This window comes from Morus notabilis, unplaced genomic scaffold, assembly GCF_000414095.1.
Source record: "Morus notabilis unplaced genomic scaffold, ASM41409v2 Scaffold184, whole genome shotgun sequence".
Taxonomy (NCBI): domain Eukaryota; kingdom Viridiplantae; phylum Streptophyta; class Magnoliopsida; order Rosales; family Moraceae; genus Morus; species Morus notabilis.
The window spans coordinates 958,095-1,030,183 of NW_010387636.1; the positions used below are offsets into that span (position 1 = coordinate 958,095).

Here is a 72,089-nt window from a genome sequence, read left to right on the forward strand (position 1 = left end):
ACTGACTGCTGCCACGCTCCTCTGTCGGTACATGAGTCACCACCTCCTGCCATTGCGCCACTATTGAACTTCATGTGTCGCCACCCCTAACAACATCGTCCCACCCATTGGAATCAGAAAAAGGATATGTCCAGACAATTAAGAAATAGTGTCATTCTGCGATAGAGGACCTTCACATGATGGAAAGACATCCCTACCGTTGTTGACATCGTAAAAGTTGGCGTGTCCCCGTAGTAAAAGAAGATTGGCATCTCCGCCGTGAGATCCTGTGCTAAAACTGTTGACCATTTCCTCGTGATTTCTCCTTCTTGTTGTCATCGTGATTATTTTGCAAACTCCGACCTGTTTTCATCATCGTCCGACTTCTTATTCACCGTGAGGACCGTCTGCTCCCGTGACGGAGATACCGTCTAAAAGCGCGACGAAGATCGTCTCTAGTCAAAGATCGAAGCTCGTGATGCCGCTAAGAGAGAGAGATCTCTGGAGGAGGGAGAAAGAGATTGGGAAGAGAAAGAGATGAGAGTGTTAAAAGATTTCAGGTATTATCTTAATTTGTTTTAGCCAATACGTTATTGGTTTAGTTTGGTATTTTACTTTTCCATTCTAAAATCAACTTCTCCTTATAGCAGAAATTAATTTTAATGTTTGATAAATATTTTTAAAATTATTTTTGAAAAACTTTTTAAGAATCTACAGTTAAAATAAAAACAGCTTAAAAACAACTTTAATTTTTAGATTGTGTGAGAATTAATATAGTATAATTAATAAAATTTTCATAATACCTATAACACCCTTAATAAAATTTAAAATTTACAATCTTCTTAATTTAAAATTGAGCCTCGTAATATAATATAATATAATATAATAATAATAATATTATAACAAATAATATCATAATTATATTAATAACTATAATATTATTATTTTATCATATAATATGATATTATAATAATATTATAATTATTTTAAAAATATGATACTATAATTATAATATAATTATAATATGATATTGTAATTATTATTTTATAATATATTATATATTATATTGTATTGATATAATTATATTTATTATAATAATAATTAAATATTAATATAATCTTATAATTCTAATATTATTATTTATTATAGTGTATTACACAACATTATGGTTATATAATATATTAATTATAATATATTTGTTTAATATAATATAATAATAATTATATAATATAATATAATATAGTTGTAATTTTTAATTTTATTATAATTGAAATATTAATATTTATTATGTAATATTATAATATTGTAATTATATTAACCATTTTAATAATATTATTATATTCTATATCATAATTATATAATAAGTTATTTAATAATAGTTTTATTGTATTATATTAAATATAATATATATTATACAATAATAGTTTTTTGTATTATATTAAATATAATAATAAATATATATTATATTGTAATTATATGTATTATATTATTGTATAATATAATAGTCGTAATTTATAACTATTCACAGCAATTTAATCTCATAATTTACTAAACGCTATTATGTTAATTTTAGAATCAGCACAGCTACTATAATTATAGTTTATCAAGCACTCAGCTACTTTTTATAACAATTATTTCTTCTTTTAGCACAACTAAAAGTAATTTTTTTAAAATCTACAGCACTGCCAAGCCATTACTTACCACCTTTCGAAAGAGATTATAAGCCTCATGCTCTAAAATATGGTATTTCGTACTTTTTTGTTTTAATAATTGTTAAAAGAAGAAAAAACGGTATCTTGCATGACGAAGGAATATCTTATTCATGAATGAAGGACAACTTTTCTTTTTAAATAAAAACTCATATATTAGGAACTTGCATTTAAACAAAACCAAAGTAACAAATATAAGAGAAAGCTAATAACTTAGCAGGAGAACGGATTACACATGAGGACCAAAAATAGAAGAATACTTCGACACACTAAAGCCTCATTCATTTCGGGGATTCGAGTTTTCAATTCGAACTGAGATGTGATATTTTCTGAGAGCTTTTCACTGTAGCAGAAAAAGTTAGATATGACATTTTCTGATAACTTTTTACTGTAGAAACCTAAAACTGAAAACTCGAATCGGTGAAATGGACAAGGCCTAAAATTGAACACACCTATGACTCTATTTCATAAAATTCCTCTTAGCAAGATAAGTTTTTAAGTGATAGAGGAACAAAACATCGTAGCACTAAGGCTACACCAAACACCACCAAGACACCAATACAACGGACACAAAAAACAAATAAAGACAACGGGGTGAGAACCACGATTATTGTAGTAAAAATACACCAAAAACAAAAACATAATAAACACAAAAAGACCCTAAGACCCGTTGTCAAGCGACTTTGGCGAAGAGGCAATCGATGATAGCACCACGGAAAGGCAGAGGACTTTGAAAGAGATATGGCGAGGTCGAGCAAACGACATAAAACTGCAAGTGAAACTAACCCTCCGCAGCCACCGTCAGCAATCAAAAACACCACCATCAAGAGAAACCCATTATCGCATGAAATAAAACGCCAAAGGAATACGGTCACCATCCGTTGAACATGTTGGAGATAACAGCTCAAACGAAAAGCACCCCACTTCTACAAACTAAAAATATCCCAAAAATGTATTAAAAAATAAAATATTTTCAGCATCCTAAAAATAAATTTAATTCAAGAGTCTTCTCCCACAAACTAAAAATTTTTCATCGCCTCCTTCAAAAATTAAAATAAAATTGAAGTCGCCATCTTTTTTTCTTTTTTCTTTTTTTTTTTTTTTTTTGGAGGAAGCCATCCAAAATGCATTTTAATAGGAGATGCACCACTAATAATCAACTAATCACCATCAAAATCTTTTTCAAAGAAAGAAAGACCTATCAAACTCGTGAAGATAATACCATTAGGCAAAAAGGGGAAAAATAAAATAAAAAATGAAGAAGAAAAATGGCATCATAAAGAAAACGCAAAAAGACGTAGGTCTTATTTATTTTATAGATTTAAGTTTAAAATTTAAGTTTTATTACAGTAAAAAAAATTTTAGAAATAATTACATTTAATTTTTTTATTATAATAAAAATTTTTTATATAAAATTACATTTTAACTCGAATTAGCGAACTAAATGGACCCGTAACGAGTCCAGATCACTTTACCCGCGTGTTTGAAAACCCAGGCCTCGTTTATTTCATCGATTCGAGTTTTGTTACAATAAAAAACTCTCAGAAACAATCATATATAATATTTTTAGTACAGTAAAAAATTTTCATATAAAATTACATTTCAATTCAAATTAAAAATTCGGATAAGTGATCTAAACGGATTCCAATTTCCCGAATGAGTCAGAGTCATGACCCATAAGTCGGTGGTTCTCACGGCGGATCTTCGCCCATAAAATTCTCAAGTCAAGTAAATTGTACAAAGAAGAGAAGTATTTGAATTCCCAAATTCAGAGTACAAATTAGCTTCGACTTCCATTTCCATGGCGGCAATTGCTTCGGCGCCTCCATGGAACCCCGAGGACGACCTTCTCCTCAAGAACGCCGTTGAGGTAACCCTGTTTTCTTGAATTCTCGCATTTACTTTTTCCACAGCTCAATTTCGCTACAATCTTCCTGTTCCGAGCGATGCTCTCTCGGGATCGGAATCCAAAGTCAGCGAAGTTAGAAATTCGAGTGATTCTGATCCATAATTTCGTTTTTGGAATTTTCTCAGGCAGGTGCTTCGCTTGAAGCGCTTGCCAAAGGCGCGGTACGATTCTCCCGAAAATTCACCGTCCGAGAGTTGCGTGAGCGATGGCTTTCTCTCCTCTACGACGCTGAGGTTTCGGCTCAAGCTTCTGCGCGCATGTCCGAGTTTGAGCTCTCTAATCCTACTGTTTCCACGAAGCCTGGTAGATTTGGAGTTTCCAAAGGAGGAGGAAGCGTCGGAGCTGGTTCTCCCGCGAAACGACGAGTCGAAAGCGTTCGGAAGCAGTATTACGAGATGCGTAAGAGATTGTGCTCTTTCAACACTTTCGATTTTGGTTTCATTGACGAACCTAATGATACTGATGAGAATGTGAATAGTGGAAATGATCTTTTGGATGGAAGTTATGTGGTTGGACATCGTGTCAAAAACTATTTTGAATTTACAGCTAATAATTCTTCGCTTTTAGATAATCGTCAAAAGGATCTGTGTTTGTCGACTAATGGATCAGTAAAAGATAATAACAAGCATAATATTGATGGCGAGAAAAATTTAGTTAGATCAGGGGATGGTTTGGTTGATTTTAGGAATTGCTCAAGTGCGGTGGAGGCGGGGACATCTCATGTGCTACCAGATGTGCCTCTTTGGAAGACAATGGAAGACGTCATGGTACCAGAGATGCCGATTGATGTCAGCCTCGAGGTTAATTGTCAGGAAGCTGAACATAAATTGATATGTGATGAGGGCGATAAAAGGCCTTCTCCCGGATATAATGTTGACCGCGCAGGTTTCATGTTGGAAGAGAGACTTCCTGGTGAGGAACTAAACAGGACGGTTGCCATCTCAGGAGATGATTTTGGTGATATTTCAGATTCGCTCTTGAACTTTGCAAATGAGAATGAACCTCTTGCCATGGATGTAGACGGAGAGAACATGAATTTCAACCATTATAAGTCAGTTCTGTTGACTTCTCCCAAAGATGGGCTTGAAAAGGATGTAAAGAGTGTCTGTCAACCAGAAAATCTAGATCCAAAAGCATTCCCTGTTGTCTCTGAAGATGTCTTTAATGCAGAGAGGAAAATCTCTTCTGACCTGCTTCACTCTGGTGAGAGCAATCATCAGCATAGCATTTGTGGTTCCGAAACCAATATTCCATCAATTAGGTTAGTACCAAGTCCTCATTCTCCTGAACTTCATTACGAAATGATGGTGTGCACATTGAATAGTGAGGACCCTGAAATCCCGTGCAATGACGACGTGATACAGCACGGTGATCTGGTTCCAACCTTCACAAATCAAGAAAAGATTAGACAAGAAAGTATAAGATTGAAGAACAAACAATGTCGTGCAGAGCCTTCTATGGGCTCCCTGATGGTAGGACACAAAACAGTTCCAAAACGCTGTGCAAACATCCCACTTGTTAAACCCAATCCTTTTGACGGTACCCGTGTAACTTCAGTCTCCAAACTGGCTAACAATATTCTTGCAGATGCAAACCAATGCAGATCAAAGAATACAACTCCTGCCTTTGCTGCAAATCAAGTGCTGAAAGAAGAGATTATGAATGTAAGATGGGAGATACTTTATATAACTGACCTATTTATTTTTCTACTAAGTTGGCAGCTGCTGCGTTTGTGAATCACTAAAATTGCTTGCTGCAAACAGGGACTTAGTGCTCCAGTTACAATTAGTGGAGAACGCACACTCTTATCTAAAGGGCTGGGTTCGACTAATAGAGATGTTTTGGAGCCCGAAGCAAACCCTTCAAAACTATATCAGGATGAGTCTGAGGAAGAATTAGATGGTGCCGGTGATGATATTCCTTATTTTTCTGATATTGAAAACATGGTAATCATACTAAAACTCGTATGCTTCAATGAATTTGTCATTGTTCTCTATTCCAATTAGGATGAAGAATAATAATAGGGTCCCAACTCTTATCCCGATTTTTTTTATACCAATGGCATATAAGTTGTCAGTCTTTTATTAGTAGGTGTCTAATCAATTAAAAAGTTATGTCTACTGGTTTGAATTGGATTGAAAAAAAATTTGGATTGGTAACGGATTGAGATTTTTTCAATCCACAATAATGGATTTGATTGCATATTAAGCGTTTCTCAATCCGCATAATCTGCCAATCCGAATTATATATGCTACTAAATGCTAACATAAGGAAGGAAACAAACAGAAAACACTTCATATATCTTTTATTCCCTTACTTAAAAATAACGATTACATCTATATATATAAATTATGAGTAAATCAGCATCCTTTATTTTAGGAACTACCTACCTAGAAAATCTAAGATAACAAAACTGATTAGAACTAATTTAAATTTAAAAATTAAAATCTAAACAACTTCCAACACTCCCCCTCAAGCTGGGCTAAATAGGTTGAACATTCCCAGCTTGTCTACTTGCTTATCGAACATCGGTTTGGCAAGTCCTTTTGTCAGCAAATCAGCGGCTTGATCCGATGTGGGCACGTAAATCTTGCAAATGACTCCTTCCTCAATTTTTTCTTTGATAAAGTGTTTGTCAACTTTGACGTGCTTGGTTGTATTATGATGCATTGGATTATGAGAAATATTAATGGTTGCTTATTATCACAGTAAATCTTCATGGGTAAATTCCTAGGCTCCTAGCTATTTGTAGTTCTTCCAACAACAGTTTAAGCCAAAATAATTCACATATACCGTGGGCTTGTGCTCTAAATTCAGCTTCAACACTACTTCTTGCTACTACTGTTTGTTTTTTGCTTTTCCAAGTAACCAAGTTTTCCTGGACAAATGAGCAATATCTGGAAGTTGACCTTCTATCACTTATTGAACCCCAATCAGCATCAGTAAATGCTTCTACGCCTCTTTCTTTGGACTTCTTAAAGAAAAGTCCTCTTCCCGGTGTACCTTTCAGATACTTCAAAATCCGATACACAGCCTCCATGTGTTCCTCACACGGTGAATGCATAAACTGACTCACGCAACTAACTGCAAACGCTATGTCGGGTCTCGTATGTGATAAATAAGTCAGCTTTCCAACTAGACGTTGGTACCTACCTCTATCAACTAGATTGTCGGTTTGTTGCTCTCCAAGCTTCAGGTTCAGATCCATAGGAGTATCCACAGGTTTACACCTCATCATTCCCATTTCTTTTAGAAGGTCCAACGTGTATTTCCTTTTTAAGACTGAAATACCGCACCAACTTCTTGCAACTTCCATCCCAAGAAAATACCTCAAGCTTCCCAAATCTTTCATTTCGAATTTTGAAGCCAGCTTCTTCTTTACTCATTCCATCTCATCCTTGTCATCTCTTGTTAGAATTATATCATCAACGTACACGATGAGAATTGTAACCTTTCCACTCTTATGCCTGTAAAAGAGTGTATGGTCAATTTGATCTTGCTTGTAATCTTCTTGACGAATGACTTTGGTGAACTGTTCGAACCATGCCCTCGGTGATTGTTTTAATTCATAGAGAGACTTCTTAAGTCTGCAAACTTTCTCATTCTTTCTTTCTCCATCAAAACCTGGAGGTAAATCCATGTACACTTCTTCTAAATCTCCATTTAAGAGGGCGTTCTTCACTTCTAATTGATGAAGGGGCCAATCCAAATTGGCAACCAAAGACAATAGAACTCGAACAGTGTTTATCTTGGCGACAGGAGCAAAAGTTTCTTGATAATCCACCCCGTAGGTCTGAGTGTATCCTTTTGCTACGAGCCTCGCCTTGTATTTCTCAATGGATCCATCAGCTTTGTATTTGATAGTGAAAACCCACTTGCATCCCACTGGTATCTTCTCTCATGGTGCATCTACAACTTCCCAAGTTTCATTCTTTTCCAGTGCTTGTAGTTCTTCCGTAACTGCCTCTTTCCACCTGAAATCCTTCAATGCTTCTTGAATATTTTTTGGAATTTCCACATCTGAGATGTTAGTAACCAAGGCTCTAACAAAACTAGACAAGTGACCATATGATAGAAAATCAAATATGGGGTGTTTCGTACAGGATCTCACTCATTTCCTTACAGCAACAGGGATATCAACGTCACTTAAATCAAGATTGTGTTCAGTGTGTGTACCTAAATTCGGTTTGGTCTCTTGACCATGCTTGGTGTCTTCAGGAGCTATTCCTTTTGTTGAGTTTCTTCTCTGTTAGTAGACACGAAGTTTTGGTTGAGTTTGCAAATCTCCCCTTGTCGTCTTTATTGCTGCTTCTGTGGGCATAATAGGTTCGGATTGACCTGACTCGGAAAGATCGGAAGTTTTTTCGGCAAAATTGGATTTTCGGGCATACCTCTTTGAATATTTTGACACGGCAAATTTTTTTTAGCAGGAGGACTTGATGGACTTGAATGCTAATTTTGTGGAATAGGAATAGGACTTGGCAGATTTAATCCACGTGTTGAATTCTTTTTGGCTTGACCAGACTCAACAGAAGAGTGGGAGAGATTCTTGGCAGACCTTGAGGTTGGAAGATTTTGAGGACCATGCAGATTTGTGGGTAATTCAAATTCGGTTGTTGGTGGAGATTTAGGCAGATTCTGTGGGGTTTCAAGTGCAGCAAATTTGGGCGAATGTGGTGGAGCATAGGCTGCGGATTTTTCCAGATTTGGTGGAGAATCTGGTGCTGAGTTGGGCATATTTGGTAGAGATTCTAGGGCTGGAGATGGTGGAGATTCTGGTGCTGAGTTGGGCGGATTTGGTGGAGATTCTAGGGATGCGTTAGGCGGAGATGCTTCCCAAAAATATTCCCAGAGATCATTCAAATTTTGGCCCAAATTTTGATTTTTGTTTGAATGAGTAGGTGTTTCCCAAAAAATTTCTTCACTCATGCAAGAGATGTAAAGTATTTTCTTTTTGCAAGAGAGTAACATAGGTACCCTTTTTGAGTGGCCGAATATCCTAAGAAAACACATTTATGGGCTCGTGGGGCAAGAGAGTAACATAGGTACCCTTTTTGAGTGGCCGAATATCCTAAGAAAACACATTTATGGGCTTGTGGGTCAAGTTTACTAAGATTTGGATCATAAACATGAAGAAAAGCCGTACAACCAAATACTTTCAAGTCTAATGTAGAAAACGACCTTATCTCTAGATAAAACTAAGAAAGACTGTTTAAAGGAGTTTTGTACTGTAAGACTCGAGAGGGCATGCGATTTATCAGGTAACACGTGGTGAGAACGGCGTCCTTGCAAAAATACTTAGGAGCATTGGATAGGAGCATTGGATGTGAACAACAGTGACCGAGCTACTTCTAAGAGATGGCGATTTTTTCTTTCAGAGACTCCATTTTGTTGTGTGCTGACACAAGAACTTTGATGAACAATGCCATTTTCTATAAGAAAATCTCCAAGGATGGAATTGAAGTATTTCTTTCCATTGTCAGTATGAAAAATTTGTATATTTGTATTATATTGAGTTTTAACCATAGAATGGAAATTTTTGAAAACTTGTTCCGTTTGAGATTTGTCTTTTAAAAGATAGACCCAACAAACACGAGTGTGATCATCAATGAACGTAATAAACCATCTTTTATTAGTAAGACTTCGAACACGAGATGGACCCCAAACGTCACTATTAATTAGTGCAAAGGGTTTTGACGCCCTACATGGCTGGGAGGGAAGAAAAACACGTTTATGTTTTGCTAACTGACAAACTTCACATTGAAATAATGAATTAACATTATGAAACAACGAAGGAAACAAATATTTTAGATACTCGAAACTTGGGTGTCCTAGCCTACAATGCCACAACATAATTTCTTGCTTTCTTGAAAGGGAAATGCTGCAAACTGCAGTTTGAACTTGTCCAATCACAGAGACGTCCTTCTGAAAGTAATATAGTCCTTTGAATTCCTTAGCACTGCCAATCGTCCTCCCCGAACTCTGGTCTCGAAACACACAGATTGATGGTGAGAAATTCACTACACAATCAAGATCCTTAGTAATCTTACTAATGGAGAGAAGATTGCATGATAAATTCGGCACATGGAGAACTAATCTAAGAGTTATTTGAGGACTAATCTTAATGGTACTGTCACAAATCGTGACTTTTTGAGGAATTATATTTTTTCATTATACAAAAGCTGTACATACAAAGGGATTTATACATGGCTGAATAGCCAAAAATCAGTAACTAAGCGGACGTTTGGTAAGGGGATTCGTATCCTGATTCGAATCATGATTCATGGTTCGCTACAGTGTTTTCTCTCATAAAAAATACATGTAAATCGAAAATGGTTCTAATCTCATGATTTTAATCCATGAACTAAACGTCTTCTAAATCTCTACAAATTAGATAATTTCCTAACTGATATATACAGCTCACCAAAAGAACCAAAAAATCTGGAATTACACCAAATCACATAACTTTCCTAATAAAACCTCATTATTCGACATTCCCCCTCAAATTGGTGAATGGATATCTTCTATTCCCAGCTTGCTAACAATGTCTCGGAACACAGTGTTTGGTATCCCTTTTGTGAGAACATCTGCTAGTTGATCTTTTGTTGAAACAAATGGAGTGCAGATTAGGCCGCTGTCGAGTTTCTCTTTAATGAAATGTCTATCAACATCAATGTGTTTAGTCCGATCATGTTGCACGGGGTTATGTGCAATGTTGATTGTCGATTTGTTGTCACAGTACAACCTCATTGGGCCTTCCTATATTATCTTCAGATCATCACGAATGATTTTTAACCATAGTAGTTTGCATATTCCCAACGCCATTGACCTGAACTTCGACTCCGCACTAGATCTTGCCACCACGTTTTACTTTTTACTCCTCCATGTCACAAGGTTACTGCCTAAGAAAGTACAATATCCTGAGATTGACCTCCTGTCGACCAGTGAGCTCACATAATCTGCGTCAGTGTAGGCTTCTAAAGTCATGCTTTCTCCTTTCTTGAATATGATTCCTTTCCTAGGGCTCCCTTTCAAGTATTGTAAAATTTGATGTACTGCCTTGAGATGCATTTCTTTAGGATTGTGCATAAATTGACTGACAACACTTACAGCAAATGCAATGTTTGGTCTCGTATGTGCCAAATAAATTAACTTCCCAACAAGTCTCTGATATGAACCTCTATCCACCATGGAGTCATCCGGATCATCCCATAGTCTATGGTTGAACTCAATAGGTGTATCAATTGGCTTGTACCTTAATTTCCTTGTTTCCTCTAACAAGTCAAGCACGTACTTCTGTTGTGAAATAAAGATCCCTTGCTTTGAATGTGCCACTTCAATACCTAGAAAGTATTTCAACTTCCCAAATTCTTTGATGTCAAATTATTTCAGCAGGCACCTCTTTAAATATTGCATTTCTTCCGTATTATCACCTGTTACTATAATATCATCCACATACACCAATAATACTGCCACTCTCCCTGACTTTGTGTTGGTTTTCAAATCAAATTCGGATGCGGAAGCACGGTAATGCGAATTGGGTCCGAACAAAAATTTTCACAACTTTTACGGACGATGTAGATTATATTAATTTATGCAATAATAAATTAATCTCATTAATTTATAACAATGGATACCTTGCCGACAATTAGGATGATAACTTGGAGTCTTTGGCCAACGAACGATCCTTACTCCAAAGCTTTCTTAGAAAACCCAAGTCTTCCTCGTCTACTCCTTAAAACTTGCAAGACGTAGAGTGTGGGCTCAAGGTAATTATCGGATCACTCAATAATTTACACTCCTTCACTATCAACGCATGTATGTGAAAGAATGGAGAAAATTAGAAGAACTTTTCTTCTCTTTTCTCTCTTAAAATTTGGCCAACTCTTGTGAATTAGGGAGAGTAAAACTTTTCTACCACTTCTACTTTTCTAATTTACTATTGTCTCCTATTTATAGACAATTTATGAGAACCATTTTCTTCTTCCTTTGGAAAAACTTGTCAAACAAGTTAAACTAAAGCTTGTCAAACAAGTTAAACCAAAACTTGCCAAACAAGTAAAGCTTTACTTCTTCTTTGGAATTACTCGTCATACAAAGAAACATTGTCTAACAAGTAAACCTTTTACTTGTCAAACAAGTAAAGCTTTACTTCTCATTTGGAATTACTCATCATACAAGTAAACTATGTCCAACAAGTAAATCTTGTCAAACAAATTAGCCTTTTACTTATCAAATAAGTAAACCAGATTTCTTAGAGAGAAAGCAACTAAATCCTAGTGTGTATTTTCCCAGTGTCACGCCTCCTGTGGTCCCACCACAGTGTGTGACAAAATAATTAATTCTTAATTAATTATTTGCGAGTGATAAAATCCCGATAATTCATGTTGTCTTGCAAATAATACAAGGATGACGCGAGGACTTATAGAACTATAATTCTGGGCTCCAATAAAATTAATAATTAATTAAACTCTTTAATTAATTAATTAATTATATTAATTTTAAAAGTTATTCCACTAAACACTTAGAATTACACTCTCAAAATTATAGACATAATTTACTTCTAAGAACTTAAAAGTGTCCATTTGATATAGTCACTACATATAGATCGATTCTCCATAAATAATTCATAATTAGAGTTATGTAAAATTCGCTAACCTCTCTAATTACATATTTATCTTTGAGTACCATTGATTCTCTAATGAATAGTATATTCATAAAACACATTCATGAATACGAGCTCGTTACTTATTCAAGTACTGAATCAACTCTTAAGGGAATTATTTATCTGCTTCTTCAAAGAAGAAGGAATGGATTCCATCTTATATATTAACATTCTTGGCTATCCATTTAATCATGTTCCCAAGATACAAAGAATATGATTTAGTATCTCGAAATTCGTACCGAGTAAATCAAAGAACACGAATCCACAAATAGGAGTCTACTAACAACTTAGAATTGAGATCATTTTATATATGACCATCGGTAGACTCAAATTTGATTTTCTACATTTAACGGAAATTATCATAAAATTAAATTGTGTATGTGACCGAATTCTGCATAATCTCATTATGTATAATACATTCATTCAATATCCCTCTATATTAAGGATGCGGATAACACCATTTGTCATGGAAAATGATTCTTATTTTTTGTAATTATGAATTGGTATTACATGGTATTATATAGTAGATTACAGGAGAAATAGTAGGAAACTAAATCATTCTCAAATCGAAAAACTGCCTAACTGAATCCTTCAATTTAAGGGATTTCAAACTGATTCTCCTAATCTATTTATAGCTAATTTACACGTCAACACTCCCCCTTAAGCTGAGGAATAGAGTAAACGCAGGACTAAGGGGAAACAATTTTTCAAATTATTATTCAAAACGTACAGCAGTGAACCAATAAATAGACCAGCCCTAGGATCTGATCTTTATTCCCCAAACCAATATCCCACAAATATAGGAACTAATAACTGCACTCTTAAAAATATCTAGAACCGATCCTAATAATCAGTTTAAATTTAAAAACATAACAGAAAAATCCTATCTTTTTACACTCCCCCTCAAATTTGAGCATAGATATCAATCATGCCTAACTTCTTGTTAACAAATCAAATTTTGTCCTAAACAGACTCTTGGTTAGGACATCAGCTAACTGTTGCTCAGTGGTAACAAAAGGCATGGAAATAACTCTACTTTCCAGCTTTTCTTTGATAAAATGCCTATCAATCTCGACATGCTTCGTCCGATCATGTTGAACCGGGTTATTTGCTATGCTTATTGCTGACTTATTATCACAAAATAGTTTCATGGGAGCTTCTAACTCTAGTTTTAGCTCTTCGAGCACTCTTTTTAGCCATAATAGCTCACATATTCCATTAGCCATAGCCCTAAATTTTGCTTCGGCACTACTCCGGGCTACTACATTTTGCTTCTTACTTCTCCAAGTAACAAGATTGCCCTTAAGAAACGTACAGTAACCTAATGTCGATCGTCTGTCTGTAATAAAACCTGCCCAGTCCGCATCTATGAACGCTTCCACACTCCTTTGGTCATTTTTTTGAACAAAAGACCTCTTCCAGGTGACCCATTTAGATACCTTAGGATCCGATAGACGGCCTTAAGATGTTCCTCATATGGTGAGTGCATATATTGACTTACTACGCTAACTGCAAACGCAATATCAAGTCTTGTATGAGAAAGGTAAATCAGCTTTCCCACAAGACGTTGGTACCGCCCCTTCTCAGTTGGCACTCCCTCTGATTTTTCTCCAAACTTTTGGTTTGGATCCATAGGTGTGTCACTTAGTCTGCATCCACTCATCCCAGTTTCTTCAAGCAGGTCCAAAATATACTTCCTCTGAGACACACAAATCCCCTTCTTCAATCTAGCAACTTCCATTCCCATAAAATACCGTAAGGGTCCCAAATCCTTCATTTTAAATTCCGCTACAAGGCATATCTTCAACCTGATGATTTCTGTCTCATCGCTACCAGTAAGAATTATATCTCGACATAGACAATTAAAATTGCTATTTTACGACCACTAGTGTGCTTCATGAACATAGTGTGATCTGTTTGTCCCTGAGTATACCCTTGTTGCTTAACAAATCTAGTGAACCTCTCAAACCACGCCCTTGGAGATTGTTTTAAGCCATATAGAGACCTCCTGAGTTTGTAGACTTTTCATCCAAAGCTCTCTTCAAAACCCGGTGGAGCATCCATAAACACTTCTTCTTCTAACTCCCTATTAAGAAATGCATTCTTAACATCTAATTGGTATAGAGGCCAATCTAAATTTGCAGCTACAGAAAGTAGGATCCGAAGTGTGTTTAGCTTTGCAACGAGAGCAAATGTCTCCTGATAGTCAATCCCATAGGTTTGTGTAAACCCCTTAGCCACCAATCTCGCCTTGTAACGTTCCACAGTCCCATCTGAATTAAACTTCACAGTAAAGACCCATTTGCAACCCACTGGTGTCTTTCTTTCAGATAAACTCACTTTCTCCCATGTGCCATTCTTCTCTAGGGTCTCCATCTCCTCAAAAACAGCCTTCTTCCATTCTAGAACACTTAGAGCTTCTTGTACATTCTTAGGTACATCCATACTTGACAGATGTGAAATAAACAAAGAGTAGGAAGGTGACAAATTTTTGTAAGACACATGATTGGAAATAGGATGTTGAGTACATTGTCTAACACCTTTTCTAAGAGCAATGGGGATGTTTTCAGGCACAACAATTTTAGAAGAAGAGGATAAGTCAGAAGTGTTATCCGGATTTGAAGACTCCACGACATTAGGATCTAGACTCGGATTGGGATCTCGACCTTGTAAGGATCCGATGTCATCTTTACTTTGAATCTTTCTGTTTCTCGAGTAGACAAGCCCAAATAATTTATCCTTTCTGTCATCATCTATTCTAGTAATAACTTCATTGCTAGGCACTAAGGTAGGCTGTTCAATTGTAACAGTGATGCTGTCATTTTCAATAACATTGCTGCCATTTTCAATAACATTGCTGCCATTTTCAATTTCAAACAGCGAGTCTTCATAGGTATTCTCCCCCTTGAAGAGGAGCATTGAAAAAACTGAGACTCGAAAAATGTTACATCCACGGTGACAATTTTTTTTTGTTTTAGGATCAAAACAGCAATAACCTTTTTGTGTTGGTGCATAACCAAGAAAAACACACTTTAATGCACGAGGATCCAATTTATCACGATTATGATTATGTACATGCACAAAAGCCACACATCCGAATATTTTAAGAGGTAAATCAGAGACGATTCTTGATGTAGGGAAGATTTCTTTAAACATTTTCAGAGGTGCTTTAAAATTCAAAACTCTTGAAGGCATTCTGTTAATTAAATAGGTGGCAGTGAGAATAGCTTCACCCCATAAGTATTTAGGAACCTTAGTTGTAAACATTAAGGACCTAGCAACTTCTAGGAGATGCTTATTTTTTCGTTCTGCCATTTGATTTTGTTGTGGAGTATCTATACAAGAGCTGTGATGAATAATCCCTTTTTCAGAAAAATATGCCCCCAAAATTTTACTGAAATACTCTCTTCCATTGTCACTCCTGAACACTTGAATCTTTTCTTGAAATTGTGTTTCCACCATATTGTAAAAATTTTTGAAAACTTGTTCAGTTTTTTATTTTTCTTTAAGTAGATAAACTCAAGAAACACGAGTATGATCATCAATTAGAGCTAGAAACCATTGTTTTCCAGAAATTGTTGGGATCCTATACGGCCCCCAAATATCACTATGGATAAGTGCAAAGGGTTTAGATGACTTATATGGCTGGGCAGGAAATGATGCACAGTGATGCTTAGCAATTTGACAAATATCACACTGAAAAGATAATGCAGTTTTATTTCTGAATAGATTAGGAACCAAGTACTTTAGATATTGAAAGTTTGGATGGCCTAACCTAAAGTGCCATAACATTATTTCATCATTCCTAGAGATAGATAATGATTCAAGACTAGAAAATTGAGCTTGTCCACATGAGTTACTTCCATCTTCAAAGTAATAGAGTCCACCATTCTCCTTAACACTACCAATCATCCTCCCCGAGTCCATTTCCTGAAATTCACAATGAGATGGGAGGAATTTAGCACAACACTTTAGGTCATGCGTTAATTTACTAATGGATAACAAATTACGCGAGAGATTAGGAACATGAAGAACATTATGGAGAACAAGGGATTTCGAAATAGCTATTGATCATTTCTCAGCGATGGTTGAAAGAGAACCATAAGCTATTTTAATTTTTTGATTCCCTGCACACAGACTATAGGAAGAAAACAATTTAGAACATCCACTCATGTGATCAGTTGCACCCAAGTCAATGATCCATGGACAACTTGAAATAGGGGACACACTCAAGGCAAGAGCTTGACGATAATTACCTTTTTGGGCTAAAGAACAAGAGGATGACACATTGTTTGAGAGTTGTGTGGATTGTAAAAGTTTGTACAGTTGTTCTAATTGTTCCTTACTGAACTAAGGAATCTCTGAGGTTCCCCCAAGTGTGCTTTTCTCCTCAGTACCTGCCTAAAACGCCCTTGAGTCACGGTTGGGCTACCCGAATGATTTTGGTTTCCAGTTTGGTGGCTTTCCATGCAGCTCCCAGTATGTGTCTCTCGTATGTTGAGGTTTATGGCAATGATCACACCATACTTTTTCTCCCTTTCTGTTTTGTCCACCAAGTTGCATGGACTAATTGTTTCTTGCCGCTAGAGCAGAAGCTTCAGTGTCTAATTGATTGCCTTCTCCCATCATTGTCTTCCTCCACTTTTCTTCTCTTCGAACTTCAGAAAACACTTCACGAAGAGATGGCATGGGTCTTTTGCCAAGAATACGGCCTCTAACTTCATCCATGTTCTTGTTTAATCCTGCCAAGAACATATACACTCTTATCATTCTCCATTCTCTTCAAATACCTAACACTATCCTTTGCACAGTCCCATTCCTCATCATAACACAAGTCTAGTTCCTGCCACAAAGCCGTCATCTCATTGTAATACTCCATTACATCTCTATCGCCCTGCTTAGACAGCCACAGCTTCGTCTTTAATTCAAAGATCTGAGATGAATTCTCCACATCTGAGTATGTCTCCCGAACAGCTTCCCAGACTGCTTTTGCCATTGGTAAAAATAAAAAAACTTTTCCAATGGCTGATTCCATGGAATTGACGAGCCACGAAATCACCAAAGAGTTCTCAGATCTCCATGTCTTCAAGGCTGGATCATCATCTTTTGGTTTCTTTGTTTCTCCAGTAAGGTGGGCCGAGTTTCCCCTTACCGTCAATCATCATTTTAATCGCCTGTGCCCATTCTAAATAATTTTTACTGTTCAATTTGTGAACAGTTAATTGAAGAGATGGATTCTCTAATCCATGTATTGTTATGGCAAAATTTGTGAAGGTACTGCCATCAGTGGTTCCTGAGGACGCGGAGTTATTTGCCCGTGTCATGGCTGTTTTAGCCATTAAAAATTCCCAAGAAAGAGCCTAGGCTCTGATACCATGAACGCAGGACTAAGGGGAAACAATTTTTCTGATTATTATTCAAAACGTACAGCAGTGAACCAATAAATAGACCAGCCCTAGGATCTGATCTTTATTCCCCAAACCAATATCCCACAAATATAAGAACTGATAACTACACTCCTAAAAATATCTAGAACTGATCCTAATAATCAGTTAAATTTAAAAACATAACAGAAAAATCCTATCTTTCTACAGATATCTTCCAGTCCCAGCTTAAATACAAGATCATGGAAAACCGAACTGTTCAACCCCTTTGTTAGAACAGAACATCAACCAATTGACGTTCTGATGGAACATAGGACATGCACACTAATCCTTCCTCCAATTTTTCTTTGATGAAATGTCTATCAATTTCAATATGCTTTATCCTATCATGTTGTATAGAATTATAAGCAATATTGATGGCTGACTTGTTGTCATAATAGAGCTTCATAGGATCTTCCCATTTGACTCTCAAATCATCTAGAATAATCTTTAGCCAAAGTAGTTCACACAATCCTTGAGCAATAGCCCTGAATTCTGATTATGTAGATGACCTTGCCACTACGTTTTGTTTCTTGCTTCGCCACGTTACCAGATTGCCTCCAAGAAAAGTACAATACTGTAGTTGATCTTCCATCCACTAGGGAACCTGCATAGTCAGCGTCAGTGTAAGCTTCTAGAGTGAGGGTATGGTTCTTCTTGAACAAAATTCCTTTCCCTGGATTGCCTTTCAAGTAATGTAGTACCTTGTAAGCAGCTTGAAGATGAGGTTCTCTTGGATCATGCATGAATTGACTGATCACGCTCATAGAGTATGTTATGTCTGGCCAAGTGTGAGCAAGGTATATGAGTCTACCAATTAACCTCTGGTACATTCTTTTATCAAAAACTGGTTCTTCTTTAGCTTCTCCCAACTTATGGCTCGGATCCATTGGAGTAGAGACTGGCTTACACCCAATCTTCCATGTTTCTACTAATAAATCAGTCACGTACTTTTGCTGAGATATGAAGATCCCTTGTGTGGAATATGCCACCTCAATACTGAGGAAGTACTTCAGTTTACCCAGTTCCCTTATCTCGAACTCTTTTACTAATCTCTACTTCAATTTATGCTTCTCTCTCTCATCATTTCCAATCACTATGATGTCGTCCACATAGACTAGAAGAGCAGTCACTCCCCCAGCAGCCGAATGCTTAATGAAGAGAGTGTGGTCACCTTGGCTTTGTTCATACCCAAACTCCTTCATCACCTTTGCAAATCTCCCAAACCATGCTCTAGGAGATTGCTTTAACCCGTAAAGGGCCTTTCTCAGCTTGCGTACTTTGTTACTTGTGTTTCCCTCAAATCCCAGTGGAATATTCATGAAGATTTCTTCATCTAAGTCACCATGAAGAAATGCATTCTTAACATCATACTGTAGTAGCTGCCAATTGTAGTGAGCCGCCAATGATAGCAGAATTCGCACAGTATTCATTTTTGCGACTGGAGTGAAAGTCTCCTGATAATCAACTCCATAAGTCTAAGTGTATCCCTTGGCCCCCAATCTTGCTTTATATCTCTCGAGGGATCCATCAGCCTTGTATTTCAGTGTGAAAATCCACTTGCAATCAACAACATTTTCACCTTTTGGTCTATCAACAATCTCCCATGTTTTATTCTTTTCTAATGCACTCATCTCTTCTCTCATAGCCTCCCTCCATTCCTTTTTTGACAATGCCTCAGAAACAGTATTAGGGATAGCAATGGTGTTTAAACTCACAATGAACTTTTTGTAGGTTGGTGACAGACGCTTAAGAGAGACATAGTGAGATAGTGGATAGATTGGTTGTTTAGTACATTCTCGGAAACCTTTTCTGATAGCAATAGGAAGGTCTAGGTCATCCGTTGGTTCAGTGGATGTTTTAACAGATTGTGTGTGTAAAGGTGGATTAGATCTTACTGTGATTTCATTCCAAGAGTCTGAGTTGGATTCTTGGACCTGTGTCAGTTCTGGACAAGAGATGACACGGGCTCACCACTGGCTGGGACAGGAGATGACACGGGCTCATCACTGGCTGGGACAGGAGATGACACGGGTTCAGTGGCAGAATGGGGTGACTCAGAGGTGGTTGGCTCAGAGGACTCGGGTTCAACAACACGGGCTGGAACATGAGGAAGATCAAGGGTTTTAAGTGGCTCAAATGACTCACAAGGACTATCTTCCATTATTGGAATCTCCCCCTGAAGAGAGGACTTAGAGAAAAAATGTGTATTTTCTGTGAAGGTGACATCGGCAGAGATGTGAAATTTTCTAGATGAAGAGTTGTAACACTTGTATCCCTTTCAAGTGGATGAGTATCCAAGAAAAACACATTTGGTGGCTCGGGGATCTAGCTTGCCTCTATGTTGGTTGTGGATATGAACAAAGGCAATGCATCCAAATATCCTAGGTGTAAGACCATTTGAGGTTCTGAAGTGAGGGTAGAAACTATTAAGGATCTCTATGGGACTCTTGTTGTCTAACACGCGTGAGGGAAGTCTATTTATCATGTATGTGGCAGTAAGAACCGCATCTCCCCAATAGGACTTAGGAACATTCCCTTGAAAGAGTAAAGCTCGGGTGGTGTTGAGTAAATGCCCATTTTGCCTCTCAGCTACCCTATTTTGTTGAGGTGTGTTAACACATGATGAATCATGAATAATGCCTTGTGATTGAAAGTAGGGTGACAAAAACTGATTGAAGTAGTCTCTAGCATTGTCTGTCCTAAAGCTTTTTATTTTAACCCCAAACTAGTTTTGAATCATCGAGTGGAAATTAGGTATAACAATGCTAACATCGGATTTTTGTTTCAGAAGAAAGATCCATGTAACCCGAGTGCAATCATCAATTAAAGATACAAACCAACGAGCCCCTGAAATATTAGGTATAGTAGGACCCTATATGTCACTATGAATCAAATGAAAAGGATGAGAATTTCTTTTATTACTAATAGGAAAAGATACACGAGTAAGTTTTGCCAATTCACAAACATCACAATGAAACTCAGAAATATCTAATCCTTTGAACAAATGAGGAAACGTGACTTTTAAAACCCTAAAGGATGGATGACCTAGGCGTAGGTGATACAGCCAAATGACATCCTCTTTGAGGAACTGAGAAAAGACAGAGACAAATTGCTCCTAACTCTCTGAGATGATTCAAGATGGTAAAGGCCGCTTCTTTACTTAGCAAGTCCAATCCTCCTCCCCGAGCCCTGATCCTGAAAAACACAATAGGAAGGGAAAAAAGTAGCATATCATTTAAGATCATGGGTAAGTTTTTGAGTGGAAACAAGGCTGGCCGACAGTTTAGGTACATGGAGGACATTTTTAAGGATAAGGGTAGGTGTGATATGTATATCTTCGGACCCTGCAACAGTGGCTAAAGAACCATTGGCCACTACAATTTTCCTGTTACTCCGGCATGGAGTATAGGTGTGGAAGAGTTGAGATGTGGGGGTCATATGGTATGTGGCACCTGAGTCTATTATCCAAGAGTTAACATAGAATTTTTCTGGGGCATTCCTGCAAAAAATTTTTCTGGGGCATACCTGCAAAAAGGAAATGAAGGTTTACTTGAAAGAGCCAAAGAATAGGTTCTTGAAGGCTTCTCAAGCGACCCCAACAAGCTTCTCAATTTCTCAATTTCTTCCCTGTTGAACCCCCTGGTTCCTGTTGAATTTTCCTCAGTTTTGGGCTGCCATGTGTGCTTGAGGCCTCTGCTAACCCCACGGTTTCCCCACTCTCGGCTTGGTGGCTTACCATTCAACTTCCAACACATCGCTTTTGTGTGCCTCGATTTCTTACAATAGGTGCACTAGAGATTGTCCTTGTTCTCCTTCCACTGATTTTCTCTACCTGGGTGTTTAGGCGGATCACCCTTTCCTTTCTCCTGATGATCTGTTTTAGCTACTAGGGTTTACCGGTCCATGGTTGGTGGTTCAAGCATGGTTGGTGGTTCAAGCATGACACTCCTTCGGCTTTGTTCTGCTCGGATCAGTGAGATTGTCTCTTCTAGAGACAGTGTGTTCCCCTTGCCAATGATTTGAATTCTAACCTGATCAAATTCTAGATTCAATCAAGCCAAGAAATTATATGTCCGATCTCTTTCAATGAAGTTCTTTAAAATGGCAGCATCATTAGGGCACTTCATCTCTATTAGTCGGTAGTGGTCCAATTCTTGCCACAGATTTTGCAACAGGTTTGCATATTCCGTGACAGAGTTGTCTCCTTGCTTAGTGGCTACAGTTTTGATCTTAATCTCATACACTTGAGCATCATCACGAGCCTTCGAGTATGTGCGCTGAATAGAATCCCAAATTTGCTTTGCAGTAGTCAAGAACATACATGTGTCACTGATCGTTGGATCCATGGAATCCCATAGCCAGGACATAATCATGGAGTCTTCCTCATCCCATGCTTCAAAGGCTGGATCCATTGTTTCTGGCCCCGTTCCAAGCAGGTGATTAAGTCTCCCCTTGCCCTTTAGGTATGTGCGAACAATTTGAGACGATTTGAGGTAGTTCTTCCCATTAAGTCTGTTGGAGGCTCAAATGTTCTACAATTCTCCGATTTTCTGAACAGAATTGGATTCTTCAGATGGGTTGCTAGAAATGGTGGTTTCCGAGGTTGACATGATGAAGAAAATTTGCAACAATTAAGGTTGTCCGAACATGGATTAGCGAAGAAAGAATAAGGAGGAATGACAACAATGAAGGAGAAAACGAAAGTTGTTTGAAAAGGAGAAAACGAAAAGTCGTTTGAAAAGGAGAAAACGAAAAGTCGTTTCCCTTGTTCGATAAAAAACGACAGGTCGTTTGAAAAGTTGATTTCACTTTTTCTCTTATAAACGGCACACCATCTGCAACAATTCCTCACACTCAATGTCCAGAGAAGACGATGAACAGCAAAAATGAAACAGAGGGCAACGAATTCCAACGACCGTTGATCAGGGGGCGTCGGCGATGAAGGCCACGACAAAGATTGTAGATCAGAAAAATCTCGGCAATGAAGGCCGACCAGAAAATCTCCAACGATGACGTTTGAAGATCAAAGCAAATTCCGACAATGAAGGCGAAAAGAAAAAATTCCCAGACTTATGAGCCTAGGGCTTTGATACTATGTCACAGAAAAGGATTCTTATTTTATGTTATTATAAATTAGTATTACACGGTATTATATAGTAGATTACATGAGAAATAATAGGAAATTAAATCATTCCCAAATCGGGAAACTGCCTAACCGAATCCCTCAATTTAAGGGACTTCAAATTGATTCTCCTCATCTATTTACAGGTAATTTACACGTCAACACCATTCCATTCTTAATGAGAATAACATGCATTAGTAATGTTTTAATTAAAGATTCTGAAACTTTAATTAAATTCATTACGAACATCGTTTCGATTATTATCCTTAAATATTATCTTCTCGTATATAAAACTTATATACAACATTTAAGGTTACATAAATAATCGTAAAATTTTCAATGATATTCATAAAGTATTCAATAATACATACACATAAATTATGAATAAACTATTTTATTAATCAAATAATAAAATATTTTTATTACATCTCATGTTTTAAGGACACAATTCCCAACACTTTGAGTGTCTTACAAGCAAAGTATGATCTCTTTGGCTTTGCTTATATCCCAGAGTAGTCATCACTTTAGCGAATCTTCCGAACTAGGCTCTCGGTGATTGCTTAAGTCCATAGAGGGCTTTCTTTAACTTACACACCATTCCCTCTTTAGATTCAAAACCAGGAGGGACCTCCAAGTAAATTTCGTCTTCTAGATTACCATGAAGAAAAGCATTTTTTCACATCAAACTGTTGTAGGTTCCACCCAAAATTGGCAACCAATGATAACAGAATCCGTACCTTATTCATCTTTGCAACCGGTGCAAACGTTTCAAGGTAATCAATGCCATAGGTTTGAGTATACCCTTTGGCAACTAACCTCACCTTATATCTTTCTACGAAACCGTCGGACTTGTACTTCATGGTAAAAACCCATTTACACCCAACTAACTTCATCCCTTTCGGCAATTCAACCAACTCCCATGTTTTGTTCTTTTCTAGAGCCTCCATTTCTACTTTCATAGCATCCTCCCACTTTTTGTCTCATAATGCCTCGGATAGGTTTCTTGGAATGGGTATCGTATGGAGATTGCTAAGGAAGGCTTTATGACTCTGGGATTCCCACTTTTTGTCTCATAATGCCTCGGATAGGTTTCTTGGAATGGGTATCGTATGGAGATTGCTAAGGAAGGCTTTATGACTTTGGGATAGGCTTTGGTAGGTCATGAATAGGTATAGAGGATGTTTTGTGCAAGTTCTGGTTCCTTTCCCAAGGGCAATTGGTAGGTTAAGATCATTTGGTTGCTCATATTCATTAGCAGGTTGAGATAGGTCACTTGGTGGTATGATGTGTGTGCTGTCTTCGGTAGGCCTGGAAGCTGTTTCAGGTGTTTGAACAGTTGCTCGAACAGGAGATTATACATGCATAGGTCGAGGGATAAGTATTTGCTTCCTGGAATAAACCTGCAGTGGTCGAATATTTTCTTGTTTTCCTTTATCCTTCATCATTCCACATGACCTGGGTGACTCAACATTGGTGCTAACTCGAAAGGAATGGACTTGGTTTCGATAGGAGAAGATTGAACTGTTTCAAGTGGAACAGCTGAAATGGATTGACCAGGAAAATCAAGAAGGAATAGGTCCTTTGCTCTATATTCATTCAGTCTCCCCCTGAAGATAGGAATGTTGGAAAGGACTCTGTTTCAACAAAAGTAACATTAGCTGAAATAAAAAATTTCCTAGTGGGTGGATGAAGACACTTGTATCCTTTTTGCATGGAAGAATACCCAACAAAAACACACTGAAGAGCACGTGGATCAAGTTTTCCCCTGTTTTGAGAATGAACATGAACAAAAGCAACACTTCCAAAGATTCTAGGAAAAAGATTGTTTGAGGCACGGAAATTGGGAAAAAAATTTGTAAGAATATCAATTGGTCTCTTGAAATCCAAGACCCTAGTTGGAAGTCTATTAATGAGATGGGTAGCGGTTAAGACAACTTCTACCCAATATTGTTTAGGAATGTTTTTTGTGGAATAGTAATGCTCTTGTGATATCTAGAAGGTGACCATTTTTTCGTTCAACCAACCCGTTTTGTTGAGGTGTGCTAACACAAGAGGATTCATGAATTATCCCTTCTCTTTGAAAAAAAGGGGAGAGAGTTTGATTAAAATAGTCCTTGGCATTATCAGAACGAAACCGCTTAATTCTCACATCAAATTGAGTCTTGACCATGTTGTAAAAATTGAGAAAAACAGTACTGACATCTGATTTATTTTCCATAAGATAAATCCACGTTACTCGAGTACAATCATCAATAAACGATACAAACCACTTAGCACCAGAAATATTTGGAACCGTAGAGGGGCACCAAATATCACTATGAATAAGAGAAAAAGGAATAAGGGTTCTTGTATTACATATTGGAAAAGGAACACGTTTATGTTTTGCAAGTTCACAATCATTACAATGAAAAGACTCAACAACCGACCCTTTGAATAATGAAGGAAATATCGACTTAAGAACATTATGTGGAAATCCGGTGTAAATAGGCTAAGTTTGTACAGCGGTTAGTTTTCTTATTTATAAGGGATTTAATTAGTTTCTTAATTTTTCTGATTACTAGATAAGTAGCTTCCTAATTTTGTTATCTAGTCTGCTAGAATTAAGGGATTCAACCGGCTATGGTTATCCCCTAAAGTGTATATATATACTTGGCTGTATAGTACGTTTTTTATAAGAATAAGAATTAAATTCTTCCTCAAAACCCTATTCCGGTTCTCTGAAAATCTTCATGGTAGCAAGGTTGCTGATCCGGTTTTAGGGTTTTCTCTATTTTATTCAAGCCACAATCTTCTCTCTGTTATCATCATCACTGCAAACCCTAAATCCACCTCATGGCATCAGAAACAAGCAATACCCCAGGAACCTCGGCTGGTCAGGATTGCTTGAATGGAGGCAGATAAGAGGGCTCAATTCTTCTCATCACTCAAAACAAGTTGAATGGTCAGAATTATCTTCAATGGGTTGTCATGATGTTCATCTCAGGCAAAGGGAAAGATGATTATCTCACGGGAGTGGCTGTTTCACCAAAACTGAATGACCCTAAGTACACAATTTAGAAAGCAGAAAACAATATGGTTATGTCTTGGCTAGTCAATACCATGGATGCAGAAATTGGACAGAATTTTTTGTTCTATGACACTACACATGAAATATGGATGGCGGCTCAAGAGACCTACGCAGACAATGAGAACACTGCAGAATTATTTGAGATTAAGGGAGCACTTCACGACCTAAGACAAGGTGAGTTAAATGTGACTCAATACTATAATTGTCTTAACACGTTTTTGGCGACAATTGGATATGTTTGATAGTCCGGCTTGGGAATGTCCTGGAGATGCAAACCTGTACAAGAAAATTATAGAAAAGGAGAAAGTTTTCAAGTTTCTGCTAGGGCTTGATAAATTCCTTGATGAAGTAAGGGGGAGAATTCTCGGAAGTCAGGAGAGAGGAAAGTAAGAAGAAACTTATGCTTGGAAGGCCACTACTTACAGGAACAAAAGGCTCAGCCCTTGTAGCAAGGGGAACTTATGCAGCTCATGACACAAAGCAGAAGAAGACTCGGCCCTGGTGTGATCACTGCCGGAAAACAAGACGCTAAAGAAACCTGCTTGCTGGAAAATCCATGGTAAGCCCATTGATTGGAAGCCGAATCGAGAAAGAGAAGCTCGAAGTTTTGTTGCTGCCCCCGAAGACAAGGAAAGTCTATCAAACTTGGAACCTAGTCTCTTCAATAAGGAGCAAATTGAATGGCTACAGAAGATGTTCAACCAGAACTCAAACCTTGCCCCCACTGTCTCCACAGGATCCACTACATAGAAAGGTATTTTTTCAGCCACTCATCATGTCAAAACCGAGGATTTCACAGGCTGGATTGTTGATTCGGGAGCCTCAGACCACATGACTGGTGATGCTTCATTATTCCAAGAGTGTTATCCTTGTCTTAAAGAGTATAAAATCCGGATTGCTGATGGATCACTTTCCTTAGTAACAGGAATTGGAAAAGTTGTCATCTCTGATATGTTAACTCTTCAATCTGTTCTTTTGGTTCCGTAATTAACTTGCAATTTGCTGTCAGTTAGTAATCTCACTAAAGATTCTAAATGTGTTGCTCAGTTTTCTCCCACTTCATGTTTATTTCAGGATTTGGGTTCGGGGAAGATGATTGGCAATGCTAAGGAAGTCTAGGGACTCTACTGGATTAGGGACAAAGCCTATCCTGACTCTCGGGCTCATCACTCCACTGCCTCAACAGTTAAAGATTCGGACCATCTTATGTATTTTGATTCCAATAAAGACAGTTCCATTAGGTTATTGCACTTTCGTTTAGGACATCCAAATTTCTTGTATTTGGCAAAGATGTTTCCTTCATTATTTATCAATAAAAATCCGAAATTTTTCCAATGTGAAGTTTGTAAATTTTCGAAACACTGTCGTAGTACTTATCCTCTTCAAGGTTACAAACCCTCTCATCCTTTTTCAGTTATACACAGTGATATTTGGGGACCATCTCGGATTCCAAATATAACTAGTGCAAGATGGTTTGTATCCTTTATCGATGATCACACTCGCGCTGCTTGGGTATTCCTTATGAAAGAAAAATCAGAGACTGGACCCTTATTTAGAACATTTCATTCTATGATTAAAAACCAGTTTCAAGCTTCAGTTCAGGTGTTTAGAACCAACAATGCTAGGGAATATTTCAATTCAATCCTAGGACCCTATCTATTCGAGAATGGCATTATCCATCAAAGTTCATGTACAGATACCCCCAACAAAATGGAATAGCAGAAAGGGAGAACCGACACCTTCTTGAGGTAGCCCGTTCTATCCTATTTGCTAGCAATGTGCCAAAACATTTTTGGGGGGAAGCAGTTTTAACTGCCACCTATCTGATTAATAGGATGCCATCTTGAATCTTGGGATTTAATACACCATGCCAAATTCTTCTTAAACTCTTCCCACAAAGCAGGGTGGTGAATACTATACCTCTCAAAGTGTTTGGATGTTCAGCCTACGTCCATATTTCTTCTCATCAACGAAGCAAACTTGATCCCAAGTCTGTCAAGTGTTTGTTCCTAGGGTACTCACCTCATCAAAAGGGTTACAAGTGCTATTGCCCATCTACTAGGAAAACATATAACACTATGGATGTTACTTTCATGGAGAATGTCCCATATTATTCCAAAACCACTATTCAGGGGGAGAAACTACAAGAGGAATATCAGTTTTGGGATAGTATGATGTTAGAAGAACTTGAGAAAGAACCCGTGAGTGATCTCCCTCCTGAACCTGTGGCTGAGAAGGAACTCCTAGTCTACACCAGACGTAAGAAGACCCCTAAACTAGTAGAGCATTTTGAGACTCCTACGCCTTGCCAAGCAGACAACCCGAGTTCAACTCCAAATGAAGTGATACAAGGTAATACTGAACCCTATTCCTCTTCTAATGATGCGTGCTTGCCTAATGATCTTAGCAAACCAATTGCTCAAAGGAAAGGGATTATATTGTGCACTCAACATCCTATCTCATACTTTGTGTCATATGAGAAGCTATCTCCGAGTTACAGGGCCTTCACCACAAATCTAGACAATATCTAGATTTCAAGAGACATTCAAAAGGCACTACTACATCCAGAATGGAGAAAATCAGTAAATGAAGAGCTAAGAGCCTTGCAGAAGAATGGCACGTGGGAACTCACTCAACTCTCTGAGGGAAAACATGTTGTAGGATGTAAGTGGGTTTTCAATGTTAAATACAAAACCGATGGGAGCATTGACAGGTATAAGGCAAGACTTGTGGCAAAGGGCTTCACAGAAACCTATGGGATTGACTATCAGGAAACCTTTGCTCCGGTTGCAAAGATGAATACCATCCGAGTTCTACTTTCTTTAGTCGTCAACCTTGACTAGAAGTTGCACTAATTTGATGTTAAAAATGCATTCCTCAATGGAGATCTGAAAGAGGAAGTATATATGGAGATCCCACCCGGTCTCAAGAAGCCAAGTGATTGCAAGCACGTTTGCAGGCTTCAGAAGTCACTGTATGGTCTCAAGCAATCTCCAAGAGCTTGGTTTGACAGGGTCACCAAGGTAGTTCAGAAGCAGGGTTATTTGCAAGGACAATCTGATCACAACTTGTTCATCAAGAGAACTCCATATGGTAATATCACAATCCTTATTGTCTATATTGATGACATAATTGTCACAAGAGATAATGAGGTAGAGATTACTTGGCTAAAAGGGGTTCTAAGTCGAGAATTTAAAATTAAATATCTTGGAGTCCTAAGGTACTTTCTTGGAATGGAGGTAACACGGTCTAGTAAAGGAATTTCAGTCTCGCAGAGGAAATATACACTGGACTTACTAAAGGAAACAGGCATGCTTGGCTGCAAACCTTCAAATACTCCCATGCCATGGATCCATTCAACAAAATTGGAACTAACGGAGACTCAGGTCCAATAGAAAAAGGAAGATATCAAAGATTAGTGGGCAAATTGATCTACTTGTCTCACACAAGACTAGACATCAGTTTTGTAGTCAATACAGTTAGTCAGTTCATGAATAGTCCGAATGAAGAGTATCAATAAGCAGTGTATAGAATTCTGAGGTACTTAAAGATGTCTCCCGACAAAGGTATACTCTTCAAGAAAGGAATCAACAGGGGCATAAAGATTCTGTTAGATGCAGATTGGGCAAGGTCTTTGACTGATAAACGATCAACTTCCGGATATTGTTCCTTTGTGTGGGGAAATTTGGTCAGCTGGAGGAGTAAAAAGCAATCAGTAGTTGCACGGAGTAGTGCTGAAGTTGAGTTCAGGACCCTAGCTCATGGAATTTGTGAAGGGATGTGGCTAAAAAGACTCCTAGAGGAACTACAACTTCCAATTAAGACTCCTATGAAACTGTTGTGTGATAATCAGGCAGCCATTAGCATTTCGAAAATTCCAGTCCTTCATGATCGTACCAAGCATGTGGAATAGATCATTTTATCAAGGAAAAGATAGAGGATGGGATCGTTAAAGTTGTCTACACCCCCACGCGACAGCAAACGGCCGACATATTAACCAAAGCTATTGCAAGAACTCAATTTGACATTCTTCTATCCAAGCTGGGAATGATTGATATACATTCTCCAGCTTGAGGGGGAGTGTGGAAATCCGATGTAAATAGGCTAAGTTTGTACAGTTGTTAGTTTCCTTATTTATAAGGGATTTAATTAGTTTCCTGATTTTTCTGATTACTAGATAAGTAGCTTACTGAATTTGTTATCTAGTCTGCTAGAATTAAGGGATTCAACCGGTTATGGTTATCCCTTAAAGTGTATATATATACTTGGCTGTATAGTACGTTTTTGATAAGAATAAGAATTAAATTCTTCCTCAAAACCCTATTCCGGTTCTCTGAAAATCTTCACATTACAAGATAGGTGACCTAAACGATGATGATTAAGCCAAATTTTATCTTTATTGGTCATAACATACTCGGTAAGATAGGTAACATACTCGGAAAACGATGATGATTAACCATTTTTGCTCAGTCAACTGAAACTTCTATTTTAGCACTTATTTGCATCACAAGAACTATATGAGCGCAAACTCAGTAAGTAAACTATAAATAATTTCTACTTACAAATACTTCTCTTTAACATTTAGGGCCCTCTTGTAAAATATTAATCTTGTATTATTAGAACTTTTTTCATATGACCCCTGTCAAAGAATCTCTTATTCCTCCAGGATTTGGCCCTTCATCATATTTCCGTTGGCTCATACTAAGCACAAGATTCACATCATACTCAGAAATACTTTACAAATCTCATGAAACATATCAACAATATCGTATATAAATTGAAAACTTTCGTTAAAAATATACTACTTTTCAAGTGATGCAGTGAAAAATCTACTTACCTCAAACTGCTTAAGAAGATTAATAAAATTTTTCTCTATTTTTCCTCTCATTTCTTCCTTTCCTTCACTTTTCTTTTCTCTGATTTAGTTCTTATTAATCTCTTCTCACGTTACCACTGTGGCTTCCTATGAGATGAGCTGACAACCAACTAAATATAATTATGGGCAGCAAATGTAATAGCTCAGCTACGAAAGCTCCAGCATTTGCCACTTGTTTTCTAGGCCCAATGTGGCAGCTAATTAATGTTCATAGGCTTGCTTAATAAGCTTAACTACGTGCCACTTTCTCAATTTCCATGTGGTTTCTCCATGCTTAGCCCTCCTTGTTTAAACGCCAACCCTTAGAAACTATATATTTAGTTGTCTAAACTACGAGCATAACTTGGAAATTGCTTAAGCCATAGCACTAAGGCTATGCAGTTAGATTCGCACGTGGTTTTGCATCGCTGTGTTAATTCACATGGAGTCCTATTCCTTAATTTCCTCTAAACATCCCAGCCTACATTATTTTAAAAGAATGGTGTTAACACCTAATTAACGTTTATCTCCAAAATAATATAAGATGATCTAACTTGTATTATTTTTCTTAAATAAGTTAGTAACTAAAAAATGTGGGTATTACAGAACATGAAGGACATTTTTAAGTGTAAGAGAATTGCTTAAGTAAATGTCCCCTTGGCCTGCTACGGTGGTGATGGACCCATCATCTATGGTGATCTTTTTATGGCTAGAACAAGGAGTATAGGAAGTGAAATGTTTGGAAGAACATGTCATGTGATCGGTGGCTCCGAAATCGAGTATCCACATCGTTGGGAAAATTCTTTCGGAGACATTAGCAACACAAGAGGAAGAAGAGATACTTGAAAACGCCAGTGAACATGTACCTGCCGATGATAGTTTCTCAAGAGACCCCAAAAAAATCTTCAGTTTCTCGATCTCTTCCTTGTTGAATTCGGAGATTGAGCTTGATAGGAACTTGTTAGTTGATTAGAGAAGTTAGTAGTTTGTTAGAAAGGATGTTATTAGATAGTTACTGTGGACTTTAGTTGGTTAGGGAATTAGTTAGAAAAGGCAGGGGATATTAAGGGTTCAAGAACTGAGAGAGGGGAGAGAATAGTCTGAGTGATTTTGGGGAAGTCTTGGCCGAGGCTGAGCAAGGGGAGGTCTAGCAGTACCTCGAATCACTGTATTGTAATTCATTCTTTCATTCAATAAAGATTCATTCTTCTTCTTAGTCCAATTTGTCTTCGTTGGTGAGTTCTATTCTAGATCTTACCAATTTGTAATGATAGGAACTTGTTAGTTGGTTAGAGAAGTTAGTAGTTTGTTAGAAAGGATGTTATTAGTTAGTTACTGTGGACTTTAGTTGGTTAGGGAATTAGTTAGAGAAGGCAGGGGTTAATAAAAGGGGGGTTCGGGAACTGAGAGAGGGGAGAGAATAGTCTGAGTGATTCTGGGGAAGTCTTGGCCGAAGCTGAGCAAGGGGAGGTCTAGCAGTACCTCGAATCACTGTATTGTAATTCATTCTTTCATTCAATAAAGATTCATTCTTCTTCTTAGTCCAATTTGTCTTCGTTGGTGAGTTCTATTCTAGTTCTATTCTAGATCTTACCAGAGCTTTGTGAATTTCCTTCATTGCTCGGAGGAGTGCTGGCCATGTGTGCTTGTCCTCTGTCACTTGCACTTCGGTTATTGGCCTGCCATTGAGTTTCCAGCACCGCTCTTTTGTGTGGTGATGCTTCTTGCAAGTATGTGCCAAAAAGAGAGTCTCTGTTAAAAGGCTTGGACAGATCTGCCTGTTTACTAGCACCGTCAACCTATTGTGAAAACTGGATTCTTTCACTCTTGTTGCTTTGGTCACAAGGGCAGAACCATCTCCCAATTGAGTCTCAAGCATGACACTTCTTCGTCCCTCTTCAGCCTGAATAATCGATATTGTCTCATTCGAAGAAGGCTGGTCTTCCTTTCCCAAAATCTGCACTCACAGCGTCGAACTCAACATTGAGACCAGCTAGAAAATCATATATACGATCCTTTTCTACGAATCGTTTCAGAATTGCAACATCCTGACTGCAGCGCATTTGAATGCATCGGTAATGATCCATTTCCTGGCATAAACCTTGCAAGAGACTCGAGTATTTTGTGACAGATCGATTCCCTTGTTTGGTTGCTGAAATTGTCGTTTTAATTTCATAGAATTGAGCAGCATCATGGACCTTAGAATACGTTTGTCTAATAGCATCCAAAATCCTTGGCAGTACCAAGAAACAAACAGGTATCACTTATCTCTGGAAGCATCAAATTCCACAACCATGACATCACCATGGAATCTTGTTCATCCCACACCTCAAATTTAGGATCTTCTTTCGAAGGACCCGTGCCCAACAAATGGCTCAATTTCTCTCTACCCTTCAAGAACATGCGAACCATTTGTGACCACTTCAAATAATTCTTTCTGTTCAATCAATACGCCAGCTGAATGTTCTGTAACTCACCGGTTGTAGCAGCATCAGTGATCTCTGTTGAGGCAGCAGTATTCTCGGTTGCAGGAGCATCCAAAACAAGATTGGTTTCGGTGGATTCTGACATGATTGCTTGGAAGGGTTGAGAAGAGAGAAATGATATAAGGAATAAGGGGAATCAAATGAATAGAACAAGAGGAATTTGGCCAGAAAAGAAGATGAAGAGAATCAGAATTTTCAAGAAAGAACTAAACGCTCTGATACCATGTCACAAATCGTGACTTTCTGAGTTCGAACATTTGAGAAGAATTTCCGAGATCGAAATATGCTCGGTTCACAGCATCCCAGATTGCCTTTGCCGTCGGATAGAGCAGATAATTGTCGCTGATGCTGTCTTACATGGAGGGAATCAACCAAGCCATCACCATTGAGTTCTGAGCATCCCAAGTTTGATACAAGGGATCATCATCATTTGGTTTCTTGGTAGTTCCATCTAAAAAACCAAATTTCGCTCTCCCACGAATCATCATCTGGAATGAACGAGACTACTGAAGGAAATTTTTCCATTTAATTTGTGGGAAGTGATTTATAGAGAAGTATTATTTGAGACTGCAGTGGGAGCAGTTGTAGCGGTTGACTTAAGAGGTATCGGAAGCTACCTCTGAGCCATTGCCGCTGCTTGCTCCAGTCATTGCCATATTTGCCATAGTTTCCCTCAACTAAATGCCAGCGAAGGAAACAAACGGAAAACACTGCATCTATCTTTTATTCCCTTACTTCAAAAAATAACGATTACATCTATATATGGATTCTGAGTAAATCAGCATCCTTTATTTTAGGAACTACCAACCTAGAAAATCTATTAAGATAACAAAACTTATTACAACTAATTTAAATTTAGAAATTAAAATCTAAACTAACATCCAACAACTACATATATAACTTTTATACTTTTAATAATATATATAAGAGATCTTTTAATTGTGTATTTACATATTTAATTATATATGTAGTATGCAGTGGAAAAGAGAAAGACCGAATGTTATATGCCAGATCCAAATATAAGGCCTATGCCCAACTCATTTTAAATTTTTAGTAGAACATAATAGAGCCTTAATTAATCCTGCCTCCACACCCTCTCCTCATTCTCTCTTCCACTTTGTTAGTTCAGTGCATTCAACTTCGACTTTGCCTTAATTTTATGTTAGATTTTGTGTTGTAATGAATTGTAGAACTATTCAAATTTTATGTTATGTTATGTTTGTGTTTAATTTTGTAATTAATTTTATGAGAATATCGAAAACATAGGTCAATCCGCAAATCCACGTAATCCAATCCGCAGAATTCGGATTGGATTGGGAGCCTCACAGATTGGTAACGAATTGAGACTTTTTCAATCCGCATAAACGGATTGGATTGCAGCTTGACCCCTAATTCACGTAATCTGATCCGTGAACACCCCTAACTGGTAGAAAAATTATGAGTTGGTATTAAAAAGTTGGATAAAAAGCACCACTCACTTATAAATACTGCCCATATTATAAACCAATGTCTCTCTCTCTCTCCCTCCCTTCCTCCCTCTGTTTTTTTTTTTTTTTTTTTTTTTGCCTTTGAGAAAAGTACATCGTTTGTCATGGTTTTGTGCAGGCTTATTATTTATGTCATTCTGAATAATTGGGTGCCATTATAGCCTTTTATTTCTCTTTATTAATTGAATGGCAATTTTTTATTTTTTAGTGGAGTGACAAATTATATTTTTTTACCATCTTGAGTGGTATTTCTGGTTTTCTCTCTCTCTCTCTTTCAGATGCTTGAGATGGATTTAAGTCCGGATTATGAGGATTCATATCTCAGTAAAAAAGGTAACTCATCTGAAGTCATATAATTATCTAATAATTGCTTTTCATCTGTTTCTAAATCTTTCTGCATCTAGTTGTTCTCATGTGAAGAAAATTTTAAAGCACCATAAAATTCTTGATATTCTGCAAAAGCAGAATCAATCATTAGGAAAACTTAGCCAATCAATGTTAGCAAAAAGTTCTATGCAAACAGTGAAACATAGAAGTCCTGTAGTTTCTTTTGATTTGTCGATGGTTATGTAGCCTCACAATATTGGCATGAGGATGCGAAGAGGAACATTGTGAGGTTAGAACAGTGTGCACGATCTTCCATGCAAAGGGCCATTGCATCTCAAGGGGCATTTGCCATATTGTACGGCCGTAATGTGAAGCAATATATTAAGGAAACTGAGGTACATTTCATCAATTTTTGACTTTTTTTTCCTCATTGGATGTCAGATTAGTATGATTAATGGAGGACTAGAAAAGGATTTACCGCTTGTTGCTTGATTTATTTTGTTTTGTTTTTTTTTTCTTTTTTTCTTTTCATGAAAAAAAAAAAAACTAGAAAATAATTAGTGGTTACTTATTTTGCATTTCTAAGTTCTCGTATGTATTGTTTCTAAAAGTCTGAGTTGTAGTTGATACTAATTGAAGATAATAAATAAAAAATAAAAAATAAAAATAAATAAAAAAATCGCGGAGTATTTGCAAGATCATCAGATTTTTGTATTTTTTTAACATAGATATGGGAAGATTAACTGAATGCAATTTTCTCCCTGCATGATTGGGCCAGTATGTATACGCTGGTTCTATTTGGTTCTCTCTATGAAGAGTGTCCTATTATTCTGAGTGCTTCTTTCTACTATATAGGTCATCCTTGGGAGAGCAACGGAAGACAATGAAGTTGACATTGACTTGAGAAAGGAAGGACGTGCAAACAAAATATCTAGACGGCAGGTTGGCATCTTTGACTATTCATTTTCTGGATGCAGTTCTTTGCATACTTGCATTACTGATGGTTGGAAAGACGTTTGTGGTTTCGCACGGCTTTTTATGGAAAGTAACAGAAATCACACTTTGTAATCACGGGCGGAGGCACCTTACGCTGGGGGGTTGGGGATTTGGTGAATGGGTGTGGCGGGCGACTGCCTTTAACTTTTGCCCCAAAATGTTTTTTTCTTTACAATTCGTCTTCTGATTTGTGCCCCCGCCTGCTGAAATTTTTTAAAATTGCAGTTTTTACAAGGCTATTTTAATGGCTAGGGGTTAAGCAAGCCCAATTTTGAATTTATCAACTACACACTGAGAAACAAACAAATGGAGCTTAGTGATGTTGCAGCCATATTAAGTTAGTTTACTGCATTTTATTTGATCATGTATATGATTAGTTCACCATTTGCTAGGCTCTTATAAAGATGGAAGAAGACGGCTCCTTCTTTTTGAAGAATATTGGCAAGAGCTCAATCTTTTTGAATGGCAAAGAAGTTGCTGCAGGACACCGTCTCTGTCTTAGCTCAAGTACTTTGATTGAGGTAAACGGATTTTCCATCTTTTATTCTCAAATCTACTGCCACAAGCCCTTTGCACCATGTAGATTCTATAGTTTTCTTCATATGTTGTAGTACATTTTCTTATTCTAGATTCTTTTCATTATTGTATTCTTATGTAAGCCTTGTATGGTAAATGCTGAGTTACAGATTAGTGGAATGTCGTTTGTGTTTGAGATGAATCACAAATCTGTTAGGCGGTATCTGGTGAACGTTGGCAAAAATAGCAAAGAGAAGTACGCCAAGTTCGAATGTTCACCTGCGGGAAACCAGTGAGTAGAGAAATGTGGCCAAAATCTATTCCAGTTTTCTTTCGGAACTTTTGTATGTTTTGTACTAACCTATTATGATCATCCTTAGCTACCTGATTAATGTATACGCCTCCCAGAAATATATAATGATATTATGTACAGTATTCACTTGTCAGTCTTTTGTTTAACTAGTTGATCCTTCAGAATGGAAGGAAAATGTATATGAAATAAGAAAGAATAGCTAGCTTCTTCAAGATTATAGCCGTTTTTATAGTTTTAATACTTTTTCTCAGTGATTTTTTCTGTTGGATGGGTGTTTTGTTTTCTGTACCTCTTTCTATAGTCACCTATAGTCCCTACGTAAAGACTAAGGTTGTGTTTCGCAGGAAGGAATTAAAATACAAAGAATGAAACCAATATACCCCACTACAGAAGGTTCAACATATGAATCCTATTTAGGATTTTGAATCGGTCTCCTAATCTTCTAATCCCTCCTACTAACCACTAGTTTAGTCTTGACTTATAAAATGTCCTAGAGCGAACCCGGTCTATTAAGTTGTCACGAATCAGTCCTTTCGTCTAAAAATTGTTAAAATTTCAATGGAAAAAAAATAAATAAAATCTTGCTTTTTCTTTTTATTGATATTTTAATGATGCAAGGATGACTAATTGGGGACAATTTGATAATAACAATTTTTAATGGAAAAAAAATAAATAAAATCTTGCTTTTTCTTTTTATTGATATTTTAATGATGCAAGGATGACTAATTGGGGACAATTTGATAAATTTAAGTACTAATTGGGAACAATTTGATAAATTAAGTACTAATTCCGGGACAGTTTAAAAGTTTAGAATCAAAATGGAACGTGGCCTATAGTTCCGAGAGAATTTAACAATGTCTTAAATTTATTGATAATTACACTAAGTGGTAAAATTTTATACCTTAAGTTAAAATTTAGCAAAATTTTTAGAATATTATAAAAATAACAAAAAATGGCAGTCATTATTATAGTGATGTCACATTCTATACTATTTAATTGTAGTCATTATTTTAATGATATTAAATTTTGTTATTCTTGTAATATTTTAAAATTTTTGCAATATTTATACTCTACTATTTAAATTTTGTTACAAATATAAAGACCAGAAAATTCTTTCTGAGTAAATTACAGATTTTACCCTTTTGAGATCATTGGTCTAAGAATTTTAGCCCTTTAACTAGCATTTTATGAAACATAATCTGACAAATTATAAAATATTCCTTTCCGGTCACTGACGTCAGAGACAACCTGCCATTTTTTGGTTGAAAATAGCAACATAATTTGGCAGCTTATCAAACATAGTCTGGCCAATTATGATATATAACCTGGCAAAGTATGATAGATAGCTGGTGTCGGTGATTGGCACTGAAGACAATCTATCATTTTTTTAGTTGAAAAAAGAAAAATAATCCAGGAGATTATGACTGATGGCCGGCGCAGGCGATCGAAGCCGGGGCCAGAGACAACTTTTTTTGTTGAAAATAGAAATAATCTGGCAGTTTATGAGACATAATCTGTCAGATTATGACCCCCAGCGGTGATTTATGCCGGAGCCTGGGACAACATCTCATTTTCAGTTGAAACTAAAAGCATAGTATAGCAGATTTGGTCGGCGAGCGATATCAGAGTCGGAGACAACCTGTCATTTTTTTGTTAAAAATAGAAAAACAATCTGGTATAATCTGACAGATTATGACGCATAATCTGGCAGATTATGGCAGGCTATGTTAGAGCCGGAGACAATATCTTAATTTTTTTGGTTAAAAATGAAAACATAATATGGCAGATTATGACCGGCGGCTGGTGTCAATGGACGGAGATTGCCTCCCGATGTCATCTAGTAATTTCCTAGTGATAATTTTGTAAATTACCTTTTTGACCATTGAGGGTATTTTTTGAAATGTTTATATTAAACTTTGACTAGTTTTTGTGTAAAAGAGTAAAAATCTATAGGTCAATATTGGTGCGCTAAACAACTAGAGGACTCTATTTAAAGAGATGTTTGTCTCATTTTTTCTTCATTCATTAATCATCAGTCCATGTTCCTCCCATTTTCAAAAAAGGCGCAACGTTGAACCCCTTTTAACTGTTTTTTTTTCTTTGCTCATCAGTTGAACCCTTTAATTAAAAATGTAAAGGTTTCATGGGGATTTACCGCACAGAGGAAGAGAACGAACTTCAAATATCCCCTTTCCACTCAATCCAGAAACAAGATCGGACGTTATTCCGGTTTGTCTCCATTTTTGTGAAACTATTCCTCAAGCAAGGTCGAGGGAGCAGGGAAGAAAGGGTTATTCCCTATTGGCTCACCCTTGTATCAGGCCTTGGTACGGCCTATACATGATTGGGCCATGACGGTTTTGGCAAGGTTCAAAATGGAAGGTACCTATAACCAGACCCAACCGTTGCAGTACCTGAGAGGAAATCAAAAAAGATTCTCTTTTGATCTCAAGGCTGCTACCGATTCCTTGCTATAAGAAACACAGGTGAAGTTAGAAAAATGGATAAAACCTTTAGTTTAGCCTTTTAAGGTTATGCTTGAAATTTTTGCATGAAACCATTTTTGTATGTTAAAAACATATTATTTTCGAATATTTCGCTATAAGAAACACGGAATGAATCGTGAAAAAAGGTTAAAACCCCCGGTTTTGCAATATTCAAAATATTAGCTCCCATTTTCGTATGTCAAAAACAAATTAATTTTGCCCGTTTCGCTATATATATATATATATATAAATAAATAAATAAATAACATGGGTGAGAAAAACGAATAAATATTCCGGTTTGGCCTAGTTTGGCTATGCTTGAAGTTCTCGCACTCCCCTCATTTTCATATGTAAAAAATACACTAATTTGGCATGTTTCACTAGAAACACGGGTGAAGTGAAAAAAAAAAAAACGGTTAAAACTTTCTATTGCTTGTTTGACTATTCTCAAAATTTATGGGCGCCTCCCATATTATATAAGTGAACATGAGTGAAGTGAGAAAGATAATTTAAACCTTTGATCTGACCTTGTTTAGCTACGCTCAAAATTTTCACATGTCGATGAGCATATGGCCTATTTCATTATGAGAAACATGAGCGGAGCAAGAAAGATAGTTAAAACCTTTTAGTTTAACCTTGTTTGGCTTCGCTCAAAATTTTCACATTTCTATAGTCTTCATATGTCAAAAACACTCTATTTTAAACGTTTCACTATAAGAAACTCTTGTGAAGCAAGAAAATAGTTGAAACCTTCGATTTTACCTTGTTCGTTTATTCTCAAAATTTTTGTAACCCCTCCCCCATTTTCGTATGTCAAGAATAAATTATTTAACTAGTTTCACTATAAGAAACATGAGAGAAGCAAAAAACGGTTTAAACCTTTGTTTAGTCTTGTTTAGTTATGCTAAAAAATTTCACAAGCTCCCTATTTTTGTATGTTAAAAATACACTCATATGGCACGTTTTACTATAAAAATAGTATGAAAAAGTGAGAAAACGGTTAAAAGATTCAATTTGGCATTGTTCAGGTACGCTCAAAATTTATGTGATAAGCACCTAAATTTACATGTTTCGCTTCGCTGTGAGAAACTTGGGTCAAGTTAGAAAAATAGTTAAAACCTCTAGTTTAGCCTTATTTGGCTACGCTCAATATTTTCGTGTGCTCCTTATTTCGTATGTCAAAAAAGCACTAACTTGGCACGTTTCGTTATTAGAAACATGAGGGAAACAAGAAAATGGTTAAAACCTCCGATTTGGTACTGTTTGTTAATGCTCGAATTATTTCACACACCCGAATTTTCAAATGTCAAAAACACACTCATTTGGCACTTTTTGATATATAGAAATATGAGTGAGGCGAGAAAAACAGTTAAAACCTCCGGTTTTGGCCTTGTAATATGCTCGTGACACACTAATTGGCATGTTTCGCTATAAGAACTGTGGGTGAAGCGAAAAAAAAAAAAAAAAAAAAAAAAAAAAAAATTAAAAATCCCCTTTGGAAAAAAAACGAAAAAAAAAAAAAAAAAAAAAAAAAGAAGTTAAAATCTCCTGTTGGATTCGGATGGCTATGCTCCAAATTTTCGCACGCGTTCATTTAATTTATATGTGAAAAACACACTCATTTGGTACATTTCTAGCAGGAAAACATTTAAAACCTCTGGTTTGTCTCGTGGCTATGCTCAAAAGTTTGCATGCCCTCATTTTCGTATGTCAAAAACATACTAATTTTCCAAGTTTCACTATGAGAAGCATTAGTGAAATAAGAAAACAGAAAACTTCTCCGGTTCAGCCTTATTTAACTGTACTTGAAATTTTTGTACTCGCCTCGTTTTCGTATGCCAAAAACTCATTAATGCTTTCTGATTAATTAATTATTAAAAGTAATTATATAAAATGTCCACTTAATCCTGAACCTAAAAATGTCTACTATTATACAATACTACAAAAGTGTCTACTTACACTTATTAAGGTATTTTTTTATTCCAGACTAACCTTTTTAGTCTATTCTGTGCATGTTCTTTATATGGATGTTTTTGGGGTTTATTTTTCGTTTCAATATTGTGATCTCTTTTTCCCATTATACATTGCGTGTTTAACTTTTTGTAATTACGGTGCCCTTTATTATTTTGGTATCATTACATTAAATGTAATATTGATATGGGTTTTTGAATTATGATTTTTCCTCTACTTTTCTTTTTTTAAGCAAACATCGTGGCTGATTTTTATTTTGTTTGAGGAGAGGATTGATTTGTTTTTGCTTGTTTGTCTTGTCGTCTTCTATGTCATAAGAGTCGGGTTCTACATTTGCTTTCTGGGTAGAGGAGATATTGCATTTTGTTTGTAGTCACGTTCTACAATTTTTGCAGTGCTTCAAGGCTTTTGCTGTGGTGGAATTCAAAAAGGTTTGGTTCATTAGCGTATTTTTTTTTTCTTCAATTTCTCCTATCTTATTTTTTTAATAGTTTTGTTGGATTTTATTGTTCGTTATGTTGGCGTGATTGTTATGTTTTTGTTTTTTCTCCTATTCCTTCTGGTTGATTAAGTTATTATAGTTAAAATAATGAATTTGTAAATTAATGGAATTGAGATTTATGTTATCCCTTCAAGTTATGATAGTAGCTACGCCAAAATAATGAAAATGTCCGTTGTTCAATACTTTTTTTTAATATGAATTATAAATTCTGTTCGATAATGATATATCAGTAAGTTAATGAAAATGAGCATTTTTTTACACTCTTAATGAAATTGTCAAACTGGCAAAACTTGTACTTTTAATGATTTTTGTTTTTGTTTGCGGTAACTTTATCATACGATAATTAATTATTTTTTTATTATTGTGTTTTTTTTTGTATATTGATTTTGATATTCATTCTTGTAAATAATGTTAATTGGCACTTTCTGTATTTTAGTATGCCGAATATAATTAACGGAAACTACTCTTAATGAAATTGTCAAACTGAAAAAGTTGTGCTCCTAATGAATTTTGGTTTTGTTCATGGTTAATTTATCTCTACAATAATGAATTATTCTTTTCATTCTCTTGTTTATTCTGTATATTAACTATGATATACTTGTAAATATCGTTAAGTAACAGTTTCTGTATTTTGGTGAAATTGATGCATATGATGGCGGCCGTATATGGAGGATGATTTTAGGTTTTCTTGGACGGCAATTTCAGATAATGGGTTGTTTAAATTTCAGAAACCGGTTTTTTAGGGTGCTTTTATTCTTTTTTTTTTTTTTGGAAATGAAAAACTTTCCTTATACTGATTATGGCAGGTATCATTAAATTTTGTTCATGATTACAATTTGATTTTATTTCCAAAATTTACCTTTTCTGTTATTTCATTATTTCTGTCCTTTTTTTCATTATATGAGGTTAAAACTTAAAAATGTCTTTCTATACAAAATAAAAGATAATTTTGTAAATAAATAGAATAATAGATATTTTTACGCCAATAAAGCGATAGTCCAAAACGAAAGTTGTCAAAACGAAGGGTAAAAAATAAAAATGATCCTTTTGTAACTATTCTTCTCTCATTCTTGTCCTTGATTTTCTCAGCCAGTACGTCAGCAATAAAGGGTAACATGTTACAGTACAGGACCCTTTATATCTTGTAACCACACATCCCATTAGTGGCTCTGCAATTGCCAAGTGACCCAGTTGTGTGTTTACATTACCCGAGTGTTCTCTTCTTTTTCTTTTCTTTTTTTTTTTTCCTCCTTTTCTTTTGGCTGAAAACGAAAGATAGAAAAATGGCAAAGTGTAACAAAGAACAGAACCTGAAGAAGGCCTTTGGATGGGCTGCTAGGGATACTTCTGGGGTTCTCTCTCCTTTCCATTTCTCAAGAAGGTTCCTTCTCTTTTCCCTTTCTCAGCTCTTAATTGATTTTATTTTCTGGAGAGCATGCTATTTGCTCCTCGGGTGGGAATAATAGATTTTAATCGATAGATTAGTTTTTAACGGTCAGTACAAATATTTATTAAAAATTTATAACTTATCACACAAAATTATTCTTATGAAAAATTTAACTGTTAAAAAATTAATTTAATAATAAAAATAAAATTTTTATAGGTAGAGTAAAATAGCATGCTCAAAGGCTTCTTTTTTTTTTCTTGACAATCTTCGATATGCTTCTAGTCTAGATTGCTCACCTCGTTTGTTTTGTTGGTTTAAGTTTTCTACTATGATTGAAAAGTAAATTTATGTCAGAGAAAATACTAACATAAAAGTTAAATTTAAATTTTTGAATGAGTAAATAATTCAAACTCTTCATAGAGAAAGAACACGAAAAAAAAAAAAAAAGAAATGTTTTCTATTATTTTTACGACCTCGGTTATGTAGATGTGCAATATTGCGATGTACATGTAAATCTAAAACTTTGGCTTGCATGTGGCTGTTTGGTTGTAGAGAAAATGGAGAAAAAGATGTTACCTTCAAAGTGTTATACTGTGGGATATGCCACTCGGACCTTCACATGGTTAAGAATGAATGGGGAACGACCACTTACCCTCTTGTCCCTGGGTACGTTAGTTTTACTCTCAAAATTGTATTTCTTCTTTACTAATCACAAGAAGATTGATGAAAATCTATTTACGAGGGTTTTTCTGATAAGATAAAAATAAATAAATAAATTACTGATAATTTTTATTTTTAGTAGTTAGATCTATATCAAAAATTACTTATTCTGTATATTTTTTGAATCTAATGTGATTTTGACAAGAACTAATAGTCAGAAACTGACATTACTGTTAAGGACTAGAGAAAATCCCTTTTATCTATTTGTTATTTGAGATGCAGAAATTAAAGGGTCCGTTTGGTATATGGGTTCAAAACAAAGTTCTTGATTATGACTTTCGAAATTTAAATTTTTATAAAAAAAAAAATACTATAGCAGAACTAAAATTATGAATTTACACTGTTAGGAGAATCCATATACTAAACATACACAAAATTAATTAATTGTTGATTACGTAGAGCGAAAGTTGCGTAAGCCACAAAAGACGTAGTCATAGAAATTGCTAAATTGACTAACGTAAATTATCAATCTAAAAATGTCATTTGATTTTAAAGTTTTTTTTCCTTGATATTAATAGTAAGACCTGCATACATAAATACCAAGGTATACAAAATTTCAGCACTTGCAATACGATCAAAACACTAGTACCGCAAAATGCTAGTGTATAAAAAATAAGAAAAAAGTACATGATTTTGTGCAAATTTATTATTTATTATTCTAAATAATTATTAATTAGGTGTTATTGTGCCTTTTTGTTTCTTTTTATTAATTAAATGATGATTATTTATTTTTTAGTGGAGTAAAATAAATAATATTATTTTACCATCTTGTGTGGTATTTTTGTTTCTTTTTTTTTTTTTTTTAATAATCTGAATGTTGATTTTTTTTTTTTTTTTGAGTTCCACCTGAGCAAAATAGCTCGAATCGATTTTTCCATCATCAAAGCTATATTATAATGAATTGTCTATACTATACATCCAAAAAGATGCTTGTCGTCCTGAAACTTTGTCCATAGATATTGGGGAAAAACACCGTGCATTTAGAAAAACTGTTAGGGAGATCCTAACACAAGCTCAAAGATTTACACAAGAATCCAGAAACCCTTTCCACTAGTTAATAATTGATTACACCATCAAACGTCGCCACTCTCAGAGATTAAAAGAAGAAACAACCGAGAACAGAAAACTGTACAATAGAGACCCAACTACAATCATGGCTCTCAGGAAAAATACTCAGTGAGTAAATCACTCTCTTTATCTAGATTTTTTTCAGTACCCAGATCTCTCAATATACCACAGTTTCTCTCACTTGTTTCTCTCTCTGAAAAACCCTAAAACGAATTTCTGTCTTGATGTTTTGATGTGAAGAAGAGGAAGAGTTGTAGATATTCTAGAATTCTCTCCACCGACTATTGCTTCTCCACGTGTCACTTGATGAGTGGTCCTTCTAAATACTACACTGCGTTTTGGTAAGTTGCTGAACGACCAAACGACAGCCGACCTATATAATCAATTCTTCATGTCGTTTTTTCAGGAATTACTCCTCACAACATTCCACCTTAATTTCTGAAAAACGACAGTGTCGATTAACCCTGAGCTTCTCGCAAAGTTCATTGCTCTGACTTGATATAATCAAGTCTTGCCAATGCTCAGCAAGTCCGGACACTTCTGAAACTTGCTTGCAGTGACAACCTTAGTAGCCATATCTGATGGATTTTCTTCTCTGCTGATCTTCTCAAGCTCTATTGACCCTTCTTCAACCTTTACCCTTATGAAGTGGTGCCGTACGTCAATGTGCTTTGTCTTTTCATGATGCACTGGATTCTTACAGAGGTGAATTGCTGATTGGCTATCTGAATAAATCACAGCAACTCCTTTCAATACTTTCAGCTCCTTTAACATACCCTAAAGCCATTTAGCTTCTTTAAAACCTTCTGCTCCAGCTATATATTCTGCTTCGGTGCTTGATAAAGCAACTACTGATTGTAGTTGTGACTTCCAGCTAATGCAGTTTCCTCCTAGTGTCATTACATAAGCTGAAATAAACCTCCTTCTGTCTAGATCCCTTGCAAAATTAGAATCTACAAAGCCTTCCAAGTTCAAAGGGTTAGAACTTTGTTTATAAATCAAACCATAATTCAATGTACTATTGACATACTTCAAAACCCATTTTAGTGCTGTCCAATGTTCTTGTCCAAGATTAGACATGTATTTGCACAAAACACTTACTGCATAAGCTAAATTAGGTCTTGTGCAAATCATGGTATACATTAATGACCCTACAGCACTAGAATAGGGAATCTTGGCCATTTTAAGCTTTTCTTCTTCTGTTTTTGGAGACTGTTTTGCAGAAAGCTTAAAATGACCAGCTAAGGGTACTTTAACAGATTTAGATTGATGCATAGAGAATTTTTGAACAACCTTTCTTAAATACTCTTCTTGAGATAGATGTAGAAGTTTCTGTTTTCGGTCTCTTTCAATATCAATTTCTAAAATTCTCTTTGCATAACCTAAATCCTTCATATCAAATTCAGCACTTAGCATTTTCTTGGCCTCATCAATTTTTGCTAAGTTCTTACTGGCAATCAGCATATCATCTACATAAAGTAGAAGATATACTGCATTGTCAGTATTAGTCTCCTTAAAATACAAGCAGAAGTCATATTGACTCCTAATAAAGCCTGCTTTAATCATATGTTGATCAAATCGCTTATACCATTATCTAGGGGATTGTTTTAGAATTTTCTCAACAAACAGACTTTATGTTCACTACCTTTTACCTCAAAACCCGGTGGTTGATTCATGTAGATTGTCTCCATGAGATTGCCATGTAGGAAGGCAGTTTTTACGTCCATCTACTCTAGATGCATGTCTCTGTAAACAACTGCTGAGATGATTGTTCTTATGGTCTTATATTTTACAACTTGAAAGAAGACTTCAGTGTAATCAATCCCCTCAACTTAAGTAAAGCCTTTTGCAACCAACCTTGCCTTGTACCTCCTAGGTTCTTGAGATGTGGCTCCTTCTTTAACTTTAAAATTCCATTTGCAATCCACTGCCTTTTGTTTCTTTGGCTTGTCCACTATAACCCATGTATTATTTTTCATCAAAGAATGCATCTCCTCCTTCATGGCCGCCAACCATTTGTTGGCATGTTTGCTATTGACTGCTTCCCAATATGATTTGGGTTCTGTTGCTTCTATTTCTCCAGCCATATTTAGCGCATAAGCAATCAAGTTGCCACCATCATATCTCTTTGGTGGTCTTATTGTTCTCCTCTCCCTATCTCGAGTCAGCATGTATTCTGACACTTTCTAGGGGTACTTGTGTGTGTTCAGTGAGACTTTCATATGTGGTAGCTTGCGGCTCTTCATTGGTTTGTTGTGGTTCTTCGGGTTCAACTTCATCATCTTATTGTCTGGTTCCTCTAATTTGTTCCACCTCAACTTTGAGGTCTTATCTTGAAGTTGTACCTGCATCAAGTGAGGGAGAGCCAGCAGTATCCTTTCCCCTTTTCAAGTAAAGCATCTCATATTCTTTAAAAATTACATTTCGGCTATTAATTATTTTAAAATGAGGCCCTTCTTGAACACATAGTCTATAACCCTTAACACCCACAGGATAGCCTAAAAATATGCATTTTGCTGATCTGGGATCTAGTTTTCCTTCTCTTTGGTGTGCATAAGTAGCACAACCAAAGACCCTTAGGTTTGGTGGTTTTCCAGTCCAACATTCTTCAGGGGTTTTAAGGTCAATAGGTTTACAAGGACTCCTATTTATTAGGTAGCATGCTGTAGTTACAGCTTCCCTCCAGAATTTCTTACTTAGACCCAATCCAAAGAGCATACACCTAACACGTTCCATTAGTGTTTATTCATTCTTTCGGCTACCCCGTTTTGTTGTGGGGTCTTTTTGACCGTTCTATGTCTAAGGATACCATTTTCTTTACAAAACTCGGTAAAGATATCTTGACAAAATTTCATGCCATTATCTGTCCTAAGGGCCTTTAGTTTCTTACCAGTTTGGTTTTCTACCAAAGTTTTCCAATGCTTAAACTTAGTAAAACATTCATCTTTAGTTTTTAATAGAAATACCCACACCTTCCTAGAATGATCATCAACAATAGAAAGAAAGTACCTGGCATTACCATGTGTTTGTGTTGATATTGGCCCCCAAAGGTCAGCATGAACATAGTCCAATGGAGACTTTGCCCTGAATGTTGATGCAGCAAACTTAAGTCGGTGTTGCTTTCCTAGGACACACAGCTCGCAGAAGTCAAGTTAATCTATCTTGCATTTGCCCATAAGTCCTTGTTTACCTAGTTCTCTTAGCCCCCTTTCATTAACATGCCCAAGGCGTTTATGCCATAGATCAGCCTCTGAGTTCTCTTTAATTACTGCACTGGTTGAACCTATTACTGCATGCACTTCTAGTACATATAGCCCCTGATGTTTTCTACCTTTAAGTACTACTAGAGATCCTCTTAGAACCTTTAAGATTCCACCTTTTGTCTTGTAAGCATATCCAGAATCATCTAGTGGCCCAAGAGAGATAAGGTTCCTTCTAAGCTCCGGGATATGTCTGACATTTTTGAGCACATGTTGTGTTCCGTTTGACAGTTTCACAACAACCGAACCAACTCTAACCACTAAACAAGAATGGTTGTTTCCCATCAGGACCCTACCACCATTATAGCCTTCATACTCAGTAAACCACTCTTTCTTGGGACACAGATGGTATGTACACCCAGAATCCAATATCCATTCGTTCTCATTTTGGCTGAATCCAATAGCCAACATTTTTTAGCGTTCATACCCTAAATCTTGGCTTGCAACCGCAGCATCACCTTCACCTGCCTTCTTTTCAGCCAGCTTTCATTTCCATTCTTTACAGAACCTCTTGATGTGGCCCGGCTTATTATAGTGATAGCATTTCCTTTGAGCATTTCTTGATTTTGATCTTGAGTTCTGTCTATTACCGGGCTTGCTCTGATCTCTTCTTTGCGGTCTGCCTCTGGAGAAAAGCCCTCCATCTCCATGGTTGTCTTTCTTGGAAGACATTTCAAACTTAAGTTCTAATTCTCTAGACCTTAAAGCTGACAGAACATCCTCTAAAGTAAGACTTTCCCTTCCATACTTAATAGCATTTTTAACATCTTTAAACGTTTCTGAAAGAGAGATTAACAGTAAAATCGCCTGGTTTTCTTCCTCTATCTTTTCTCCAATATTGGCCAAATCAATAACTATTTTATTAAAATCATCTAAGTTCTTCTCAAGGGACTTTGAAGTATATATCCTAAAACTGAATAGGCTTTCTTAAGATAGATTTTGTTGGTTAGTGATTTGGTCATGAACAGTTGCTCAAGTTTTAGCCATACCTTTGCAGCAATATTCTCTTCATTTACTTGCTTGAGAACATTGTCGGCCAGATAGAGGATGATCGTTGAGAGGCGATTTCTTGCATCTCCTCCTTTTCTGCATCAGTGCCAGAAAAATCCTTCATATCCCCGAAGGCTTTAGCAACTTTCTGTTGGACCAAGATTGCTCTCATTTTCTTTCTCCATAAACCAAAATCACCTGAGCCATCGAACTTTTCCAGTTCAAACTTCATTGAAACCATGGCTGCCTTGAATCTTCGGTGACTTCTCCAGAATATTGAATCTTGATCTTCGAGCCCCCACCTTTGATTTACGCCTCGAACCAAAGCTCTGATACCACTGTTAGGAAGATCCTAACACAGGCTCAAAGATTTACACAAGAATCCTTTAAAGAAAGAACACATAATATTTTACCGAGTTTCGGATTCAAAGAATCCTACATCCCCGTTGGGCTCACTTGTGAGAAACCCTTTCCACTAGTTAAGAATTGATTACACCCTCAATCCTCGCCACTCTCAGAGATTACAAAGAAGAAACAACCCAGAACAAAAAACTGTACAGTAGAGACCCAATCACAATCGTGGCTCTCAGGAAAAATACCCAATGAGTAAATCACTCTCTTTTACTCAGATTTTTCCCAGTACCCAAACACACCTAGATCTCTCAATATACCACAGTTTCTCTCACTTGTTTCTCTCTCTCTGAAAAACCCTAAAACGAATTTCTGTCTTGATGTTCTGATACGAAGAAGAGGAAGAGCTGTAGATATTCTAGTATTCTCTCCACCGATTATTGCTTCTCCACGTGTCACTTGATGAGCGGTCCTCCTAAATACTACACTGCGTTTTGGTAAGTTGCTGACGACCAAACGACAGCCGACTTATATAATCAATTCTTCATGCCGTTTTTCCAGGAATTACTCCTCACAACAAAAACATCAGATCAGACATAAATGTGTCGCAGTGTGAACAAGACTTTCTCATCCCAAATCATTATTAAATTGGACAAATTTTAAGGGGGAAAAAAGATAGAACAAAGAAGAAAGCCCTTCAATTCTTTTCCCCACGGATGATGGAAAACATAGCCCTATAAATGCGATTACATGCAGATCTAAGGAAAAACATCACATTCACGTTTGCATTTGCTTTAGAGCTAGTTTCAGAATAGTCGTAGCAGTTGTTGGACTATCAATTTAATACCATACTCGGTGCAGAGATCCTAAGTAGTGGCTTTTCCAAATCTACTTTTTAGTCAAAATAATATTTTGGTATAGTGGTCATTTAGCTTCTCCAACCCAAAACCAATTCTACCTATTTCACAACTCATGCTTAAACGCCAAACTGTTCATATTGATACAATTTAGATGTAATTAACCTAGTATTTTTACTGAGTAGTACTGATCAGATCACGTGTGCATTCAGGTGTTTTTTTTTTGTTTTTTTTTTGCTGGAATATCAAGTTAGGGTTACCTCCTTTCCCACGAATCCAAGTCGAAATCACATTCCATTCATCATGCCTATCTGAAAACGATCATATGCCACAACATTCATATCGAATGAGTACAGAAGCACAAATAGGACTGCTGGAAATTTCACATAATTCATGCGTCCCTATAAATTACTTCAAACTGAAAAATGACTCAAAATAAAAATTAATAGTACCCACGTGAATTTGCCAATATGAATAATGGACTAAATCAAGAATCCAAGTGGCATAGTAGCCTTGGCGACTGAACATTTGAGAGAGAGAGAGAGAGAGAGGGTTAGAGTATGGAAGCTTGGAGGCTGGGGCGAAGATGTAAAGGAGAGAACCAAAAACAGAATGAGACAGAAAGAGACAACAATTCACCAAACCTACCCAGAAACAAGCAAAGAAAATCAAGGAGACAAGTGATTTACTTGGTTCGGGTTAAATACCCTACATCCAAGGGCAGGTGAAATCCCCCTAGCCAAATCCACTATCAAGAACTGAATACAACTCATGTCTCACACACTCTACCGAGTGATACAGAATTACAAGCTATAAACCCAAGCTTTCCCAGAACTCACGTTCTCTCTTTTCTTTCTCACATCATAATTCAATCTTACAGAGAAACCAAAAGGAGTGTACAAACTGTAGCCGAGACTTCAATGAATGAATAGGCTCTTAATACATAACATCTATTTATACTCTTAAAATAGAGTCCTAACAAACCAGAGTTAGGCCTCTTAACCTCTAAAGGTTAAAACAAGACTCAATCGGTTATAACAGAACAAGCTGCAGTCTTGTTTGTTACTAACCGACTTAGATATATATAAACAGCCAATTAGATAGAGTCATTTATTCTAACATAACTCCACCTTGACTCTGATCTGATAATGGATTTATCCTAGGGGACCTGCAATCACCAAGCTAATCAAGTTGGCAGCACATTTAGTAAGTTTAAGGCCTGCTCAAACTTACTAACTAGTATTGCCTTTGTCAACATATCAACTGGATTCACCAAAGTAGAGATTTTCTCTACTTTAATCCTTTCCTGTGCAATAATGTCTCTAACAAAGTGCAATCTTACATCTATGTGTTTCGTTCTCTCATGAAACACATGATTTTTAGACAAATGTATTGCACTTTGTGAGTCACAATACACAGTAGCTGTATGTTCCTTGATTCCTAGCTCCTTAGTGATTCCTTGCAACCAAATGGCTTTCTTGAATGCTTCAGTGAGGGCCACGTACTCAACTTCTGTGGTTGACAGCGCCACAATATGTTGCAAATTTGATTTCCAGCTAATGACATTTCCTCCCATGGTGAAGACATAACCAGTAACGGATCTTCTTTTGTCTAGATCTGCTGCGTAATTAGAATCGCAGTAGCCTTCAATGGCTGCTCCACCTTCTTTGTTACAGCTATAAACCAGTCCAATGCTTGCAGTCCCTTTAAGATATCTCAAGAGCCCTTTAACATCATTCCAATGCTCTTTGGATGGTAGACTCATGAAGCGACTGACCAAGCTGACACCAAAAGCTATGTCAGGTCTAGTGCCAATCATGGCATACATTAGACTGCCTGTCACATTTGAGTAGGGGACTTTCTTCATATAAGCTGTGTCTTCTAGGGATAGTTTTCCTTTTACTGCACTTAGCTTAACGTGGACTGGAATGGGAATTGAGGCTGGTTTAGCATCCTTCATCCCATGTAGTTCTATAACTTTCTTGATGTATCCAGTTTGTGATATTGAGAGAGTGCCCTTACTTCTATCCCTGTTTATATACATCCCAAGTATTCTTCTAGCCTCCCCCAAGTCCTTCATCTCGAACTCAGCCTTGAGAGATTCCTTGATCTTTTTTATCTCAGTTTTATCTTTACAAGCAATCAACATGTCATCTATATAGATGAGAAGGTAGATGAACATGTTTGCTTTAATTTCCTTAAAAGTACACACAATGGTCAAAGTTTGACCTTTTATAGCCATTCTGTAACATGAAAGCATCGAATCTCTTGTACTATTGTCTTGGAGACTGCTTTAGTCCATACAAGGACTTCTTCAGGTGACATACCATGCCCTCAGTACCCTTCTTGACAAACCCTTGTGGCTGCTCCATATAGATCTGTTCATCCAAGTTTCCGTGAAGGAATGCTGTCTTGACATCGAGTTGTTGAAGTTCTAAGTCCTTCATTGCAACCAAAGCTAGCAGTAATCTTATGGAGGAGTGTTTAACCACTGGACTGAAAACTTCATGATAGTCTATTCCTTCAACTTGTGAGTATCGTTTTGCAACAACCCGTGCCTTGAATCTAGCCGGTTCCACCCTTGGTATTCCTGGTTTTCTTCTGAAAATCCACCTACACCCCACAATCCTTTGGTTTGTAGGCTTTTTGACAAGAGTCCAGGTTTTGTTCTTGATGAGAGTCCATTTCTTCTCTCATAGCTTCAAGCCACTTTTCTTTGAGATTGTTGTTGCAGGCTTCCTCAAAACTAATGGGATCTTCAAGTTCTAATGTGTCTCCGATATTAAGAGCATAGGCAAGCACGTCTACATGAGCAAAACCTTGGTGGAGGTCTTATTTCCCTTCTTGTTCTGTCTCTGGATAAGACATAGTCATCAAGTTCTAAGGTTGGTACTCTGTTAGGTTCGATTTCAGCAGGTAATTGACCATCACTATCACAAGTATCTAGGTCTGTGGGAGTGATTTCAGTTTCAAGTGCATAGTCATCACCGGGAGTCACTTGATCATGGTGTTGATTAGCCATTTCTTGTTCTCCACCTTGATTTGCACCATCTGCTCCACCTCAATTGCCATGATTTTCAGTACCTGCAAAACCTAATTCAAAGGAAAAACTTTCTGTTTGCTCATCTGATTTCTCAGAGAACCTGTTTTCAAAGGGGTCAGCCCTTAAGAAAGCATTTTCATTAAAGATGATGTCTCTACTGTTGACACATTTTTTATCTTCCATTAACCATACTTTATATCCCTTTACACCATGTGGGTATCCTAAGAAAACTGCTTTCTTAGCCCTGGGATTTAGTTTTCCTTGACTGCTGTGCATGTATGCAATACACCCAATAGTCTTAGGTGTGTAATTTTGGGTGCCCTACCAGTCCAAAGGTGTTCAGGTTTCTTAAACTCTAAGGTTAATGATGGGGACCTATTGACAATGTAGCATGCTGTGGCGGTGGCTTCTGCCCAAAAGTTAGTTCTTAGACCGGATTCATGTAACATGCATTTAACTTTATTTAGGAGTGTCTTATTCATTCTCTCAGCAACTCCATTTTGCTGAGGAGTTTCAGTGCATGTCCTATGTCTATCAATACCAAATTTGACACAAAATGCAATGAAAACATCATTACATAACTCTAACCCATTATCTGTTCTCAGTTTCTTAATCCTTTTTCCTGTTTGGTTCTCAACAAGCAGTTTCCATTCGTTGAATTTTTCAAAAGCCTGATTCTCAACAAGCAGACTTTCATAGAATAATCATCAATGAATGAAATAAAATACCGAGATTTAGATAATGAGAGTGGTACCTTAGCGGATCCCCAGAAGTCCGAATGAATATATTCTAGGATCCCTAAAGCTCTGTAGTTGGTTGACCCGAATCCCAACCTGTGAGATTTTCCATAGATACATGTCTCACATATGTCCAATGATTCTTGGGATCAAGAATCCCTTGTTTGCACAGTTCTTTAATGCCTTGCATGTTGATATGGCCCAGACTTCTATGCCACACTAGAGTTTCATCTGAGTTCTTTGTGACAGTTGATGCAGTACCAGTTATGGCAGTACCCTGCAATACATAAAGTCCCTGCTGTAGTTTTCCTTTCAAGACTACAAGAGAACCCTTTATTACCCGCAGGTTTCCACCTTGTGACTTGTATGAATAACCCGTTATGTCTAACAGACCTAATGAAATTAGGTTTCTCCTTAGCTCGGGCACATATATGACATTTTCAAGTCTTTTATGTGTACCATCCCCCAGCTTGAGAATTATTGAGCCCAAACCAGTGACATTGCACGGGTCATTATTGCCCATGAAAACAGAACCACCATTTATGGGCTTAAAGTCAAGCAACCAATCCTTTATTGGGGTCATGTGAAATGTACAACCAGAGTCAAGGATCATTCATCGAGTCACATTGGGAGACTGTCAGGACTTCTACCATTTCATAGCTTTCTGTCAAGTTTACAGATTCTGTTTTCTGAGATTCTTGGTCTTGGTTTTTCTTCCTCTGTGGGCAAAATCTCCGAATATGTCCTTTTTGGCAATGCCACCAGGTCTTGGGTGTTCTATTCTTGGATTTAGATTTAGATTTCTGTCTAGACCTTGATTGATCCCTTCTTTCAGGTGTAACGACCCCTCACGGACCGTCACAGTTATCTTAACTTTCAAACATTTACCTCTTAAAGAATGCGGAAAATCATTAAACTTAAAATACTTTACTTTGAACGACTTAAAGAAAAGCCTAATTTTTTTTTTTTAAAACATACTATCTTTAAATTTTGAACTTCCTCAAAGAAAAATAAAACAACCTTCGGTTCAACTTAGTTATTAAAATCTATAAATTCTAAAATATTCTTCAAATCAAAACCACCATAAACTGAAGTTTCAAAACAATAAAAGTAAAAACTAAAAACTTTGTTTAACCTTAAACACTTTCATCCCATGATCGTTTCTCTCGTTTTCCTACACGCATAGCTTGCATCCGCTCCAATATTCTCCATGGCTACATCTTACCCTTTAAATTGTCTGCAACATGAAATAACTTATATAAGCAAAGGCTTAGTAAGACACTTAATTCTCACAAATTTAAATGAACATTTTTATTCATCAACAATAAATTTCATCATGAGAATAAAAACTTTAAAATCCATCATATATTGGGCCCGACGTTGTACCATCATAGCGCGCTAGCCACGGAAAGCATAGGGTAGCAAATCCCATACCAACCATGGCAATAAGACCGCTCACCGGTCACCATCAAGGGTGTACAACGCTATTTAAAAACATAAAAATACATATATACATTTTTCTTCAAAACGTCATCATAAGAGAATTATTAAAAACGTCATAACATCATCAGAAACATCAAAATCATATACTTCTCAATTCTTCAATTCATGTTGTAGGTGAGAGTGTACTTGAGCGCCTTACTTAACCCTTTTAAATTTCGCAACGGTGACGCAACGAATGAGGTCCTCGGGTGCTCGCCTCTAGAACCATTCATGCCATAAATCATAAATAAGATTACTAAAAAGCCTTAACATCTCATCAAATATATTAATCACGTTAAAACATCATTTAATATACCATTTCACCATTCATTAACATCAAGACATAAAAACCCACTGATTACACAAAACCACAAAACCTAATAAAAACTGGTAGCCTGACCTTTACTCCTTTAAAAAATCAGAATAATTCACATAGAACTCCAAATGACCTGAAATTAATTTTAAATTAAAGTAGACATCTAGAGCTTTCCGACGGTATCTAATTTGTTAAAAATAGAGTTCGTTTGCTCCCTCAAACCCTGTTTTAAAATCAGACATGGAACCTGGAGATAAATTCCAGCACTCAAACTAGGACGAAAATTCACTAGAAATTCTAAAAATACAAAACCATCATCCTCAACATGTATAAACAACACTCCATCTATTATTCAACCTTATGACATATTTCAATTACACGGAAACATAGAAGTATGCATGTAATCACTCCTAGACACGTCCAAAATTTTTGACTTCTTAAACTAGGGTGCAATAAGGCCAATGAAATAAGATATCCTAGCATCTGACACAATATATATACCAGTCTATATATGATTTCTCTAAATAAAATAATAACTTGAATATGATTTAATTAAATAAGTAAGAATACAGCGGTCTGAAAATTATTAAAAAGAAAACAAACACAGCCACCCATCCACCCATATACGTAATACCATAAGTAACATAGCAATGGTATAGCCTCACTCAAACATCATCTCATGTCTCTCCTCCTTCTCAAACAAAAGCCATTATTGACAATCAAATTCCGTACCCTTAAAGAATTCAAAACCATAAGAATAAATAATAAGAGGAATCATACCTTAACGATTTCTTTTATCTTGATTGCTAGGAGAATTCAAAAGAAAGATTAAGAGATGAGCTTGATGGCTGATTATGGAGGTTCTCTTGTGATTTTCAGGAACGTGAGAAAAGAGGAAGGGAGAGAGAGAAGAAAATATATCAAGGCAACTGAGAGGATATAGAATGAGGGTTCTACAAATATATCAATTTTTTTTTTTTTTTTGGTCAACACGTAAGAAAATCATGAGCAATAATTCCAAAACTATTTTTAGAATCTTCTTGAATATTACAGGCGTGCATTGGGGACTACGACTGTCATTGAAATAACGAATCCTAGAACATATTGCACGATGATTACTCTCCCCTTCCTTTGACTATGTGCATAACTAAGGTATATAATAGGCAAGAGAACGTATAGTCGTGAACCTGGCCTTTTTTTTTTTTTTTTTTTTCCCCTGTACGTTTATGAAGATAGACTTCCTATTGTAATTTGGCCAGAGCATAGGTAGTAATTGTGATTTGTTCCTAGTATAATATAGGACTAATGGAGATATTTGTGGGTATAATAATGGCACATCAAACTGTATAAATTTACAAACCGTTCAGTTCGCTGATTCGAATTTTTAATTCGAGTTGAGATGTGATTTTATGTGAGAGCTTTTTACTGTAGCAAAAAAGTTAGATGTAACTGTTTGTGAGAGCTTTTTACTGTAGCAAAACTCGAATTCTAAACTCGAATCAACAAAATGAACGAGGCCTTATATTTATTTACTTTCTTAACTCTTATTAAAATACTATATCACATATCATATAAACCACAAAGTAACACACAAAATAAATCATGTACATATGTCATATAAAAAGAAACATATTATCAAATCATAACATTACACTAATTCATTAAATCATAAGAATAAATATGCAATCACATAAAATTTTCATAAAATGGCATGAACTTGTTCTTAGCACCTCGAGTCCTCATCGCGATCACCTGCGGAATTAAACTCATTATGATGTTAGAATTCACTAAATATAACACCATAACATTATTCAAGTTAACTCTTAACATCTACTTCTAAGAATTTTATCAGTTTAGAAAAATGGGTGTTACTCTTCCTCTGTGGGCAAAATCTCCGAATATGTCCTTTTTGGCAATGCCACCAGGTCTTGGGTGTTCTATTCTTGGATTTAGATCTAGATTTCTGTCTAGACCTTGATTGATCCCTTCTTTCAGGCCTTCCACGAACTTGAAGCCCTTCACCATTTGGATTTGCCTTCTTATTGGTCTTCATTTCAAGATCCCTCGACCTTAAGGCTCCCAAAACATCTTCAAGAGATAATGAATCTCTTCCATATTTCATGGCCGTTTTCATATCACTAAAAGACTCGGGTAAAGAATTCAATAGAATTATTGCTTGATTTTCATCATCAATTTTTTCACCAATATTTGATAAACCCACGGTGATAATTTTGAAGTCATCAAGATTGTCTTCTAGCGATTTCGTTGAATCCATTTTAAATCCAAACAACTGACCCTTAAGAAGAAGTTTATTCGACAGAGTTCTTTTTACATACAAAGATTCTAACTTAGCCCAGACTTTCAATGCAGTGTCTTCTTCATCTATTTGCCTCAGTACATTATCTGACAAATTAAGAATTAGAAGACTATAGGAAAGTTCATTTACCTCTGCCTTATCAGGATCCTTTGTTCCTTATGGGAATCCATCAAGAGCTTTCACACATCGTTGCTGAACAAGAATTGCTCGCATCTTCTTCTTCCACATATCGAAATCACCTTTTCCATCAAATTTCTCGACTTCGATCTTTGCCGACCTCATCCTTGATTTTTGTGCCAGCTTCTTGATTTCTGAGATTCGACTTCTTCAATCTACCAAGCTCTGATACCAAATGTCGTTTTTCATAAGTCCAGAAACAAGCAAAGAAAATCAAGGAGACAAGTGATTTACTTGGTTCGGGTTAAATACCCTACATCCAAGGGCAGGTGAAATCCCCCTAGCCAAATCCACTATCAAGAACTGAATACAACTCAAGTCTCACACACTCTACCGAGTGATACAGAATTACAAGCTATAAACCCAAGCTTTCCCAGAACTCACGTTCTCTCTTTTCTTTCTCTCACCAGAATTCAATCTTATAGAGAAACCAAAAGGAGTGTACAAACTGTAGCCGAGACTTCAATGAATGAATAGGCTCTCAATACATCACATCTATTTATACTCTTAAAATAGAGTCCTAATAAACCAGAGTTAGGCCTCTTAACCTCTAAAGGTTAAAACAAGACTCAGTCGGTTATAACAGAACAAGCTGCAGTCTTGTTTGTTACTAACCGACTTAGATATATATAAACGGCCAATTAGATAGAGTCATTAATTCCAACTGTCACAGAAAAGGATTATGTTTTTCTGTTATTCATGAGTAATCATATTACACGGTATTATATAGCTAATTACAGGAGAAAGAATAGGAAACCAAATCATTCCTAAATCAGGAAACCAAATAATCCTGCCTAACCCAAATCCCTTAAATCAAGGGATTTCTAACTAATTCTCCTAATCTATTTACAATTCATTTACATGTCAACACTCCCCCTCAAGCTGAGGAATAGATATCTTCCATTCCCAGCTTGAATACAAGATCGTGGAAACTCGAACTGTGCAGCCCCTTTGTTAGAACATCAGCTAATTGTCGTCCTGATGGAACATAGGACATACACACTAATCCTTCCTCCAATTTCTCTTTGATAAAGTGTCGATCAATTTCAATATGCTTTGTCCTATCATGTTGTATAGGATTATGAGCAATATTGATGGTTGACTTATTATCACAATAGAGCTTCAAAGGACCTTCCCATTTGATTCTCAGATCATCTAGAATAATCTTTAGCCAAAGCAGTTCACACAATCCTTGAGCAAGGGCCCTGAATTCTGCTTCTGCAGATGACCTTGCCACCACGTTCTGTTTATTGCTTCGCCATGTTACCAGATTGCTTCCAAGAAGAGTACAATACCCTGTTGTTGATCTTCTATCCACCAGGGAACCTGCATAGTCAGCGTCAGTGTAGGCTTCTAGAGTAAGGGTATTGTTCCTTTTGAACAAAATTTCTTTCCCTGGATTGCCTTTCAAGTAATGTAGTACCCCATAAGCAGCTTGAAGATGAGGTTCTCTTAGGTCATGCATGATTGACTGATCACACTCACAGAGTATGCTATGTCTGGCCGAGTGTGAGCAAGGTATATGAGTCTACCAACCAACCTCTGGTACATTCTTTTATCGACAACTGGTTCTTCTTTAGCTTCTCCTAACTTATGGTTCGGATCCATTGGAGTAGAGATTGGCTTACACCCAATCTTCCATGTTTCTGCTAATAGACCAGTCACGTACTTTTGTTGAGATATGAAGATCCCTTGTGTGGAATATACCACCTCAATACTGAGGAAGTACTTCAGTTTCCCCAGCTCCTTTATCTCGAGCTCTCTTACTAATCTGTGCTAGAGTTCATGCTTCTCTCTTTCATCATTTCCCACATAGACTAGAAGAGCAGTCACTCCCCCAGCAACTGAGTGCTTAATGAAGAGAGTATGGTCACCTTGACTTTGTTCATAATCGGACTCCTTCATCACTCTTGTAAATCTCCCAAACCATGCTCTAGGAGATTGCTTTAACCCATAAAGGGCCTTTCTCAGCTTGCACACTTTGTTACTTGTGTCCCCCTCAAATCCCGGTGGAATATTCATATAGATTTCTTCATCTAAGTCACTATGAAGAAATGCATTCTTGACATCATACGGTAGTAGTTGCCAATTGAAATGAGCCGCCAATGATAGCAAAATTCTCACAGTATTCATTGTTGCGACTGGAGCGAAAGTCTCTTGATAATCCACTCTATAAGTTTGAGTGTATCCCTTGGCCACCAATCTTGCTTTATATCTCTCCAAAGATCCATCAGCCTTGTATTTCAGTGTGAAAATCCACTTGCAATCAACAACATTTTTCCCTCTTGGTTTATCAACAATCTCCCATGTTATATTCTTTTCTAATGCACTCATCTCCTCTCTCATAGCCTCCCTCCATTCCCTTTTTTGACAATGCCTCAGAAACAGTATTAGGGATAGCAATGGTGTTTACACTCACAATGAACTTTTTGTGGGCCGATGACAGGCGCTTAAGGGAGAGATAGTGGATAGATTGGATGTTTAGTACACTCTCGGGGACCTTTTCTGACAGCAATAGGAAGGTCGAGGTCATCTGTTGGATCAGTGAATTTTTCAACCGGTTGTGTGAGTAAGGGTGGATTAGATGTTACCGTGATCTCATTCCCAGAGCCTGAGTTGGATTCTTGGACTTGTGGCGGTTCTGGAGTAGCCTTTCTCCTTGAATACACTTGAAGGCCAATTTGGAAAAAAAAAAAAGAAAAAAAAAAAGCATATTGATTTAAGCCACAAAAATGGAAGAAAAAAAAAGTTAATAGAAAGAAGACCAAGATAGAGAGAAAAAATACAAACTATCTGATGAAGATGGCTTCTCTCTGTTGTTTAAAAAAAATTTAAAAAAAAAAAGAGTACAGCTGTCAAAGTTAAGGTTTAGAGACTAAATAGTTATACTTTTCAATAAAAACCCTCAAATCTAGACAGGTTGTATCTCAAGTAAAGACACACCAGCATCTCTTAACTAACGCACTCACATATGCACTAAACCAAAGGTACTTGAAGTACAAAAAAATGACTCTTCATCGCCTCTTCCATATAATCCTATAGATATAGAAACTTGGTTGACATTTGAGTAAGAAATGTTTGAGACTTTAGACAACCAATTTGCTGAACGGGCTAGACGACGAACGACCAACAAGAAAAATTAATATATAAAAATACAAAAGCAGAATAAATTGTATTGTAGTTATTAGCACCAACCTGAAACTGTCTTGTGTAATTTTATACAAATTAGAAGTGATCAAACTAAGTTTTTTTTTTTAAAGTGACAATTTGAATGCTAAGGATTTTAAAAATATAACAATTTTTTAAAATTGTTACAAATTTTTGTTGGAACGAGGGAGAGGTGCATTTAAGTTTTCATATAATGTTTTAGCTATTGATCCAGAGTTGTCATAGAATTGAGAAAATATTGCAGGCATGAGATTGTTGGTGTAGTAACAGAGGTGGGAAGCGAAGTGAAAAAGTTAAAAGTGGGCGACAAAGTGGGCGTGGGCTGTTTGGTGGGAGCATGCCACTCCTGCGACAACTGCACTAACAACCTCGAGAATTATTGCCCCAAGGTGATCTTCACCTATGGCGCCACATACCACGATGGCACCCCCACCCAAGGAGGCTATTCGGACGTGATGGTGGCAAATGAGCACTTCATCATTCGCATTCCCGATAACCTACCACTTGACACTGCAGCCCCTCTCCTGTGCGCTGGGATCACAGTTTATAGTCCCTTGAAGTATTTTGAACTAGATAAACCTGGCTATCATGTTGGCATAGTTGGCCTAGGTGGTTTAGGCCACCTGGCAGTGAAATTTGCCAAGGCTATGGGGATTAAGGTTACTGTGATTAGTACTTCTCCTAACAAGAAGAAGGAAGCCATTGAAAATCTTGGAGCTGATTCATTTTTGGTCAGTCGTGACCAACATGGAATGCAGGTATGCATCCATGATATTAATCATTATAACTTTGAATTATTACTTATATGTGCTTAGTTAAACCATGGTACCTAATCATTTTTCATGTTTTTGCGTGGAAAGGCTGCCATTGGCACTATGGACGGCATCATTGACACAGTTTCTGCAGTGCATCCTCTTGTGCCTTTGATTAGTCTGTTGAAGTCTCATGGAAAGTTAATCATGGTTGGTGCACCGGCTAAACCACTTGAGCTACCGGCCATGCCTTTAATCCTGGGTACGTATGCAGTAAAAGCAACTCACTGTGAAAAAATAAATAGATAAATAAACACAACACGTTAAAATAATAATTTTAGTTTTGTTGAGAGTATTTCTTTTTTTTTTTAGGATAAATGATTTTATTATTTTAAGAACATGACACTCGATCATAAGAAACAAGAGAACACACCTTTCAAGAACTTCATAATATAATTCTTTAACCATGTGCATCATTGCTTGAAAATTATTTAAAACAATGCTTTCTTATTGGATGCATGTAAGCAAGTGTGAAATTGATCGGCACAATGATGTATAACATTTTGATTGCAATCATTTTCATTCGTTAATTCTGTGTATTAACTATGCATTGTAATTTGAACCGAATAACAGGAAGGAAGATGGTGGTTGGAAGTTGTATTGGAGGGATGAAGGAAACTCAGGAGATGATTGATTTTGCTGGCAAGCACAACGTAACATCTGAGATTGAAGTTATCCCAATGGATTATGTGAACACTGCAATGGCGCGACTTGTCAAGGCAGATCTCAGATATCGATTCGTCATCGACGTTGCGAACACATTGAAGCCTAGCTCTTAAGAAACTTGCTTTGCTTCTGCTTGTTCTAAGGAGAGAATACTGAATTTGGATGAAGGTGCATTTTCACTAGCTTTATTAACATCTTAAATAAAGGAATTGTTTTCATCTTCCGTAACTGCGAAGCAAGCGAGCGAGTTCATTTGTGGTGTGAATTAGTTTCTCGTCTCATGTTTTCCTTTTCTTGATGTACTTTACGAGAGAGAGAGAAATTGATGTTTCTCATTAATGGCCCAAGAAGTTGTGGGCCTCTGCTTCTTGGCTGTTACCAGTTGTAGTATACATTCATTCACGTGGGATGGTCCCAACCATTCTAATATTTATGTGGACGTTTTTGCCCACATGTGCAGTTCCAACTTTTGCCGTGCAATTTTGTGGTTTACTGCCTTGCCAGGTAGTGCATGGACAAGAATTTCCCATACTAATTTTAATGTATAAAAAACAAAACAAAAAACAAAAACGAAAGAGAATTGATCAAGCATCAGGTTCTTGCTTCCTTTCCTGATAGCGACTAGTATTAGTTTCTTTCTTTTTTTTATTGGAGCAAAAAAAAAAAAAAATTTTTTTTTTTTTTCTCCCAAAAAAAAAAAAAAAATGTTTTAGTTTCTTCTCAGCCAAAAGAAAAAGTTCTCAGTTTGTTCAGTGAATTCACCATATCTTTTGCTTCGAGCAATGCATACATACCAGAAAAACTAGTTCATCAAAACCGCAATATACAAAGCCTCTAGTTATTTCAACGATTCAAACTGTTTAGAATTTAAATCTTAGTTCATGATTTAACCCGATGTTTGGGAGAAGAAAATTCAAGGACAATTTGAACCGTTAACAATAGTTCAAGGACAACTTCAATTGTTAATTTTAGAATTCACTTCCCTCTAAATTCTAACAATCTGAATTATTGTCAACAGTCCAATAGTTTTATATTCTACGTTTTCTCTCTTCAATTTCAATCTTTAAAATGTCATAACTTATTTTAATTTCGATTGAGATAATTTTTTTTAATGTATTCATAATGAAAAGATGAATAAATCCCCACTCATTACATATTTTTTAATGTCATTTATAATGAAATTTTATTTGTTACAAAACTCTAATGACAGTTTTCAATACTTTATCTAAACACAGTTTGGATTTTATTTTCAATTCAAATTACAATTGTTTTGCATATCCAAATGATAGTTTGAATTACCACAGTTCAAATTCTATAGTGATACCAAAAAGGTTCAAATATCCATGGTTTAAGTTGTTGAGCCAAACAAGCCCAAAATTAAAGTCTAAATGAAAGGGAAAAGCTTGAAGGAACATAGCAGCACATACTGATTCTAGAACTAACGACTAATTCTTAAAGATTTAAAAACTCTCAATTTCAATAGTTATTTCTAAGATATCTTCATTAGCGTTAACCTAGAATCTAGAAATCAAGAGTTCCAGTTCTAGAAGATCCAGAACAACTGCCAGATGTGCTGTAAGAACTCCCACTTGAACCATCAATAGGGGCTTGATTTAGACATTCCAAAACCAAAAACCTCCGCTTCTGCAACTTTATTGAGAATGTTGTTGCCTCAAGAATCACAGGAAACTGCCAACACATTTAAATTAATTGACATAAATAGTCGAGCTACAACAGCGATGGATTGAAATCGAAACCATCTCACTCAACCAGATTATTAAGGAGCTATAATCAAAACGGCCCAGTTTGTAGTAACAGGAAAGTAATAGAGCAACCGCTCTAGTGCTCCTACTTATAACATTTATTTTGCTGAACCTACACGGTGAAATACGATAACTTACAATTATTGTTTGTAAGAAAGCCAATACACATTTTCAGCTTGGTATTGCACTAAACTCAATAAGACAAAAAGGTGACGTGCCGCTTTCTAGTGAATATGAAGCGTGAACATCAAGCAAAAAAGAGCAGTACTATTTGGCATCAGTGACGGTGCCCAGCACTAGTGATGCTTTCTAACTTTTTCAACAAAAAGAGCATTATACATAACGAAAGTGGAGCACCAGAGAGATTAATATAAAATTAGGTTTACGGCAAAGCACGTGTTAGAGAATACCTGTGTATTAATACGAGCTACTTTGTGCACGTTAAGAAGGCCAATCATGTCTTGGTAACCAGTGAGAAGCTTAGCCAAGTCCTTATCTTCATCTGTACCAGTTATTCATTAAGAGTTATTATTGAAAAATTATTGAGGACGAAATGCATACGTAAAAGCTAACTATAAACCTGGAATTGCTTTGACAGAAAGCAAGGTGTCAGCCATGTGCTGCCATCTTTTGGAGGTTGATAGTGAAAGAAGGGTTGATGGGAAGGTGACCAAGGCAACTGCATTTGAAGACCGCACCATGCCCTTCAAAGATCTAAGAAAGGAAAGCATGTCCCATTCCTGCACGCCAATAGTAATTGAATTCAATAAAATACTGAAGTTACCATACGTGCCATTTCGACCACTAATTTTAAAGCAAGGAAACTTATCAAAAAAGGTCTTCATGAAAGAGGAGAAAGAACATATAAAGAAAACAAAATAAACACTAACAATCAAAAATATATATATATATATATATTGTCGGCAAATCAGGATTGTGAAGTTAGGATTTGATTTTTGAATAAACTAGGAAAGAATCAAAGATTAGAATAAAATTCCTGATTATGTGGAATCCTAGGGTTCTACCGTGTATTCTCTATTTCTATTTAAATGTGTTCTATTTTCTGGAATGAATAAGGAAAAATATAGAGCTATTCTCTCTTTCTGTCCCCGGTATTCTCCTATATAGTATCAGAGAATAGGGCTCGATTATGAATTTTAAAGCCGCCATGGTTGGTTCTAGTTCAGCCACTTCGGATGCCACCAGTGGTATGGCTTCATCGGGGACAACTTCACAGTCAAATCCGATAGTTTCCTTCTCTGAAAATTCCCTTCAAATTACCGTTCACAAATTGAATGGAAAGAATTACCTTGAGTGGTCTCAATCCATGCGACTGGTGATCGATGGCAAAGGGAAATATGGACATTTGAATGGAGAAGTAAACCCTCCAGCCACCAGTGATCCAAAATACAGGCAATGGCGCTCAGAAAACTCCATGGTGACTGCCTGGTTGATCAACTCGATGGATCCTGTTGTTGGAAAGCCCTTCATGTTCTTGCCTACAGCCCGTGACGTTTGGGAGGCAGTCCGGGAAACGTATTCCGATCTGGACAACCACTCACAATTGTTCGAGTTGAACACTCGGATGTGGAAGATGCAGCAAGGTGACCGTGAGGTAACGACCTACTATAATGATATGATGACAGTATGGCAGGAATTGGATATGTTCGAAGATGAACAATGGGAAAACTCTAATGACAGTGCTCGGTACAAAAAGAAGGTTGAGAGAGGCCGGGTATTTGTGTTCTTGGCTGGTTTGAATAAAGATCTTGATGAGGTCGAGGACGTATATTAGGAAAAAAAAACCCCTGCCAATAATAAGAGAGGTATTTGCAGAGGTACGAAGAGAGGAAGCATGGCGACATGTGATGTTGAAAAACATTGATGAACCAAAGATAGTTGGTGAGGGATCTGCCCCTGTAATCCGAGGCACAGAGTCAGAAGGAGACAGGCGTGGAGGAAACAGAGGCCCTGGTGTGACCATTGCAGGAAAGCATGGCATACTCAGGAAAACTGTTGGAAACTACACGGGAAACTAGCAAACTTGAAGAACAACCCGGCAGTGACACCAGGTCAGGGGGAGAGCTCCGCGCATTCCAAGCAAGCCGCACGGATCCAGAGCAGGAATCTCCATCAGCATCCCTTCCTTTTACAAAGGAACAGATAGAGCACCTACAAAAAATGTTTCAGTCCCAATCATTAGGAAACTCTAACTCCTCTTGTTCTCTAGCACAGTCAGGTAATTTTTTCACTGCAGCCGCTGCCTGTACCAAATCAGATGGCTCTTGGATATTAGATTCAGGTGCTACCGATCATATGACCGGCAATTCGCAATTTTTCTCTTCATATACACCTTGTGCAGGGAATCAAAGAGTTAAAATTGCAGATGGCTCCTTTGCTACGGTTGCTAGGAAAGGAATAGTTATCATTTCCCCTTCTCTAATTCTAAAAAATGTCCTGCATGTTCCTCATTTGTCCTATAACCTCTTGTCTATCCGTAAGTTGACACATGATCATAACTGCATAGTTAATTTTTTGTCTTCTCGTTGTGAATTTTAGGATTTAACCTCTGGGAAGATGATTGGGGGTGCTAGATTGGATAGTGGTCTCTACCTCTTCAATAATGGATCAACCTTTGGAAGACAAGATCAACAGGCCTGTTTCAATTCTATTTCTGTTTCTAGTGACAGTAAGATTATGTTATGGCATTATCGATTAGGACATCCAAGTTTTCAATATTTAAAGCATTTGTTACCCAAGTTATTCATGAATTAAAATCCTTCTACGTTTCGATGTGAATCTTGTGAATTAGCAAAGCATCATCGTGTCGTTTTTCCATCACAACCATATAAAAAATCGAAACCATTTACCATGATTCATAGTGATATTTGGGGTCCTTCTCGAGTGTCAACTTTTTTTGGAAAACGTTGGTTTATTACTTTCATTGATGACCATACTAGAGTCACTTGGGTCTTCCTCTTAAAGGAAAAATCCGATGCTGAAACAGTGTTTAAAAATTTTCATAATATGGTTCAAACACAATTTCAGACTCAGATTAAAATTTTCCGAAGTGATAACGGCAAAGAATTTTTTAATAATGTGTTGGGGAATTTTTTTGCTGAAAAAGGGATTGTACATCAAAGTTCTTATACCAATACACCTCAACAAAACGGGGTGGCTGAGAGAAAAAACAGACATCTTCTTGAAGTTGTTAGAGCTATAAGTTTTAAAGCTAAAGTTCCTAAGTACCTTTGGGGAGAAGCAGTTTTAATAGCCACATATCTGATCAATAGGTTGCCTACAAGAATTATGAACTTTAAAACACCAATGAAATTCTTCAGTAAATGCTTTCCAGCCACTCGGCTAATAACAGATATTCCCTTAAGAATCTTTGGAAGTGTAGCTTTTGTCCATAATCATGATCCTAGACGTTCTAAGCTTGATCCAAAAGCACAAAAGTGCATTTTCGTAGGTTATCCTACAAATCAGAAAGGGTATAAATGTTTTGATCCCGTTTCTAAAAAAATGTTTGTGTCTATGGATGTCACGTTCTTTGAGGGACAGCCCTACTACAACAATTCCCATCTTCAGGGGGAGAGTTCGAGTGAAGATGAATTTCTAGATGGTTTAACGTTTGAGTTTACTCAAGATGATGTTTCCCACAAACAATTATCCGAAGGAAAATCAGTGGAAACAAATGAATTAAATGTTGAAAATAGACAACCTGTGGTAATGCCATCTCAGAATCAAAATACTGAAACAACAGAGATGTGTGCGAAATGGTTTAAAGGTCTTGTTTATTCAAAGGAGTATCAAGCGCAGAAAAGAAGAGACACTATTCCCCAGCACCGCCAAGAGTCTAATCAAAGGTTAGATCATGACATTCAGGATGATTCGTCAATAATTCCTGAGCATAATCCTCCAAGTAATTCTGAGTCAAACCATTCTAGTCAACTTGATCTTCCCATTGCTCTTAGGAAAAGTGTTAGGACTTGTACAAAACATCCATTGTCGAATTTTGTGTCTTACAAAAACATTTCACTCTCATATTGTTCCTTTATTTCACAAGTGTCTAGTGTGGTTATTCCTAATAGTGTCCAGGAGGCTCTAAATGTTCCGGAGTGGAAAGAAGCAATCCTCGAGGAGATGAGAGCTCTGGTGAAGAATGCTACTTGGGAAAAAGTGGATCTGCCAGATGGGAAGACAGTTGTTGGCTGTAAATGGGTTTTTACTGTCAAGTACAACTCAGATGGATCCTTGGAAAGATACAAGGCTCGCCTGGTAGCTAAAGGCTTCACTCAAACATATGGAGTGGACTACTCAGAGACTTTCTCTCCAGTGGTGAAACTAAACACAGTTCGGGTACTCTTATCTGTTGCTGCTAATCTTGATTGGCCTCTGAATCAACTGGATGTGAAGAATGCTTTTTTGAATGGAGACTTAGAGGAAGAAGTCTACATGGAACCCCCACCGGGCTTCATTGAGAATTTTGGAATCAAGATGTGCAAACTAAAGAGGTCTATATAGTCTTAAACAGTCTCCCAGAGCTTGGTTTGAGAGATTTACAAAGTTTGTTAAGAACCAAGGATACACACAGGGACAATCGGATCACACCCTCTTTACAAAGAGGTCTACCAAAGACAAGATGTCTATCTTGATCGTCTATGTGGATGATATTATTCTGACTGGAGATGATTTAGAAGAGATGAGTAGACTGAAGCAGAACCTAGCCAAGGAATTTGAAATCAAAGATCTAGGCCAACTAAAATACTTCCTTGGAATGGAAGTGGCAAGATCGAAAAAGGGCATTGTAGTATTGCGGCAGAAGTATATTCTAGATCTTCTGAAAGAAACTGGAATGAGTGGTTGCAAACCTTCAGATACTCCGATAGAAGCTAATGTTAAACTCGGAGATGTAAACGATGGCGTCCCAGTAGACACAGGGAGATACCAACGATTGGTTGGGAGATTGATCTACTTGTCACATACACGACCCGACATCGCTTTCGCTGTGAGCATGGTGAACCAGTTTATGCATTCCCCATATGAAGAACGTCTGGAAGCTGTGTATCGAATTCTTCGTTATCTAAAAGGCACACCCGGGAAGGACTCTTCTTCAAGAAAAATGAGAAGAGAGGAATTGAGGTGTATACAGATGCTGATTGGGCTGGTTCGGTCACTGACAGAAAGTCAACATTAGGCTACCGTACATTCCTTTGGGGCAATTCAGTTACTTGGAGAAGCAAGAAGCAAAGTGTAGTCGCTAGAAGCAGCGCTAAGGCAGAATTTAGATCAATGGCTCAAGGAGTGTGTGAGGTTCTTTGGCTAAGAAGGGTTTTGGAAGAACTTAAGCGACCAATAAGTTTTCCTATGAAACTGTATTATGACAACAAAGCAGCAATCAGTATTGCTCACAATCCTGTCCTACATGACAGGACGAAACACGTTAAGATTGATAGACACTTTATAAAAGAAAAGCTAGAAGAGGGAATAATTTGTACTCCATTTGTTCCCACTACACAGCAAGTGGCAGACGTTTTGACTAAGGGCCTGTTGAGACAGCCATTTGAACTTCAAGTGAGCAAGTTGGGCATGATTGATATATTTGCACCAACTTGAGGGGGAGTGTCGGCAAATCAGGATTGTGAAGTTAGGATTTGATTTTTGAATAAATTAGGAAAGAATCAAAGATTAGAATAAAATCCCTGATTATGTGGGATCCTAGGGTTTTACCGTGTATTCTCTATTTTTATTTAAATGTGTTCTATTTTCTGGAATGAATAAGAAAAAATATAGAGAGCTAGTCTCTCTTTCTGTCCCCAGTATTCTCCTATATATATATATATATATATATATATATATATGCATTTCAAAACAGAGGCTAATTTAACAAAGAGATTAAGAGAAAACTTTAACTGCTACTCACCATGTCGGAGTGTACAAATTGTGGAGCACAAAGTGACTGAATAGCGATACGACCAGCAACGGAAACACTGCTTTCGTTCCTAGGATGCGGCAAAACAAAAGAATAGAACAAACGAAAAGGTTATGTTTTTAATTAAAGTAGGGATAGCAACTAAAAAAATATTATGAGCCACACAAATGCCTTTTGTATATAACCATAGTAAGTGCATTAATGCCTTTCATATCATGGAATGCAGTTAATCTCACAAGAACCCCTTAAGAGAACTGCACAGGACATCCTTAAGAAATTTGAAATATCAAGAAAAAATAAAAAACTTCTCACATGTTTAAATTTGCGAGATGTTGAGGCTGCCTCACATGAGGCGCTCAAAAAAAGCCTCAGGCTGTTTAAGAGTTGTACGCCTCACATACATGAGGCGGGCCTTGAGCCTTACCCACGAGGCATTCCTCTTTCTCTATTTTTTTTGGGCTGAAACAAATGTAGCCGAGCCCAAGAATAAACAAATTCTTTGTTCAGCCATTGAGTTGCATAAGTTGCTTCTGAAAAATAAAATCCCAGCAAAAAAAAATTTTAATAAATAAAAGCACATCAAGTTATTGCCGAAAACAAATTTTAGAGAAGTAGAGATGTTGCTGCTGAAAAATCAAAGAGGCAGTTGTTGTGGAGTGGAGACTGGAAACGCTAAATCTGACTTGTTTAAAACAAAGGGAGAAAAAATTATTCCTATGATTATTTAAGGCTTACACCTCGCCTCATAACACAAAATGCCTGAGTACCCGATTGTGCAATTTAAAACCTTGTCTTCTCATAAAGGACTCGTGTTTGCTAAATGACTGGATCTAGTCCTGCTTCATCTTTGACTGAAAAAAAAGGCCCCACGACTTTTCTTAAAAATAAAAAGAAAAGACTAGCTTGCCAGTTTCATAAACCAACTCAAATGAACGTAAACTCATAAGCCAGACATCACTATTTGATAAGTTAGATAATAGGCCAGAAACTAATAAGACCAACCTTGAAAATTGAGACAAAAATGCTGCACAACGATCATGAAGTGCAACTAGATTTTGAGAATCTTGAGTGCTAACACAATCTATCTGCTTGCCGATCAGAAATTGCCTCTCCAAGGGCTTCCGCAGGTCAAAGTCATTGCAGAACTCTTTCTTACTATCTAACAATATTTAGAGCATCTTATGTTTGTCATAATGCACACTAAACTGCTCAAATGTTGAACTA

The 72,089-nt window shown here is 36.8% G+C and overlaps 3 protein-coding genes across 5 annotated transcripts in view; 2 read left to right on the forward strand and 1 right to left on the reverse strand.

Moving 5' to 3' along the window:
- The first annotated feature begins 3,354 nt into the window (after positions 1 to 3,354).
- LOC21409441 lies at positions 3,355 to 37,071 on the forward strand. Its single transcript, XM_010115162.2, has 8 exons — positions 3,355 to 3,558; positions 3,723 to 5,261; positions 5,361 to 5,543; positions 34,984 to 35,038; positions 35,279 to 35,427; positions 35,888 to 35,974; positions 36,421 to 36,549; positions 36,715 to 37,071. Exons 1-8 carry the CDS (start codon positions 3,490 to 3,492, stop codon positions 36,838 to 36,840), a joined length of 2,337 nt encoding a protein of 778 aa, XP_010113464.2. The 5' UTR covers positions 3,355 to 3,489; the 3' UTR covers positions 36,841 to 37,071.
- A 5,979-nt stretch (positions 37,072 to 43,050) lies between these two features.
- LOC21409442 (probable mannitol dehydrogenase) lies at positions 43,051 to 63,633 on the forward strand. Its single transcript, XM_024177167.1, has 5 exons — positions 43,051 to 43,197; positions 43,756 to 43,869; positions 61,934 to 62,447; positions 62,550 to 62,703; positions 63,075 to 63,633. The coding sequence occupies exons 1-5, from the start codon at positions 43,100 to 43,102 to the stop codon at positions 63,278 to 63,280; spliced, it is 1,086 nt and encodes a 361-aa protein (XP_024032935.1). The 5' UTR covers positions 43,051 to 43,099; the 3' UTR covers positions 63,281 to 63,633.
- Positions 63,634 to 64,542: 909 nt separating this feature from the next.
- The window catches only part of LOC21409443 (elongator complex protein 4), a 9,011-nt gene continuing 1,464 nt past the window's right edge, over positions 64,543 to 72,089 (reverse strand). For 2 of the 3 annotated variants that reach the window (XM_010115164.2, XM_024177170.1), the window contains exons 5-9: positions 71,868 to 72,024; positions 70,857 to 70,935; positions 65,511 to 65,670; positions 65,341 to 65,432; positions 64,543 to 64,856 (exon numbers count right to left, since the gene is read on the reverse strand). In XM_010115164.2, the coding sequence (XP_010113466.1) occupies positions 64,689 to 64,856; positions 65,341 to 65,432; positions 65,511 to 65,670; positions 70,857 to 70,935; positions 71,868 to 72,024 (656 nt within the window). In that variant the 3' untranslated portion in view covers positions 64,543 to 64,688. Of the gene's footprint in view, positions 65,043 to 65,340; positions 65,433 to 65,510; positions 65,671 to 70,856; positions 70,936 to 71,867; positions 72,025 to 72,089 lie in introns of all 3 variants that reach the window. The other variant, XM_024177171.1, reaches the window with a different exon arrangement.

Excerpts from the sequence above, each read along its gene's own strand:
- LOC21409441 (XM_010115162.2), top strand. The coding sequence starts at position 3,490 with ATGGCGGCAATTGCTTCGGCGCCTCCATGGAACCCCGAGGACGACCTT. Across the intron at positions 5,544-34,983 it reads TTTCTGATATTGAAAACATG|ATGCTTGAGATGGATTTAAG; the intron begins GTAATCATACTA and ends TCTCTCTTTCAG. Across the intron at positions 35,039-35,278 it reads TTCATATCTCAGTAAAAAAG|CCTCACAATATTGGCATGAG; the intron begins GTAACTCATCTG and ends ATGGTTATGTAG.
- LOC21409442 (XM_024177167.1), top strand. The coding sequence starts at position 43,100 with ATGGCAAAGTGTAACAAAGAACAGAACCTGAAGAAGGCCTTTGGATGG. Across the intron at positions 43,198-43,755 it reads CCTTTCCATTTCTCAAGAAG|AGAAAATGGAGAAAAAGATG; the intron begins GTTCCTTCTCTT and ends GTTTGGTTGTAG. Across the intron at positions 62,448-62,549 it reads GTGACCAACATGGAATGCAG|GCTGCCATTGGCACTATGGA; the intron begins GTATGCATCCAT and ends TTGCGTGGAAAG.